This window comes from Strongylocentrotus purpuratus, unplaced genomic scaffold (genome assembly GCF_000002235.5).
Source record: "Strongylocentrotus purpuratus isolate Spur 01 unplaced genomic scaffold, Spur_5.0 spur5_scaffold_11, whole genome shotgun sequence".
NCBI classification, from domain to species: Eukaryota; Metazoa; Echinodermata; class Echinoidea; order Camarodonta; family Strongylocentrotidae; genus Strongylocentrotus; species Strongylocentrotus purpuratus.
In genome coordinates this window covers 30,743,135-30,815,223 of record NW_022145596.1, presented here as the reverse complement: position 1 = coordinate 30,815,223, position 72,089 = coordinate 30,743,135, and the positions used below count along the sequence as shown (strand labels likewise).

The window sequence follows — 72,089 nt, the reverse complement described above, 5'->3', positions numbered from 1 at the left end:
AGACAAAGGAACATCCCTTTCCTGCTATTATGTAAAAATGTGTAGAACAGGTGTCACATGCATATTCACCTGTTCTACACATTTTTACATAATAGCAGTGAAGGGATGTTCTACCACAGCAATAGGCCAGTTTCGTAATGTAACCAAATTTAATGCATACGTCTTTGTGAAGTGCCTCAATACAAATTATTTCATTCACCTGATAAGAATAATAGTATTTCATTAGTCATAATGCAACTGCATATATTAAGTGTTGCTAGGTAGGTCAAGCCATAACGTTTGTCCAACCTGGTAACAACTAATGTATGCAGTTCGGATTCTGCCTATTGAAATACTATTATTCTTATCAGGTGAATAAAATATTTTGTATTGAGGTACTTTACAAAGACTTATGCATTAAATTTGGTTACATTACGAAAGTGGCCTATTGTTGAGGATAGAATGAGGAACTGCATATTTTGTCCTCTTTCTTTGTTCGTCACTTCCTGCATGCTTGTATATCGTCGATCTAAAAGATTTCTAATTGTAGTCAACATGGGCAGATGAGTAGGTTGACATGCATGACCAGTCGGCGTTCGTCGTGTTCTCGTCCACTCAATCTAAAAGTCCCTAGTAGCGTTGGGTTGACTTATGTACTTTGTCCCCTGATTTTCACTCTCTTACTCTTGGCACCAATGGTCTTCACCTTGTCCTTACGATGTACGTAGCTTGATATCTGTAAACTTCCTACCGTGCATTCGTTTCAAATGCCACTACTAGGCCGATTTGTACAGGTTAATCACAATTAACAGATGAGCCAGCGACGATGCCAGTTGACAAGGAGACCAAACCCTTAGTTTCATATCCAGCAAATGGTGACGTGCCTGCAACCATCTAACAAAGATACAGCTATCTTTATTGTCTCTTGACCTGGTACTTTGCTGTATGTCTTTATGCTGCTCTGATATACCAGTGTGTACTCCGGTGAACTGTTCCAGTTCATCACAGGTAGGAACACAGCGAGGAAGTGCATGAACCCACTTAGCCAATGTACTGTCTGTGATTCCACGTCCACGAGTCATTTCTCTAGATGTTTTCAGCTGCCGCATCAGAAACTTTTCAATGGTCTGATCAGAGAAGTTTCCAACCTAGAATGAATCTACACGGCGGATGGTAAAGTATCCCTTTTCTACGAATTGTGTATATTCATTTCCTGGCACGGTCTGCTCTAGAGCTTTCATCTGTTGTAAATACAACCTGGCAGATTTGACATAGGGAAGATGTCCTGCAACATGAAAATGTTGTATCATTTCCCTCACACAGCTGAGATGGAGCTTCCAGTCCCCTGTCCTTTCAGCTGGAATGAAACATTGCAGAAGAGACGCATAATTGTCGGATATACTGCAACCAAAGTTCCCCTGTCCTACTTTGTCCTGCTGCCCGGTCAATGAGTTGTGAAATGATCTGACTTTAACTGTTTGACACACTCCTTCTCACCAGGTACAGCAGTCACCTTCTTGTCCTGGTTGAGGAGTGCACCATACAGATTCACTAAGTGGTCCTTATCTATGCTGTCTAATATGCAAGGTTTGCCCATCAACACGCCAATGAAGGCAGCTGAAGTAAGATTGTGAGCACGAAGAGAACTGAAGGGGAAAATGCATCACCAGATTACATATGTATGACAGACCCTTTGGCGTACAATATCTCCCATAGCTCTGCAAGCACATTTCTTCCCATGACGTGGCCTATATGCTGCCGATATATGACATGACAGGAGGTGAAATCCACCAAGACGGACGATTACTTTTCCTAGGTCTTGAGAAGAAGCTACAATCTCTGCTGCCTTGATGTACAAGGGCTGGTCAAATGTTACTGCACATATTCTTAAGTTATGTTTTTCACATTGTCACTGTGCAAAGTATAGTGTCGTGTAGATGGTACTCGGATTGGAGGGGTCTAAATTTATGAAGGGCGGAGTTTCAATTCTCGTACTGGTCACTCTGCACGGCCCCTTTCATGAAACCAATTCATGAAGAACAAAGCTCATGTTGCTCAAGATGTTTATCTGTTCATGTGAGCTACACTTCCGGTGTTTATACGCAGCTATCCCAACAATATTGGAAACATAAATGACCTGGTCTACTAGCAGAGATGATATGGCATGTGCTATTGAGGTGCATTTCCTGTTTGAAACCGTGTGACTTTTGCCTTTGCGACATTGGTACTAATGTATCTCCATTTTCAGTTCCATCTAATGTTGAGTACTCTTCACGGTTGCACACTGTCAGTCTGATGTCGTTGAGGATGATGGAAGCAGCCATATGTGTATGTGGGTAGTTGTGTATAATTTATGTATAAGAAGTATTTAATGAAAGGTTTATTTGTACTGATATGTATTTCAATGGTGCTTTTCTAGTATAGACATTTGATTGTATTCATAACGTATTTACTTTAATACAATGAGATAAAATTGGAAATGGTGGCCATTTGGGGTGCCATTTTGGATTTCGGGAAGGGCTCAAGTGGTTTTACTGCTACTTCTGTGTTTCAAAATGTGTCAATAAGTATTTGGTTGAGTTCCTTATGCTGAAAAACATATATTTAGACATTTAAATTTGGTATATGGGTTATCTAGTTGCAAAGTTATAAGAATTCAGGAAATGGCGGCAATTTTGGGCGCCATTTTGGATTTTGGGATGGTATAAAGTGGTTTATAGCTACTTGTGTGTTTCAAAATTAATCAACATGTATTTTATTGAGTTCCTCATGCTAAAAACATATATTTAGACATTTTAATTTTGTATTTGGATTATCTAGTTGCAAAGCTATAAGAAATTCAGGAAATGGCGGCCATTTTGGATGCCATCTTGGATTGCGGAAAACGCTCAAGGAGGATATACGAGGACTTTTAGTATGTTATTCTAGACATATTCCCGGAGCTATCCTGAAAAAATCAGCTTGTTATGGAAAATGTCCAGGTTTAATCCTATTTTGACCTCATGCTCTTGGCCTATTTGTTTTGCCTTCAGACAGTACTATAAATGAGAAATACGTGCAAAAATTGTGCTTGTAACTCTCAATTATCATTGAGTCTGCGTTTTTTAAAAATTATATCCCTTTTTCCTTTTGTGGGGGATGATTGAATCAAGCGCTTAATTCTTTAACATGTTCGAGAATTTCAGAACGTATTGAAGGTCATGGTTAGCCGGTTTTGGGTATCATTTCGTTTTGTATATTCATTCGGTGTTTGTGTTCTTATAATTTTATTCTTTTTCCCTTTTGCGGGAGATAATTGGATCAAAAGCTTAATCCTTTAACATATTAAAGAATATTATAACATAATGAGGGTCGTGGTTAGCCATTTTCGGAAAACAACATTCCGTTTTGTAAATCCATTCGGTATCAACCATGCTCGGTATAACTGCAGCGACAAATATATTTGAATGTGTCTCTGTCCTACTTCTCTCTTTATCTCTCTCTCTCTCTCTTTTTCTTTCTCTCTCTCTCTCTCTCTCTCTCTCTCTCTCTCTCTCTCTCACATTCATTACCTCATCATCCTCTCTCTCTCCCTGTCTGACCTGTGTCCATGTGGTCAAATATAGACTGTGTGGCATGGTTAAAATGAGTGTACTGATATTGACAACCCATAACTGGTGTCTAATATATTTGAAATCCTCACTTACGTTAACTTCATTGGAATTCGATTGTTTAAAACACCAATTTCATATTCAAGCATTCATTTCATTTATCATTACCTAATTGAGCCCTAACGAATCTTCGGGAATGATTTATATGTTAAAGAAGTCACTATTTCAGTGTAAACCTATACATTAAGTTTGTTTGGATACTTCCGAATGTCGCAATATTTTCGTACATTACACAGGATAACGAGGTGTTACTATTAACACATCGTTTCTTGGTGGTCCTATTGCAATTGCGTTATTTACTATTATCATACATTACACAGGATAACGAGGTGTTACTATTAACACATGTTTCTTGGTCGTCCTATTGTAATTGCGTTATTTACAATTATCATACATTACACAGGATAACGAGGGGCTACTATTAACACATGTTTCTTGGTGGTCCTATTGTAATTGCGTTATTTACAATTATCATACATTACACAGGATAACGAGGTGTTACTATTAACACATGTTTCTTGGTGGTCCTATTGTAATTGCGTTATTTTCAATTATCATACATTACACATGATAACGAGGTGTTACTATTAACACATCGTTTCTTGGTGGTCCTATTGTAATTGCGTTATTTACAATTATCATACATTACACAGGATAACGAGGTGTTACTATTAAGACATGTTTCTTGGTGGTCCTATTGTAATTGCGTTATTTTCAATTATCACAGGATAACGAGCTGTTACTGCTACCTTTAATACGCCATACTCCTCGGCCTTCTACTGTTCTTTCAGCTAATAAGCTGGATCATTTGGCTGACTGTACTGGTAAGTGTTATACACATTGGCGTAGCTACAGGGTATTAGAGGGTGGGAGGGAAAAGGAAGAGGGAAAGGAAACGAAGACGGTACTACCCTCGTGCCTGCTCCACCCTCCCCGTTTTTTTCTTTCTTAGGTTCCCCCCCCCGCCTAGATTATTCCCCAAGAAAGGGGGAGAAAAGGAAAGGGGAAAGGAAATGAGCATGATCCAATCCACTGCCTGCTCTACCCCCATACTTAATTTCTTTAATTGTTATGTTCCCCCCTACCCGTGCCCCCCCACACCATTTCTATTTTTAGACAACTCAATAACAGCTGTGCGGCAGAATGGAACATAAATTTAGAACATAGTTGTTAGCCTACGGCTGACTTATTTCGAAAAATTATTATTTGTTCAACTTACTGCTAAGAAACCGTGGATATGCTCGAAAGTTGTAAAGAGCCTCCGATTCTATACGAGCGGGATAATGAGGAGTAAGCCTTATCAAAGGGCGCATCGAACTGGTTTCGAACCTGTGATCTCCCGGTGACAAGGTCTCTTCTAACGACCCAACTCAGACGACTTACACGACTACAAAAAACACGAAAATGTCGAACTCATAAGGTTCTGAATTCTGAACAATTGTGAAAAACATTCTGAATCTATACTGTGTAATTGCTGTACATAGTTGCATCCAAGTGCGAACCGCAGTAAAACTGGTAAAAAAAAGAAGAACCCAACATTCTATGAATTCCTAATAATCATTCATTTCTCTTCATCTTTAAACATATTCCCGGGGAAAGGCTACATAAATAAAGAATAATAGGTATACTTTCCTGATCATTTGTGTTCTTATTAATGTATAAACTAAATATTTGTTATTATGTAGACTTTAACTCTTAAAATGTGTGAATTAATGAACATAATTGGTGAAATATCCAAACCTACTGAAAAACACGGATAAATTCATCAAATTGATCTCTTCTCGGATGTTTATATTCAAACGTTATTAACAACTCAGCAAAGAAACGCCTAACTATTATGCCACCTGTATTTCGGCTGTCAAAGTACGCTAAAAATAATGGCTTCTGTTCATAGACAGTTGGGGAAGAAAGTACTAAAAAACCCTAGATAAATAAAAATATATGAAGACCTCGGTTTCAAAAGGGACTACATCCATTTTTATCAAAATGTGTTTTTTTGTGTGTGTGTGCATTAAATGTACACATTTCCAATAGCCGCATACACTGACACTTCTAAAAAGCTGAATTTCCACACAACAAGTAAAACATGCTATCTAAAAATCAGTTCGGTTCCAAAAGGTAGTTTATCTCTTTAAGTTATGCATTGTAACGTGCATACAACAAGCAAGAATTTCGGTTCCAAAAGGTACTACATCACCAAAAATTAAAAAACATAAATTCATGAAAAGTATTTGTGCAGGCTTAGATTTTTTTAAAAAGAGTGGTTTTATACTTGTATCATACAAAGGTATAATCAGCCAAAGTATCATTCCAAACTGTTATTGTTAACTATGATAATTACAAAAATCGTGTTTTTCTCAGAACTTCGATTTATGGATGTAGTACATTTTTCCACTGATAAGTGTGTTGTCCTTTTTATTCAAGGGTTTTGCCGCTATTCTTCTGATCATCGATTTTCTTTTCTGGATCGGTTTCACCTCTCTCAACGTAAGTATTGTCCTCCTCCATATTTGTCATATTATAACAGGGTCTAAACAAATCAAACGTTTCTACTCATATTATAATAATAATAATAAATTTATATAGCGCAGCTTTAATACAAAGCATATTCAGCTACGCTGGTTCAGAGCTCCTTCTTTTTAAATATTAAATTCTACAAAATAGAATCTCTCAATTGAACAAATATGTTTTTAATTTGGATTTGTAGACATTGACATTGGCAACAATCATTTGTAATGCTACTCTGTCATTTTCTCAGCAAGAAGCTGCCAATTTATACATACAATGATGTGAATAAAATTTGACTCTGCGTTGCCAATTTAGAAACTTCTATTAATAATTTCGATTAAATCGCTCTTATTCATGAACGGCACAATAAACGGCAACATAAATGAAAAAAAAAACAACAGAAAATGCATTTTACCCCGGTCCCCAACATAAAAAAAAATCCTCTGGACTTCCGTGCATTATGGCTCAATGCATGGAAACACAGAAGATTTGTTTATGTTGGGAACCGAGGTAAAATGCAATAAATTATTGAAAATTTATTGCATTTTCTGTGTTTTTTTTTATTTATGGAAACTGCCCCCTACCCTAGCCCCCACTGCGTACAGTCATGGTTCAGTGACAAATCAATGGCCTCGTAACTGTGAGGCCCCAGAATCAAAACCGTGTCGATGTGCTATATTAGTGCCCTTTTGTGGGTATGAATCCTCATTACTGTCATTTATGACTTAAGGGCATAGGTCCCCTAGTTGATAAGCATTGTAGCATACACATGCTTTAGCAGTCACGCAAAACACACATTGGCAAATTATTATTCAATAAAATCTGAGAATGTATACTATTATCTACATCTATTATTTCAAAATTATTTTTAAAATAATTCCATAAATTGGGATAAAAACAAAATATTCCACCTTTATGAGCGACAGTGTACATAAAATGGCCTGTAACAGGTACATGAGCATTTTTCTACATCAACAAGCTACTACTTGTAATGTCCAAAATTAAACTGATTGAATCTTTGTGCACCACAAAACGTACGACCATTCGGTAAAAAGGTCTGAAAATCAGACTGTTAATTAAGTGATTGCAATCGCTTAAGTCGATTCGACAACTAATGGTCATCATTTTCCGACTAAAAGCCATTTTCAATGAGCGAAGTTCTAAATTATTATTGTCTTCCAAAACTATTGGAATATAACCGTTTCATTTTTGGCCAGCAAATGGGACATAGTACCTTTAAACCTGCCTTAAGGTAAGAAGGTGCTAAGTTATGAACTAATTTATATATCCTCATAACGCGACTAAACTCCAACCGTTTGTCTAGTGTCATTCATTTAAGATTTGTGAACAAATCAGCCGACGGTGTGTCATATGTCTTGTTTAATATTATTATCGCGGCCCTTTTTTCATTTTTAGTAGCTTAGTTGTATGGGAAAGAAATCTATTTGACCATACAACAGAGCAGTAATCATATAATGGCAACAATAGACAGTTATAAAATTACTTCAAGGATTGTTTAGGTAAAAAACTCGTTGCTCCCTTCATTATACCAATATTTTTCTGGGTTAGTTTACGATTTTTTTTTAGACCATTTCAATTCTTCATCTATCAAGATCTAAGCATTTTGTGAATTGAACTCTTTTTTTTATCAAATTGCCATTGAAGGAAATGGTGAAAGATTTGACTTTCCTGAGATTAGCACGAGACAAGTTTTTTAAGTGTTAAGGCCGAGACGATTTTCCTTAATCCATGCCATGGCTCTGTTTAATGCAACAGTTATATTTTCTTCCAAAACAGACTATAAATCAAGAGGATTATTATAAACTGATTTTATATGCTGCTTTACTGGTTTCAGTTTAGGTCATTTCATGAAAGGAAACCATAAAAACTGCTGTTTTAGAATACAAAATTATAAGACTCGTGACATTTTGAAGGTTTACGACGTATTACTTTCGACTTGCGTTTAGACAACGCCCATAAGGATTAAGGTTACATCTAAATTATTCATACCCTCGCCAAGTTTAGTAATTTTTCGAGTGTGTGAACTATTGATTCGTCCTGATTTATGTTTCTTAAGGATGTGAAAATGTAAGGCTTACATCTAAAAGCATTCAACCAGCTACGAAAAAAACATCCAATTTACAAGGGGTATGATTTATTTAGTTGTTAACTGCACATTCTTAAATGTCGAATTTTTGAAGCTTTCATCAGTGTAACAGAAATTGAAAGTAATGTGATTTATCATGCAAGCTCCTCTCCCACTTCATCTGTACAGAAAAATGTCATAAACTGTAATTTTCTTTGTTATTGATGAGGTAAAAGACTTGTTTAAAACAGGGGTTCACTCTAAAAATTCAAGCGCTAATTTTAGCACCTCAAGATTTGGGGGCAGCACCTGTAAGGGGACGCATAGGGACTGCCCAAATTGTGCTAAAGTAGCACTTGTACACGTGTTATAATTTAACACCAGTCCAAGTGCTACTTTAAACACTTTAAGTGTAAGTCTGTTTACACTTCTGGTGCTATTAGACGCATGCAGCTCGCAAAAAACAACACTTCTAGTACATTAAATAACCCCTTTTAGAGCCCCCAAAACGGCACTAATGGTGCTAACACTTTTGCACCCAGTATAGTGCTAAAGAACACACACAAACAGCATGCACAAAATCACACCTGTAGTGTTGAAAACTCACCCTTTTGTTAAACAGCCCTATTATTTTCAGCCTACTTTAAGCACCTCAAACATACCTCTCAAGACGCCACATGTCACATTCATGGTAACGAATGGGTAGTCACAAAAGACTCACTTCTTTATTGACAAAAACTATTGTAACCAAGGGGAAAAACACAGAACTGTTTCATGCATACTGATCAAACATCAAAGCTCAAAGGTGTCATCATGCACAAGCAGAATTAAAAGGCAATGAAAAGAATACATTCTCAGATCCCCGCTCTTTTATAGCCGAGTGGCGATCTTTCTCATTTTAATTTCAAATTACTTTGAATTTCTTTTGTGTGAAGCACTGCCTTAGCACCTGGAACGCTGGTGCGCCTGCGCATGGAGCGCCAGCACTACTGGTGTTTATTCAAGTGCTAAAACAGGGAGGGTCACACTTCGGGTGCAATTTCTCGAATAGCACGTGTTTCCAGCACTCATTTTCTGCTCGACATTGCTTCCCAGACGCTGCATGCACGCCAAGGGCTACACTTGGCACATGTGGTGCAAATTTGTACCCAGCACCCGTGATTTAGCACTTCATTTTTTTAGAGTGTTGTATCAAAACATATTTTGCCATGAATATATTTATGATAAATATATGATTGAAAATTTTCTTAATCGAAAATAAAAAATTGTGTTTCAATGATCACACTTAAAAAAACTACAACTTTCTTATGTTCTTTTTTGCTCAAACTTTCAATGACCTCTTTCTCCCATTTTCTGCTTCTTTTAAAACTAACTTTTTATCAGGGCGGACTTCCCCTTTAAATGATTACAGTCATTATTGTAATTTGCAAGTCATCGACTTTTGAATCAAATGAAAGAATAAACAGTACAAACTCTGCACTAATCACTTCCTGACACGTTCTAAAAGCTGGAGAAATGATTTCAAAAATATTCGATAGCCCATAGGGATTTTAAACAAAATTTTATATGCAAAATACAAGAACGGGGTATTCCTGTTTTTAAATTTTAAAATTTTAAAATTTCATTATTTGTAACATTATTACTGAACACAAATCAACACTAATTTTGTTCTGGAAATTGTTTAGCAGTGCTTTTGACTTACATGAATCGTGTGGATCTATTTTTACCAAATACGAAATCTAAAAACTTGTTTTTTTTCATTTTTAGATCGTATGTTTGCTGTGTGTTATCTCACAGTATCAAGAACTACACGAGGGCCGTGGTCGGATCTCTGACGTCATGGCTGCTCGATCAGCGGTAATTATGCAGATCACTTACTCTCTTTCTTTAATAGTTGATTTGATTTGATTTATTCAATGATTTCACTACAAATAATAATATTAAGGATCAGTTTTCATGATTATACGTACTATACAAAATAAAATGGCAAATCATACGTAAGTATATTCATAAAATTTAAAGACATAAACAAGTAATTCATCATGATTTTTAGTAGAAAAGAGCAGAGTCAGTACTGGATGCATGTAGTCCTCAAATGGTACACTGCAGATTAAAGAAGGGAAATTGAAAGGGAAACATAATAATAAAATCTCCTACAAAAAGCTTAGATTATTTTATGTGAATTATGTTAAATTGAAAGGGAAACATAATAATAAAATCTCCTACAAAAAGCTTAGATTATTTTATGTGACTTTTCCTCTCATCCACAAAAAAAAAGTAATTTAAGTCAAATTTGTATCAAAGCCTTGAAAAATATCAATTACGTTTCGTATAACATTTATCAAAAAATAAAAATATTATTGTAGTATTTGTTGAAGCAGAGTTCTTGCAGCTTCTGAATATTTACTTGAGTTTTTGGTTGTTTTTTTCGTTTACCCAACATCTTTGACATGCTGAAATACAGAAATTATATCTACTTGAAATCCCAACCCACTCTCTCTCTCCCATTCCGCTTTCAGAATATTATGTCTCTATCCCGATTCCTTTCTGTCCTTTTCTAAAAATGATTCATTACATTTTTTAAACATAATTTCTTCCCTCCTCGATCGCCAGCGGGTTGTGGTGATACAGCCCTGGGCGGCGCCTGTAGGAGTAATCACTACCACAACATACGGGGGAAATACGACAGTTGTCCCGGCTCTGGGCCAGCAGGGTTACCCTCAACCACAGCAAGGGTACCCTCCACCCCAGCAGGGGTACCCTCCACCACAACAAGCCGGGCAGCAGGGGTACCCTCCACCACAACAAGCCGGGCAGCAGGGGGTACCCTTCACCACAACAACTCGGGCAGCAGGGGTACCCGCCACCACCACCACAGCAGCAGCAGCAAGAGGACACATTTTTTTTTTTTTTGGTCCCAAAAAAATCGCAACGACTCAGCCGACCGCTGAATAAGCGGGGGGGGGGGGGGGGGGGGGGGGGGGGGGGGGGGGGGGGGGGGGGGGGGGGGGGGGGGGGGGGGGGTAAGAGGACACTTTTTTTTTTTTTTTTTTGGTCTCGAAATTTGGAAATTTGACATTTTGCTCCGTTGGGGGGTGTAAGGTCACCTTTTTTAGGTCGGCCATGGGAATAATTTTTTTTTTTTTTTTTTTTTTTTTTTTAATAATTAAAAAAAAAAAAAATCCAAAAGGGGGGGGGGGGGGGGGGGGGGGGGGGGGGGGGGGGGGGGGGGGGGTTTTAGGTTTTTTTTAGGGGGGTTTACACACAAAAAATTTCCAAAGGGGGGGGGGTTTAACCCCCAAAACCCCCCCCCCCCCCCCCCCCTGCGTACGCGCCTGCCCGGCTCAACACCAGAACCAATTCTATCCGACTATGTAAAATAGATTACGGCTCTTACGCAGATGGCATGTTCCGATAACTACACTGGCGGGAACGTGCCCCTTTAACCCCCCAACCAAATGCCCACTCAGACAACATCCATTTATCCCTAAATACGCCCCATCATGAATAAGCATGGTGGAATAAGCAAATAGTGGTAGTCTGGTAGATATGCAATAAAATATTGGACCTTATCATAAAACAGATTAAGAGTTCCCCGGGAGGATTATTGAAGGTGAGAGGGGGGGGGGGGGTGTTTGTTTGTAAGGAGTAATAGGCGCCAACGGGGATCGTGAGAATGACCGGCGTGCGAATCCTAGGAGTTGACCTTACACCAAACCGTAGCTGTGGGCACGCACGTGCAAAAAGACACACAGCGTCTCGCGACAATAGCATGAAAGTATTACTAAGAGTCCTAACCACCCGCACGTCTATCACTAGTCGTGATTTTGTTGCTATTGTTGTCTGTTTTAGACATTAATTTCAAATGATTTATTAACTTGATATAAACTTAAACAATTAGGACTTTGTAATCATGTATTCATTTTGCAAGTCGTCTTGTTTAAATGTGTCAATCCAAGATTGTTACTATGTATGTACATAAAATAAATGTGCGAGGAAAATTGTTTGTATAATTGGAAGAGTTTTCCCGAGAAGTTTTGCGATGATAGAAGTGATCTTGTGTTTTCACAATTGTTAAGGTAGATGTTTTGTAAAAAACAGTTTAATACTTGGAAACGTCACTCAAATATGTGATTTTTCCTGCGTCTAACTGTATATAGATTTTACATTACAATATTCTGTTATAAGAGACATCCTTGACAAAAAATAAAAAGAATAAGGAAAAAAGAAGAAATTAAAACGCGGATTATCAGGTGTTTTAAGACCGTGTTTAAACTTCCACGTTGTTATAATGACCACACAGGAGGCGTGAACTTGAATTAGCTTCCCTTTAATAGTTGTGGTGCTGAAAAGCACATTCAACAATCGTGTGAATCCTGTAGAGAAACAAAGATAAAACAAAGAATGACTATTGTTTAAAAAATAAACAAATTGTTCCTTTTTCCTTAGATTACATTCTTTGTATGCAAACTAAAGTAAATACATGACCTTCAAGGGTGTATTTAAGTTTAAGACTATAGAGTAAAGCAACTAGAAGTAAAGATTCACATTCGAACTATTATTATATTATAACTATTCCTTTCAATTCTATACTCTATAATAAATATTGTCTTCTTTAAGCAAAATAAAAATGTTGCTTTGTCTCGTTTCTAAATTACATAAAGAATCCATTCAGCATACTATAAATCACATTACAAAAATCCATTCCCTTTTTAAGTATTAAAACGAATAAAGCGATATTACCTAGCGCGACGTAAACCCTGATAGCAGAGACTGGTAAATATCACGTCATATTTACGTCTTGCACTACGTCTTTAAGACGACATAACACGACGTCAAAAAGACATGATTTTGCACCCGCGTACGTCGTCATGAGGACGTCATATTTTGACGTGATTTTTACGTCTTATTAGTCAAAGGAAGACGCCTTTAAGACGTCAACTTGTACCTGAGGAAGACGTCGTATGGACGTCATATTTACGTCATACTAGTCAAAGAAAGACGTCTTTAAGACGTCAACTTGTACCACAGGAAGACGTCATATGGACGTCATATTTACGTCTTTTAGTTAAAGAAAGACGTCTTTAAGACGACATAACACGACGTCAAAAAGACATGATTTTGTACCCGCGTACGTCGTCGTGGGGACGTCATATTTTGACGTGATGTTTACATCTTATTAGTTAAAGAAAGACGTCTTTAAGACGTCAACTTGTGCCATAGAAAAACGTCGTATGGACGTCATATTTACATCTTTTAGTCAAAGAAAGACGTCTTTAAGACGTCACCTTGTACTACAGGAAGACATCGTATGGACGTCATATTTTGTCGTGATTTTAACGTCTTATTAGTCAAAGAAAGACATCTTTAAGACGTCAACTTGTACCCTGGAAGACGTCGTATGGACGTCATATTTTTTTCTGGTCTTATTGGTCCAAGAAAGACGTCTTTAAGACGTCAACTTTTACCCAAGAAAGACGTCCTACAGACGACGTGTATACGTTGTATGGACATCAAATTTTGACGTGATATTTACATCTTACTGGTCATTTCGATGTACCGTTTATCCTTACATGTTCTTTACGTCTTTTTTGTCCTCTAAATGACATCTATATGACCACCTGATCAAGGAAGAAAGTGTAAAAGTCACTTCATGAATAAATTCTGAACATTCACACAGTAAAAATAGAGCAACAAATATTGCATCACATAATATATACACATGCCAGACAGAAAGTAATTTTCAAATTTTTAATGTACATGTATATGGTATGAAAATCGATAATAAAAATATAGAATACTTATTTTTATACCTTCTTCTATCTAACTTGTCTTCTATACACACAGAATCTTTCCATCACCATCCTGACACTTCTTCCAAAACATGCTGTATAAATACCTAGTGTATTTCTGTCAGTCTCATAACTGATTTTAAGAAAGTTAACAGGCCATCACAAAGATATTTGTTTTGTTATAAATTGTGCTACTTCATTTCAAATTTAATTCAGTTACAAGAAACTATGACATATATTGGCTTACCTGGTAACTTATAAGTCTTGCGGTTGTGAGAAGCAGGTTAGCAGCATAGAGACTAGGTAAAGCTACACTGATACCCGCAGTTGTTTAGTAGACAAGAAAACATCAGACTGGGGAAGTTCCTCATATTCAGCAAAACAGCATAGTGGAAAGCTGGGCTTTCAGTGCAGCTCTACCTCGTCTCCATGCTGCAACACTGCTCCTCACATCCCCAAGACTTTAATGCAGATAAAGACTATTACATAAAACAAAAGGTTGTTGGAAACAATTCCTGAGCATGAAAGATCAATACTTGTTACATACAAGGGGAATATCTAAGTTTATGGCAAGAATTCAGTCTAAAGTATAAAACTATACAATCTAAATTACACACAAGAGAAAATGGCACAAATGATAAACACATGGCTAAGCTAAGTTATTTCTTACACTCAAAAGGAACAAGTTGGCAGCAAGGGGAACAGAGACAGCTTCACTGATACCTGCAGAGTTTTCTGATGATGGTTGCTTGCCCGTTGAAACCACGATGTTCACATTTGACAATACAGCATATTGGAAAACTGTGCAGAAATCAGCTCAACTGTACCTATTATCTGTGCTAGAAACCTGCTTCTTACTGGCACATGACTTAAATACAAGAAAAGGCATTAGTGGCAACATTCATATTTTATAAATATCATCAAAACAAATCTCGTTGCAAAATAAGTTCAAGTATAAAAATACAATTTCTATCAGATAACATTCCCGCCAGTATGAGTGGCTCTGTTGGGAAATTCCAAGGTGACTGTGCAATAATTATTTAGTTATTTATTTAATTAGTTTAGCACAAAGAGATGTATTCCATTGCTAATGTCACAACATTCATTTGGCACGTTTGAAACTCCTGGGGGGAGTTTCACAAAAAATAAATTTAACTTAAATTTTAACAGCGAATTCAATATATGTAAGCCATATAGTGCTCTCAAAATCACAGATACAATCCAAGAATTTTATACTTTTAACTACAAAAAAATCTCAAACCACAAATATATTTATGGTTTTCTTTGAAGGCGCCACTGTGTGTCACTCTTTGAAAATAAGATATAAAACAGGCCAATTATAATAATATAGTTGGGAGAATCAAGGAATCGATCAGATCAGTTGTTCCCAATTTTTATCATCAATAATGGTATTTTTTCACTCAAACTTTCAGATTATCTTTAAGTGTACATATAGCATTGAAGTCAATACCTTAGCACCATTTTCTCTCATCTGAACAATGTTACCAAGTCCCTTTAAGGCTGGCTCAGATATGATGCTGCAAAACAGTCAAAATCGCAGAGTTTTTTTTAAATGTTGACATAGAGTTCAATATGCTTTACATAGTGTATATTATTAAAAAGAGCATAATTTTTGAAATTTGTTGGAGTTTCAGGTGCCATACCTGCACAAGTCTTATAATTGCTTAATAATGGAATTGATTTGTATTGCATTTACCTCACTCAATTTTTCTCTATTACCAACTTACAATGTATATATAATTTGCAACAGGTTTTAAGAACTGATATGAAGCGTATGGGGGGGGGGGGTGAGCATGAGACTGAGCATATCAAGTCTACTACATAAGCATTATGAAACAGGTCAACTTCATAAATAGTAATTACAAATCTTTTAGACTTTTACCCAAATCGTTATTATGTCAGTTTGTAAATCCATTAATTCATTAAAATTTCAAGTGACATGAATGGGAATTTCAGTTCTACAGCTTAGCCATTCTCTCTCTATAAAGTATGATGAAGTGAAAAAAAACCCCTTTCTCTAGCAGTAAAGCTATCAGGTGAGTGTAGATCAAATTTTTTGAAATATTCCACTTCAGCTTGGACTTGTGGGTTAGCTTTTGGGTGGAATCTCCTTCATTATGCACTGCTTTCAGATCCAAGGAATTCTAATGCATGAATAAAGCAAAAAGAAAGGAATACAATTTAAGAAAAACTTTCATATATTTTAAAACTGGAACGTAAACAATGAATTAAATAATGAATTCTGTCAGAAAAGTACGGCTTAGTAAGATTTATCAGAAATAATTTCTTATTGCTCACAAACATAAAGTCAACACACCTTTGGATTTTAAACATTTGTGGGCAATGCAAAACGTGATTCAGGATTTTGTTTGGTAAATTATCAATACAATTCTAGTTTCAGGGATGCCAGTTAGAATGCCAGCCTGAAAAATTACCTAGAATGAGCTAGCTTGGACACAAAAAACCTAAACTATGGTATGAAAATAACTTGCCAGGGCCTGAAAACTGGCATTCCTGTATTTTGCTGATGAGGGTAGAATGAAAGCTCCTTGACCTATGCTGAAGGGTACAAAACACTGTTTGAAACTCACATAATATTGTCAGTTATTGCAACATACCTGCAGGTTTTAGTGATCTAAAATTAATTGAATTATAAATGTATTTGAAACTTAGGACAAATAACTGAAATAAGCCTTTAAAATGAAATGAACCATTCTGTAGTGTCTAACTAGTCGGTGTCTCAGTGATCATGCACAATATGACAAATAAATGTACAGAAATAAATGAAGTACATGTACATATTTACCGATAATGGCTTCAACTGTTTCAAGAGGCTGCTGATCCTTAGGGAAGTAGGGAACATCCACAAGGTTGAGAGAAAGTAGCATTTTCTGCATGGTTTCACATCAATATACTGAGGTCACAATGTGCTTTGAATCCACTTCTTTGACGAAAGATGTTAAAAAAAGGATGCCTACAAATAAATGAGAAAATGAATAAAGTTAAAACAAAACAAATGGTTTAAAATGTATGGATGTGCAACACATATACTACAAACTTCTTTGAACAGCCTGTGTGGAAAGAATTTTGTTTACCATTTACAGGTCTAACCAATTATTTCCAGATAAAGATTTCTGTATACGGTAGCCTATAAATTTGCTGTCTAAAGACTATAGAAACGACTTGTTTAAGGTTACATGTTTGTGACACAAGTCAGTGTCGACACGTTATCGGTCACTGTCGACACGTATCGACACCCAATGCTCAATTCCCAGACATCTGGGCCCGGGCCGGTAGTACACTTTCTCACACCGCTGCACATTACAAGTGCATACCGATGGTGGTTGCGGGCGGGCGCGCGCCTGTGTGAAGTTATCTACCATACAATGAGGAGGTAGATCACTTCGCGCAGACGTACGTGCCCCCGCAACCCACCATCTGTATGCACTTGTATTGTGCAGCGGTTTGCCGTGCAACCTGTCAGAAAGTGTATACTACTATCAACGTTTTTCCAAAAAATACTCCCCCCAAAATAAGAAAATTGACCAGAAACAGATTCGAAACATAACGACTTTTAAATCATGACCAGCATTATTTGAACATTCCATGAATATTTGCTTGATCTGGGGTAGGCCTAGTCCTAGATCTAGACCTACGTTTTAGATTTTTAGGACTCTCTCCACGCCAGAGTTATGGGTCACTGGTCAAAAAGTCTGGATATGATTCTGAACTAGTAGTAGATCTACAGTATTGCTTGGAATAAAGTAGACACTCTCACACTGTGTCACGCGTGACTGCATGTATTATCTGTCTTTGGTGTGACTTAGCAGTCCTACTCCTAGAGTCATCAGTTTGCTTCTCAGTCTTATTTTTCTTTCTTTTAGTTTAGAGCAGTTGTATATTCGAGTTATATTTCCCTTTAAAGCCATGCAGCCCACGAGTAGGCAAATGAGTGAACTTTTTTTGCTTCAAATGATTCCCCATGCCATGCATCCCATCAATCAAGACCCTACATAAAAATACATATATGGGATCATACATTTCAAATCTTGTCAGCAAGTGTTGAAAGTCCGAGCTCACTATCACTGACATAAGATCATATGGTGGTGTGACCAAAGTTCGCGTACTAACATTAAAAGCGCTTATAACAGGAAAACGATACTCGATGCCTATGTGCACTGAGACAACGAAATCTTTGAGCACCCGTCGACAACTCCAAAGGTCAAAATGCGACATAAAAATGTGAATAAGCTAGCTATTTCACGCTTTTTATCATAACAAATTGTGTTTTTGTTATATGAAAATCAGTTTATTAGAGGGATTGACTCCGAAAACTAATGATAAAATTCCAATTTCTTACGCAAAAAACGAACCTGCGCACCTGCTTAATCCCACCGTATTTGTGTTTGTGAATTTCAATGAATCTATGGGTTTCGTAAGAATACAAATTTAAAAGGGGAAAGTGGAGAGACAAAGAGAGAAAAGATCAAGAACTTGTGTATGGCTGACATATAAAAAGGAGACACATGATAATTTTTTCAAATAAACAAATGACATGCAGATAGAGACTACATTGTCAATAACACATAAACATTGACAAATATTGTCTTTTGTTTGCAAAATTTAACAAGGGTATTTTTATCGGGCAATATTTCAATGATAGAGAGAAATTATTATCTTTTTCAAAGTCTCAATATAAAGTTCGGCTTCTGATTGAAACTACGTAACTTTTTGGAATGTTTACATATATAAAGCCCATCACAAGAGGGCAGTAAATATCATGCGCGAACTTAGGTCACACTTTTTGACGGACGTCGGTAGTGGTAAGGCTTCCGATATTCTCGTCTTATCATTGATTTGAAGTGAATAAAGCCTTGGAATATTATATAATCTGATCATATGATAAATTACGAATCTTATGACGTATGGAACATGATATTTGTTGATCTGGATTTTTGTAATGTGCAGTAAAAGAAAAATATCCGCGAACTTTGGTCACCCCTTCATACATTACAGTAACATAGAGTCTACATATCAACTTATCAGAACGAAAAAAAGTAACTATAGATTTATGTACTTTTTGTAAATAAATTAGGTAATTCTAAGACTTACCCATACTGTAAATTTGCAGGAGAAAACGAGAGTAGGTCTGTTCAGGAGGATGATACTTCATGCAACGGCTTTTTCACTCTGAATTCAAATACATTAGGCCTACATACACATCACATAGTGCAGTGTAGTCCTACACCCTGCCTTGAGTACTGTGTGTACCTGTACACACACGTATGTACATACTCCCGTTTGAAATAGCATGATACTAGTAGATGCGAGCATGTATAGTCTTGATCGATATTGCAAACCTTGGTGCGCGTTAAGATGGTGCACAATCTGTAAATTGGTCCACTATTAATATAATGACTAATAACATTTGAGGGGGGGGGGGGGGAGTTGTTCCCTATTTTCAATTCTGATAATTGCCCTATTTACTTTTACTTATGCTCATATTAGATGTTGTAGTCTTTACCCGATTATTATCTTGGAAAAAAATTAGGTTATTACTAGTCTAGACGTCATAATAACGTCGTTATAACGTCGGTCTTACGACAAAAAAATCTCTTGGAAAAATAGTCTTTAAAAGAGGTCATAATGACGTCGTCAATACGACAAAAAATATATTGGAAAATTAATCTTTTGAAGACGTCGTAATGACGTCGTCTATACGACAACAATTATCTTGGAATAAATAGTCTTTAAAAGAGGTCATAATTACGTCGTAATGACGTCGTCAATACGACAACAATTATCTTGGAAAAAATAGTATTTTAAAGACGTCATAATGACGTTGTTATCACGTCGTCAATACGACAACATTACATTGGAAAAAATTAGTCTTTTAAAGACGTCATAATGACGTCGTTATCACGTCGTCAATACGACAGCATTACATTGGAAAAATTAGTCTTTTAAAGACGTCATAATGACGTCGTCGATACGACAACAATTATCTTGGAATAAATAGTCTTTAAAAGAGGTCATAATGACGTCGTTATCACGTCGTCAATACGACAACATTACATTGGAAAAATTAGTCTTTTAAAGACGTCATAATGACGTCGTTATCACGTCGTCAATACGACAAAAATTAGCTTGGAAAAAAAAGTCTTTTAAAGACGTCGAAATGACGTCTTTATGACGTCGTTAATACGACAAAAATTATCTTGGAAAATATATTCTTTTAAAGACGTCATAATGACGTCGTTGAGAAGACAAAAAATATCTTGAAAAAATTAGTCCTTTAAAGACGTCATTATGACGTCGTTATGACGTCGTCAATGCGACAAAACTTATCTTGGAAAAAATAGTCTTTTGAAGACGTCATAATGACGTCGTAATTACGTCGTCCATACGACGTACGACGTGTTTACTACTTTACGACTAATTTATGACGTCTTTAAGACGTCATTCTGCTATCAGGGAACAAGACTAACCGTAAGGTGAATCACTAAAACTGGCGTCTAAAAATATCCCTCCGCTTTATAATTTGTACGTGTAGGTACTACAATTAACTGAAGTCCCAAAATAGCTTAAGAAAATTAGGTCTCACGTGTCATCCCGAATTTATGAGATATGACACCAACAACAATAATAAACGTCTCCAGATAACTTTTATCACTATCCATACTTCAAAAGAGACCCAAATTTGACCTACAAACCTCAAAAACATTAAAGATACAGGTACAATCCTAGCATAATATGCACTTATAAGAATAATAGCACGGCCCGCCGCCAAAAACTTTCGTTCATCTGCTCCGCACGCATCGCACCGTGAGCTACAACACGTGAAATTCCTTACCATTTCATGCATTACCTACGCTAAATCACAGCAACAGCCTAACTGAATCCACTTTTAATACCGTCTCGGCCGGTGTTTTAAAATTCAATATATTCTCTTTAAGATGATATAAATTTGAAATAATTTCATTCATGGGAAAAGGTTGCACTTTTTGCTTAAAAATGTTTCAAAAAACCCTTTCACGACACTTTCTCTATGGAGGTCAACCGATTTTCGCCCAAAATTCGTCAACTCTCCATACTCATCTTGGCTGTAGAACTGAATAGATGGCCGAATTGCACCATCTCGCATATCAAATTAAAGCAGAGTGTTCGACGATTCCAGTCATGTATCATTCATTTTGATTGGATAAGAGGAAAAGGTTGCACTTTTTCTGTCTCTCATGCATGCTCCTTTTTGCGCAAGAGCATGAAATATGCCACACTACACGAGTTCCATAGACGTACACATTAGCGTGCGCACTCTTGCGTTGCATGTGAATTGAAACAGCACGTCTCCTCTCGGAATGTTCTCCGAACCTGTTCATTTTGTGTAGTGATTTCTATCAATATGTGAGTTTCAACCTAAATGTGGAAAGAACTTGATATGTAGACTGTAGTAATGATAATTAAATGGTGATACATCATGGATTTCTTGTGTAATTTGCCAGTTATCAGGAAGAAACACAAAGGATTTTGTAAAATTGTTCGTCGTAAACCTCAGACCCTGAGAGAGGAATATTCCATTTGATTGTGGGGTTAGATATATAATTAGTGAATTCTTTGATATTAAAGCATCGATATGAATTCAATCTTCAACAGTTTTAAAGTCTTGTTATTGTTTTTGTGTCGTCTTAAAGATTCATTAAAAGACATAAACATGCAAATAAAATCATCATTGTTTTATGTTTATGTTATGAACAAGACTCATTCTCCCTATTTTGTCATAATGGACGCACCCAGTGAACGGTCGCCTTTCTGGTGCGAAGCTCTGTGCAGAGTTGACCGGCTCGGTGAGAATCCATTTTATGAACGAATTCGCCCAAAACTTTTCCATATACATACCTTCAGTTTTGTATATAAAATGAAGAAAAAACTAGGATCAACCAACATGGTTGAAGAACCTTCGAACGGTCTTGTTTTGAGCTGTTGTGTTGTTGTTGTTGTTGTTTTAGTTTACAGGCGTTCGTCATTCAGAAGTGAATATTTACGCCTCTTCTCTTAAAGATAAACTTTAGTACTGGTAATGCGATTGCATTGTGAAAGAAAAGGTGTGAAAGGATCAGAAACAGTTGATCATGTAGCATGTAAGTATTGGTGTGCACTGCAAGGTTCTGGAGTCATCAAAATCATAATAAATTTGACCGAGTCTTGGTAAAGTAACAAACACTCACATAGAAAGCTATATATGGGACAACACACATGGTGTCGGGGATGGTACTACCTTGGTTTCCTTGTCTTTCTATGCTCATTACTCAGCCAGTATACATTTTCTTCCAAAATTGTTTGGCACATGTCATTTATTTGTAATCTTGAACATTCAGTGTAAGTTTTGTTTGATTCTGTGAGAATTAATTTTTTTTTTTTACCAGTACTGGAGTTTATCTTTAAGTGTTTCTTCTTCTTCTTGATTTGTTTTTGTTTGGCAATCAGTCACAGTTGACTATTTTTGCCACACACTATTTTTATGAATTATTTATATACATACATATGTACAATTTCATGTCATAAATGACTATTTTTGGGATTCTTTCTCTGTCCATCCTCTTTCCTTCCTCTTTTTTTCTTTTTAGACTCTATAACTTTTTATAGAGAGAAAATTCAATAAATTAATAATTTTGGAAAGAGACGACGGCCTAGCAAGTTGTGAATGAAAAACGCCTATTAACTAAAACTAAAAGTACGTAGGCCTACTTGTGTTTACGCGCACGTGCGCGTTCAAATATCACCTCACGTATGCACATGTGTACTTCGCACTTACCCCCACCCTTTTCAAAATGCCATCTTACCAGTCTTTGAGGTATATTTCGCAGACTTTCGGTTTTAACCTAGGTCACTCCGGCATAGGTGAGGGGGTGCCAGCTAGCATGTGATGTTGGAGGTGATCACCGAATTGTTAGAAAAAGTAAAAGGTCAAATTAGTTACAAGTATTGTGGGCTTTATTGGTGCAAGAAAAAGGAAAAGAGAAGATAAGGAAAAAAAAAAAAAAAAAAAAAAAAAACATCAACAACAATTTAATGGTTTTGATACAGCCGCTTTGTTCTTAAAACGAAGCGAACTATTGCTTTTTTTAAAAACTATTTCTGAAAGTTTAAGTAGTGTCATGATTTCCTGTGGATGTGATAAATCAGTTTCTACGAGTAACATAGCTCTTTCTATTATGTACTTTGGGCATTCAGTGAGGAAGTGGTTTACAGTTTCAGTACGTCCTATGCAGTTAGTGCAATGGCCTGTCGAGTGTATATTCAATCTGAAGAGATCTAAGTTCAAACCTATCACTCCTATTCTTAATCTATGGAGAATACTTTCTTCAAATCTGTTCAACTTACATTCATATGGTTGATTTACTGTAGGCAGTATATGTCTAAGAGAGCTATCAGAATTATTCCATCTGTCTTGCCAGAGTTTTATATACTTGCTGGTAATAATACTCTTTATTTCAGAAAAGGATAATTTATTACAAATTTCAATGTTATTTTGTAAAGCAGATTTTGCATAAAAATCTGCCATTTCATTTCCGTGTACACCACAATGGCTAGGAATCCATTCTAAGTGTATGTGTTTTCCTTGATACGATAATTTTGTACTTAATGTAATAATTTCAGTTACAAATGTAATATCTTTTTCATCCTTTATGGCGAGCAGGGCGCTTACGGAATCACAAAAAATAACAATGCCAACATACACATTAATGTTCTCTAGCCAATTAAGCGCAAGGACAATTGCAGCCAATTCAGCTCTGAAAGATGAGGTGTGATCCGCCAATCGTTTGGCTTGTTGAAAGGAGAATGCAGGTACATAAAAAGAAGCAGAACTTATTCCAAAACTTGGAACCTTTGACCCATCTGTATAGATGTGTAGTTGTATTGGCCATTTGGTACTGATCAATTCTAAACTGCGTTGACGTAAATAAGATGGGTTTTCATGTTTGTTCACTATTTCGCTTAATTCTATCGACACTTTTGGAGCATTATTTTTCCAAGGGGGGAAACTAGGTATAGTGTAAGGTTCGATAGTACAATGTTTCATTAGTTCTGTTCTGCATCCAAATGGCTTGTTATTCTTTTGGAGCTTCAAAAGTTCCATTTGCCAGCTGGGCTTAACGTTTAATATGACAGGGTGATCTCGATGCATTTCAATCTTTTGTCTGAATCTGTCCGCCAGCATCTGTCTTCTTAAGTCTAAGGGCATTTCACCTATGGGCATTTCACCAGAGTATCGAAAGTGCTGATAGTCTCAGTTCAAGTTTAAAAAGGTAATTATTCTGACGCGTAACAAATACGTGAAAAATAAATGTCATGCCTCAGGTTTAGTATTCCGTAATTTTGGCTGTCGCAAACCCTGTGATAGTCAACATATATTTTGTCACGTGACTTCATTATTATCAATGGTGTAGCAAGATTTATTTTCAAAATGTATTACGATATATATTTATGTTTATCTGGTATGTAGATTAGAAACAAACTACATGTAAGATGCTGCTTGTAAGTGTCGGCTTGCATGGTGATGTAGTTATACAGTAGGTTTGCGGTTGCACCATGTGTGTGAGAGAGAGAGAGAGGTTTGAGGAGTCCTGAAAAGGACTCTGACTCGGTAATCTTTCTTGGAGGAGTGTAGTCCTGAAAAGGACTGTTTGTTATCTTTCTTAGCATATAGTTCTCAGGAGAACTATAGCGCTTGGAGAGGATGAGTAGCTCGACGTTTCGAACAGGTTGACTATCCGTCGTCAGGAGTGGAGAATAGCTGGCGTGCGTGAGATTAAGTCACCGGGGTGCGAACGTCAGGGAAAAACTACATGTACTTGGCACCTCAAGAGACCTATTTCATTTTTGTATAGATTCAAACGCGCTGCATTTATTGAATAATTTTTTTTTTTTTTTTTTTTTTTTTTCCTGCGACTACACCTCTTGATTTACTGAAGAATTACCATTCAACACCAAAATGTCTTGTAACAAAACTCATTCTAGGTTATCCGGGAAGTAGGAGGCCCCTCCCCCCCCCCAAAAAAAAAAAGAAAAAAAAAAGAAGAAAATAAAATACGTTTTCTTTGAAGTGACAATTCACCCTGCCACCGAGTTCAAAAAAAGAGAAGACAAGCACATTCAATTAAAATAATAAGGGGCGGGGTAGAAAAAAGGGAGTTCCCCTACGTTGAAAACACTTTTTCTGATAGTCATAAGAATTTATCCTGACCAAGTATTTGCATGGACGATTCAAGGACGAAGGGAATGGATGTGCAGATGTTTTAGACGGGTGATGATAAAATGATCCTTCTTGAGTGTTATCTGATGATTTTCTATTCAATTCATGTAGGTTACGCAAATGCCATTCCCCAAAACCATATTGATTGAATGAAAAAAAGAAAAGAGACAAGAAAATCAAACCGTTACTGTGATTAGATTATTGCTATGTTAAAGCTAATCTTAAGCTCTGGTATGGTCATCGTAAGTCAAGAGAATATGGCTATAGTTCATTCTGGATTGTTTATCCTGCTGTAGATTGACTGTTTGAACCAATAAAATAAAATAAAAAAACTCATACAAACTTGCTGGAATTCATCTTCACTAAAAACCACAACTCGCATTTGCACATAGTGTCTTGTGTAAAGCACGTACTGTTGGGCCTATATACCTGGATTGCCTTATCTTTCTACGCTCGTTACTCAGCCATATCATAACCATAATTCAAGCTAATCTTTCTCGTATTTTCTCAGCTTTATAACTCTTATAAGGCAACAGCTGAGTCAGCACAGGCTGAGTCAATACACTTTATGGAAGACGTGTGGGTTTTCCAGCCATTATAGATTCTGTTATCTGTAAAAAAAAAAAAAAAAGGCATATATGATTATAGCCAAGAATTAAAAAAATACTACCGTTTCAGTTTTGATGCTTCCGGAAACAATTCACTAATAAAAAGGCCTAGTCACTGAGTGGCAGTTTTTTTTAATTAATCTATAGGATCGTTTAGACATAACAATTAGTGCGATTTGGATTGCGATGCAAAGATTGATTTTTGTGGGGGAGGGGGGGGGGCGAACATTCACACAGGGAGAATTTTAGCTCGACGGCAAGATCGTCCGAACTGCGTATGCGTGAATCTCGACGATGTATGCGCGCTAAGACTCGTGGGATCAAATAAATCGATTTTTGATTCTCAATACTATTTACACACACAGCGCCCTGCAAACTATCGAGATTATTCTGAAAAATCGCAAAACTAACTGCAATTGGATCGCCAAAATTAGTGAAATTCTTCTGTCCACACAAGCAAAAAAAAAAAAAAAATTGGATCGCGATGCGATAATCAATTTTGTTATATCTCACTTTTTTCTGTACGTGTGAACGCCCCTTCTAATATTTTGTTTTGTCTTTATCTTTATCTATTATTTTTTACCGTCAAAGATTTTGTTAAAGTGTTTGTCATATCTCCTTCTCTCTTCACGGCAAATATTTCGAAACATTATAGCGTATCGCATTCTGTGGGGAAAATCAGTTCGGATGTCAAAAATTCATTGAAATAAAATAATTTTGGTCTTATTAACACTGCGTAGCCAGCTTTCGCCGCGGGCTCTACGAATTATAAATTAACTCAGCATAGTCGGGTACCATACACCTGGGGCTAGAGGGACACATGTGGGCCAAAAACTTTGTCTAATGATGTAAGCATCGAGGTAGGTTCAAACCAAGGACATTTCGTATGAGAGTCAAAAGCTTTAACCATATACCAAAAGTACTCCCTGAGTCATATGAAAAGTATGTAATAATACAAATTGCTTTTGCTTCTCACTGGATCGACCGTAAATGCCAGATAGTTGTTGTTTTTGTTCAATCTACTTTAAAAAGTAGTACTTTAAAAAATTGGAACTCCAGACGGCTATCGACTCCCTTTAGAATAGCAAGGCAGCTGGTCTTGATGAAATACGTACAGAACAGATCAAACATTTTGGCCACAATATAAGGGAGTGGCTACTCTCTCTATTCGACAACTGCGTAACCCTCTCCCAGCTTCCTAAAATCTGGCGGAAAGCCCGTGTGATTGCTATCCTCAAGCCAGGTAAAGACCTTAACGAAGCAATGAGCCACAAACCAATCTCCCTGTTGTGCCACCTCTTCAAGCTCTTTTAGCGCCTCATCCTGAACAGACTGGGGCCAGTCACAGAACTACACCCGATACCAGAGCCAGCAGGTTTCCGGCCTGGGAGATCATGCACTGGTCAGGTGCTTAATCTAAGCCACGGCACATCGAGGATGGTTTCGAGAAGAATGAACCGACTGCAGTTGTGTTCGTCGACCTGACAGCTGCCTACGACGCTGTGAACCACCGTATACTTCTCGACAAGCCCTATAACAGGACAAAGGACTCCCATCTGACTAAGCTTATCCAAATGCTTCTGGAAATAAGACGCTTTTATGTTGAGCTCAACGGAAAGCGCAGCAGATGGAGGAAACAAAGGAATGGTCTACCTCAGGGCAATGTTCTTGCTCCTGTGCTCTTTAATGTCTACACCAACGCCCACCCAGTGTACCCAGGGACAAGAAGCTTCATCTATGCTGATGACCTTGGTATAGCAGCCCAGATTTCTCACATAGACAAGATAGAAGCCACTCTTTCATCAGCCCTACACAACCTGACAGACTACTACAACAACAACCATCTGAAGGCTCACCCTGCCAAGACCCAAGTTAGCATGTTGCATCTCCGCAACCACAATGTTGGGAGGAAGCTGTCCCTGAAATGCAACGATGTCTCCTTGAAACACTGCGATCACCCTGTCTACCTTGGAATCACTCTTGACCGAACCCTTTCATACAAATAGCATGTTCAAAAGGTGAAGGGTAAAGTCGGGACAGGGAACAACCTCCTACGCAAACTGGCAAAGTCGTCTTGGGGTGCCAATTACTCCACGCTGAGGTCAACTGCTCTTGCGCTGTGCTACTCTGCAGCAGAATATGCATGCCCTGTATGGGAAAGATCATCACAGGCAAAGAAAATTGATCAGCTGCAGATGCGTCACTGGCTGCCTCAAGCTCAATTTGGACAGCTTGCACACCCTGACCGGCATTGCTCCATCCGATGTCCGCATAACAGTTGCAAGTAGGACTGACCGAAGCAGACAAGTTGAGGACACCCGCCATCCCTTTTACTCCCATCAACCGGCCCCTACCCGCCTGAAGTCAAGGAAGAGCTTCCTTCATACAGTCCAACCACTGTCACACCCTCGTCATTCAACCAGAGTGATCTTGTGCGAAGAGAAACGTTGTGAAAACCACCATCATGAAAAGCTACCAATCCCGACCAAGGAACAGCTGCCACCTGGCCATATAATGTGACTGGAAGACGTGGAAGTCCAATAATGGGCTTCGCACGGGGGTGGGGCGATGCAAATACAACATGCACGAATAGGGGAACACTGACGACACAGACACCGACTGCGAGTGTGGAACATCCGTGTCATCTATGTCACACTTATTAAGATGCCCACTCCTAGATGACCAATGCTGCCTGGGAGACGTAGTGGCAGCAAATGAGAAGGCTCTTCGGTGTGCAAATGCCTGGAAGAACTTTTTAGATCAGGTGATGGACACGAAAGAAGAATACAAATTGTTTTTGTTTCTCCATGGATCGACCATAAATGCCAGATAATTGTTGTTTTCGTTCAATGGCTGCAGCTACGAATAGAGAAGGAATGGAATAAACCAATGTTTTTGTTTTAATTGTTTTAAGCATGATTTGGTCTCATAAATTTGTCATAATATATCTGAGCTTTTAGATATTACTGATATTCTTTCGAGATGAAGCATATTCAGTCCAACCTCTTACTGGCGAAAAGATAGAGAAAGAAAATCTCTCAAAAACTGAAATTATTGGCTTGTTGTGATGGATATCATATGAGAGGCTAGATATTTTGGACTGGTCAAGTTTGAGAGTAGGTTGGGTTCTGACGGATATGAACATTTGTGAGGTTCCTCATTCCTTTTATTTTAGTTTGAAAGAATATCACAGCCACTTGGTTCCCTGATAAGGATTGCTCTTCAAATAACATATTACTAACAAAAACAAATTAAAATTACTTCGCACTGTTAAAGCAAGACGAGTACTTGAGGCCAGATTAAAAAACAAATTGTTTCTCCTTCTCTTCTCCTTCGTGTTTTATTATGATGAAGATGAAGATGAAAATGATGATGATGATGGTGGTGGTGATGATGATGATGATAAAGGTGGTGGTGATGAGGATTATGATGGTGGTGGTGGTTGTGGTGATGGTGGTGGTGATGGTGATAATCATGATAATGGCGATGATGGTGATGGGGTGGTGGTGATAGTGGTGGTGTTGATGATGAGGGGGTGATGGTAGTGGTGATGATGGTGGTGGTGATGGTGGTGGTGATATTGGTAGTAATGGTGGTGGTGTTGTTGTTGATGATAATGATAATAATACCAATCATGATATTAATGCTTATAATATTGATAATAATAATATGCTTAATACTAGTAATGCCACTACTACTGATAATTTTCTTTGTACAAAGTCCAACTAACATATTTCCCTATTGAGAAGGTTGAGTTCTGGGGAAAGGTGAAAAGTAATTTGTGAGCGTTTTTAATTGTCATTATGCAAGTGTGGAAGAACATTAGAGAAAAAATATTCTCTGAAAAGCATGGCTTTTCAAATGTCTTCATATTCTAAATATGACATGTAACAGCTTAAAAACGAGGACCACATTTTTATGGGATATGCAATTGTAGTCCCATCTACATCTTTTCGTGTACATTGCTTGTTACTTTTACTAAGACCGGGCCTAATTTGTTATCATTTTGATGACTCCGGAACCTTGCATTACGCACCACTACTTATCATGCTATATAATCAACATGCAATCGCATGACCAGAACTCAACTTTATCTTTAAGCCAGGCATACTAAAATCAAATAATGTAGGATATACGTGTACGAATACCTATAACATTTACTGTACACATAATTTGCGTTTTTCTCGATTGGCCGGAATATTCACATATACGGCCAGGAAGAATGTTAGTCAGACACAAAAACATAGCTATTGGTATTCGAAATATGAGAGCATTCAGGAAAAACAATTCTTCAATTTACTTCCTACTACGGACAAGATGTTCTTCACCCTAAGAAACCAAACCCCAAAAGAGGAAATGAAAATGAAACTTACTAATATATCTTTAATGTTTAGGTGAAAGAGTAATCGGCATTGCATTTTTAAGGAATTCCGCGAAACGCAGTAAATATATCATAATCTTTGTGTTGTACTGCATTTTTGGAAAATTGGATTCGTGGTTTCAGAATCCGGATTTTCATATTGTTTTACTTTTATTTGCGGAACATTCAACGTTCATGTTTCAAGTTTCAAGTTTCAAGTGTATTCGTTCCACATTTTACAAAAATATATATAGACAGACATTTCAAATAGAAATTATATATACATATATATATATATATATATATATATATTCATATACATGTAGAATGAGCACGTCTCATGATACTCAAATCATACGATAGATTAAGTAGAATATGAGGAACCTATTAAAAAGCATTGCTTGTATATTATAGGTTCCTGGTAGAAAATAGACCTTGTAGATGTGAAAACCGTAGCAGTAGAAAAAGACGTAATTTAGAGGGGAGATTTAAAAAACAGTGGAATAAAGAAATTTGTATAACACATGCATTAGCACCTATTTGAAAAAAGAGGGGGTTATTGGTTCAAATTTGCCAACAAGTTATTCAATAATGCCCCAACAACCATTTTTTTTTAATTATCAATTTTCCATACACCGTAAGGCTTCAAAAAAGAATCGTCGACAGAACTTTGAAAGGTATTTGTGGGTGTGTGTGTGTGCGCGCGTGCGTGTGTGTAGGGGGCAGGTGTTGAATGACGCGGTGATAAATGTATAGGATAATTAGCATTGGATTCATTCATCACTCATAAGAAAAGCTTTTAATAATATTATTGCAGCTGAATGAAAGCAGATGTATACCAACACGTCGTCTCATTCTAATAATTAAGAACAGAATATCTTTCAAAAATAACATGTATTTATGGATAGCCATTATATACAGCTGGTTAAAAGACTTCGTCATGCAAATAAAAAGTTCCTGTATATGCAACATATCGTGTAAACAAAAACTAGTCTGTGTAAAAAATAAACACCCTTTTTATTTTAGTGATTGATACGAGACTGGTTCAGAACTATTAATTTGACATGCAAGACGTGACCTGAACTAACCTACTTATTCTATGAAGAAATCATCCATTGCGGTGCTGTGGTTAGCCGATTATTCAAAGGCTTTAGTGCAGCGTTGAATCATGATTGTTCGCTTCCTATGATTTCCTTTTATATATCGTTTCGTCAAATAAATGAAGTAAAGGAACAGTTTTCCTATATCCATATTCAAAGACAAAGATTCGCGTTTCAACAAAATATCAATTGCTTCCCTGAAGCCCTGAAACAGTTTTTTGTTAAGACATGCCTTCCAATTTCTACATTTACTCGTGCTTCCAGTATTTAAATATATTTGTACTGGCTTGTTTGTTTTACTTTGTAAAGCGCATAGAGAAACTTCGGTTTATTATGCGCTCAATAAATCTATCGGTTTATTATTATTATTAATACAAGTTAATATTTATACAATATGATTCGTAGTGCAAATTATAAAAGACGCTCTCCTACTTTTTGAGCATTGTTTGTAATACTTTTTTTTAAATTTTGTCTTCTCTATCGCTTCCTAAATTTTAATTTAATTTTAAATACAGTCCTATATTCAAAGAATACTATAATCCTTATACAACATTACTCATTCGTCCATTGTGCCATTTCGCATGCTTAAGCTATGTAAGGATTTTGTGTAGGACTTCGGCGACACTATTTTTGTTTTAAGGCTGCCCATCAGTCATCCGTGGCAGCAAAGAAAAACAGATTATTAGAAGTAAAGCAAAGTTCAAAGAAGTATAGTCTGAGTTAAAAGTCAGAGTTTTAGATAAGTGTAATGAAGAGGATAGTTTAATTTAGTGAAAATCAGTCTTTCATCAATTTAAAAAAATATATAAAAATGTTGGATGAATATTGTTACTTTTACTGTAAAGAGCTAAGAGGTCTCCCAAGCCGCCATTTTCACAATGTGAAAGCAATACATATCAAACATGTACAAATTAACAAAAGTTGAAAAAACGAGTTTCTATATACGTGTTATTCTAAGCGCAAATGCAATGCAAGAATGGTCAACCAATCAGATGCAGATTTTCATTAGTCACTCCCTAATATTGAGAATTTCCGCCTCTGCTTCCGTCTTCATCATTAGGGACTTTTAGATTTGCACGTCGACATAGTGGACTGCTACGTGTGACGTCCTTTTAAGACCTTTAGATTTGCACGTAGACATAGTGGACTGCTACGTGTGACGTCCTTTTAAAGCACTGACAATACCTTAAAAGGACGTCACAGTCCACTATGTCGACGTGCAAATCTAAAAGTCCCTAATATAACTATGATCCAGATTCTAGACAGGATTGCGTACTCGATCAAAATAGCAACCAATCAGGATCCAGCAACTGAAGACGTATGCAAATATTTTCGAGGGGTATAAAATAGTCGTTAATCCTGTCTAAGTTACACTACCTCTGTTGAGTTTTCACTACACATAACCGTCGATACACTTCCAAGGTTTGCAACACTACATACTCTTGTCCTCATACTATTTATCATCTTTTGTCAAAATCATCGTAAGTGAAGATCATCTAAAGTGAAGAAAGTGGCGAGACAAGAAATAAATTACCATGGCGATTATGCAGCGATGTTGTTGTTTCTCTAACGTCAGGAGTGGTTCCATGGCCTGTGGCATCTACTCATTAGTAAGTTAAACTCTCCCTCTAAAATATCTCACTCTATTTTGTATTCATTTTTGAAGAAAAAATAATCACCATTATTCAGAATGTGTTTGAGATGAAAGTAGATCGACACCGCTCAGAAGAAGAACCGAAGGAGCAGCTAAACGTTCTTCCAACGTTTCAACGTCTTCATGAACCTCTTGAAAACGTTGTGTATTTGCTGGAAATAAGATTATCCTCAGTATTTATGATTGCATGACCATAATGACAGTGAGGAGAAACCTTATCGCAATGAGTCAATACATAGTAAATGTTTCATGCTCTTTTAGAAAAAATCGAGTGATCACTGACGTGACATCTCTGGGGAGTTCAAATGTAGTGAAAATGGTGTAAAATTCACTCACTTTCTTCTAGAAAGCACTCTTAAGTAACTCGATATTCGCTCCTATGCAAGTGACCCCTAACTTTACGCCTGGGGGAGTAAAACAAATAGTGAAAATGTAATCTTTTCTTTGAGACAGTATATCAGTATTTATATTTCTTGTAACATGACCACGCTTTCGTGTCATTTCTTCTTTGATATACCCATCTCTCCAACTGTTCTCTTGTTTTCTTCCATTCTGTCGTCAGTTCTGTCTCTTGCTAATCATCTTTGAATAAGATCCATCATGAATTTATCTTACACAACTATTTGAGTGTTTGAGGTAATATGGTAAAGTCGGGTGATTATTTAGATTTGTAAATTCTTCATCAATATGGTTTTTTACCAGTGAATACCAAATTTCAAATGAAGATGAATGGTTTGATTTAAATTTACCTTTAAATTTAAGAAATGCACTGAATAGAATTATTATAATAACTTGTAAATTCTACCAGTAAAAAAAAATAATGGACAATAAATGACGCCCATTTCAATATTCCTTCATATTTAATCAACATTTTTATTCTGCTGTGAGTGTTTAACACATGACATTACTTTCAGTGCAGTGGTGGCATTTTTAAGTAGCGCTCATTTCAACATTGGATCGGAAAACCGAGAAAGATTGATGTATGTAAAATAACCATCTCTCCTCAAACGACAACTGGAGAACTACAAGGTTATTCTGGGTATGGGCATGATGGGGGGGGGGGGGGGGGGGGTACCAGTCGCGGATCCAGGATTTTCCAATAGGGGGGGGGGGCCGGATATTTGAAAATCGCGCAGACCGTTATTTCAACTCGACTTACCAATACTGACAAGGTTATATTAAAAGCACTGTACCGGTACATACAAGCGGGTACAATTTTTTTTCTTTTTTTTCCTCTTGTCCGATATCAACATTCCCCAAGTTTAAGTTATGTGCGAGCAATTTTTTTAACATTTTCATCAGGGGGGGGGGGGGCTGAATCCACTTGCTAAAATATTAATTTTCTGGGTTCACAATTTCGCAAACGAGCAAGCGAGCGAAAAATTGAGCATTATGTATGTTGTGAAAGTGTTATTTATCCCCAAAATACCCGAGATAAGACATAAAACAAATGCATATTCGGTCAGGTTGTAATTTTTTAATTTGCGGGGAAAGAGAGGCTGTACCCCGCATTAACTGCAAGAAATGAAATTTGAATCCCTGTGGAGTAAAAAAAGAAACAGCTCTAGCTACAACCATGATTACACGAGAGCTTCCATTTTTTTGGAAATCCAGAACAATTAAACTCTTGTGGTGTTATATCTGTGTTTCATGACTGTCAAAATATATTTAACACTTTCTTTATATCTTTACATATTTACATTCATGAATGACTTCATCACTAACGATTCGCTTAAAAATACGATCGTGCCGAGTTGTTCGCTACAACCAATATTGCAATGTGAACTTCCTTTTATTTGGAAATCCAGAACAATTAACTTGTGGTGCTCTATATGTGTTTCATGACTGTCAAAATGTATTTAACACTTTCTTTATATCTTTACATGTTTGTACATGTATTACTTTATCACTCTCGTTCGCTTACAAATAACAACGTGCTCATTTTACTCCTTATTCATATGAATACAATATAAATATTTTTAACAAATCCGCATCACCACCACTGTTACATGCAAGCCCCGCAGAACGTTTTTCAAAGTTAGTGGGGGAGGGGCTAAAGTATTTACGATCAGGTAGAGCGTAGCGAGAGAAGCGAGTGAAGCGTAAATTGGCTTGGGGTCCAGGGGAAAAAGCCCCAGCGGGGGATCAAGGGGCAGACCCATCGGAAGCTCAGGAGTTCAGTATAGGAATTTAATTACGGTCAGATGAGCATATTTTGATACCTTATTTATATCTTATCACTAATTAGCCCAGGGTCCAGGGGACTGAGCCCCATGAAGCTCAGGGTTTTAAGGCATTTCATAATGGTCAGATGATTTAATTGCGGTCAGATGGGCATATTTTGATACCTCATTAATTTTGTGGCACTGGCAGGTCACAATTTTTCTTTCTTCCTTTCTTTCTATTTTAATATCTTACACATACTTTTTTCTAGTGAGGGGGTGGCTTGAGCCCCCAAGCCCCGCCGTTCCTCGGGCCCTGACATGTGCCCATGCCTTGAGCCATAATGTATGGCCGTACAGAGGATTTTTTCATGTTGGGGACCGGGGTAAAATGCAATGAATTATTGATAATTTATTGCATTTTGTTATTTTTTATTTTATTTGTGGGAACTGCCCCCTACCCTAGCCCTCGCTGCGTACATTCATGGTTCAGTGGCAAAGCAATGGCCTCGTAACTGTGAGGCCCCAGGATCAAAGCCGTGTCGATGTGCTATATTAGTGCCCTTTTGTGGGGGCATTAATCCTCATTACTGTCATTTATGACTTAAGGGCGTAGGTCCCCTAGTTGATAAGCATATTAGCATACACATGCTTTGGCAGTCACGCAAAACAAACACTGGCAAATCATTATTCAATAATATCTGAGAATGTATACTATTATCTAGATCTATTAGGAATAAATCATTGTCAAAATAATTCCCTAAATTGGGGTAAAAAATAAATATTCCAACGTTATGAGCGACAGTTTATATTCTCATAGTAATAACATATTGTTTTTTTTTTTATCATAATCATACCTTGTCACATCAATACTATATCACATCGTTTCTTTTCATAAAAAACATTATATTCTTGCATCACATGATATCGTATCTTATAATCAATATTTTGTTATCATTTCGTGCAATGTTAAGTCAGGTGATATCACATGAATGCAATAACATAAAGATATCATATTTAGATCATGATCATATTATGTTATGTAATATCAATCATTATCTCCTTTGTATCATGATATTCATATGATCGTGCTGATAAAGTGTAAATTTGATTTCTTCAATCGTTAAGAGCTCATTTTACTGTACAAGTGTTGCCGTAATTATATGTCGCAATTATAATTTTGAAATATGAATGTAAATGTATTTATTCCTGTTATATTCTGGCCCGTTTCCTTGGTCCAGTGGTCAAGACATTGGCGTTCTAATAGCCAGTGACCCTTGTTCGATTCCCGGCAGAGTCATTTTTCCACATTCGCAATCAATTCCGAAAAGGGATGACAGCAACTAAAAGTATCTAGGAAATCAATGTATTTCCCTGGCTTTGGATTTCTTTTTTGTCTTCGATTTTCATACTTACTTTCAAAATAATCTTTTAACCTTAAATTCCTGCAAAATTCAGAATCATCTTATTTTTATGAAACTGCGGACGTAGTAAAAAAAGTTAATTTCAAGGATTTGTATTTCAATTGTTTTAATCAGCATTAATATACTCTCTTAGAGTAGGTTAGATAGAAACTTTATAATGGAAAAATATGCATCAGTATTATAACAAACTTGACACTTCTGTGGCGTGGGAAAGTGGTGTACCCTATTGTTCAGTGCTATCGTAACCAGACAGTAAGGTGGCAATTTAATTGTACTGAAAATTCAATAACCAACAGATGGAGCATTCTCTTTTATACAAATATTGTTGTATTAACAAGACAAAAAATCCACACTGTAGGCCTAGGCATACATACATGTACATCACACGCAATAGATCCAAGATTTAATACCAGCGAGAGCCCCCCCCCCCACGTTCGGAATCGAATAGGGCTGCTGCTATCAGGGGCGTAAATCCCGGGGGGATGGGGGGGGGGGGGGGAGGCTGCATCCCCCCTGGCTTGAAGTAGGGGGGATGGCCTGTACAAACATCCCCCCTGATATTACAAAAAAAAAGAGAGAAAAAAAAAAGAAGAAGAAGAAGAAGAAAAAAATGTGATGGTTTCAATTTCAGTATAATGCATGAGAAATGAATTATTTTTTATGTATGTATAACTGTATAGGCTACAAGCATACAGTATTTCACCATCATTAAAGGTAATACAAAGTTTTGGTATGGGGTCATGAATTTGGTTCAAATTAACATATTGGAAGCATAATGCGAATCTACAGTATTCAGTGATCGTTGTCGCGGCTGAAATTGAGTCTAAAGTTATGAAATTGTAAATAGTAAACTCTTTCTGTTGTATAGCTCCCTCTTAAGGTCAAGATATTAATTAAGCTATAAAACAATGTTTCTTGACTAAAATAGACCGATTGGCTATTCCCTTCTGAAAATTATGTATCACAACTACATATTCTGAAATTTTCATGGTCGCAGCTACTATTTTATGGCCGTAGGCGCTATTTGAAATTTATCAAAATTTACCGGGAGCACCGGTAAATCTGTTATAATCCATTTTTCTCGAAAGCAGAAGTGTTTTAGGGGCTAAATTTTCTAGTGCTTATATTACATCCACAGGGGCATCCAAATATATCAAAATTGTGAAGAATCACTATCCAGCCAATTTTCAATATTTCCCAAAACTTTGTATTACCTTTAAGAGTAGTTGCGCGACGTGCGCGAACAAGCACTTCATAAACTTCAGAATAATTTTTCGTTATTTTGCAAGGTTTAGCCCAGACGTAAAATGCGCCAGCGCGCGAGCGCTTAAAAAGTGCAATCATGTACAGTAGATGCCCGGCTCCGCCCCCCCCCCACTTAGTGTTATTTAGGGTACGCGTATGCTCGTTCCCTCCCTTTGAAAGCACCCCCCACCCTATCTCAGGACTGCCAACATTTCTGAATCCCCCTTTCGCCGGCTTTTCGCTGGCTTTTCCTGCCTTGGAGACCCCCCCCCCGAATCCGGAACACTACTAAATGACCACCCCCCCCCAGGTGAGCTCTAGTCGATCGAGGGGGACTGGGGGCCAATGCTTTTACCTTTCAAAATGAAATAATCCTGAATGAGCTTTCAAAGCTAGCAGGAATTTCAGGAATTTGATCCCGGGATTTGATCAATTTTTCTATGATATTCAAGATATTTTATAACCTCCTTTTTACATTTCTCAGGAGTCCAAAGAGAGAGAGAAAAAAAACCCACCCCCTTTTTAAAGAAATTAAGAGTCGAGAATGGTTCAACCAATCGTCTTCTTTCTCTAATGATTTAATGAAACGTAAAAGCTTCCGCGCTTCGCGCGGGAGGGGAGGGGGGGAACTGAATTCACACGAGGATTAAGAGGCGAGAACGGAACAACAAATCGTCTTCTTTCTCTAATAATTTAATGAAACGTAATAGCTTCCGCGCTTCGCGCGGTAGGGAGGGGGGAGGGAAAAATGAATTCAGATGAGGATTAAAAGTCGAGAACGGAACAACGAATCGTCTTCTTTCTCTAATGATTTAATGAAACGTAAAAGCTTCCGCGCTTCGCGCGGGAGGGGGGAGGGGGGGGGGGGGGGGGGGGGACTGAATTCAGACGAGGATAAAGAGTCGAGAACGGTACAACGAATCGTCTTATATCTCTAATGATTTTATGAAACGTAAAAGCTTCCGCGCTTCGCGCGGGAGAGGGGGGGGGGGGGGGGCTGAATTCAGACGAGGATAAAGAGTCGAGAACGGTACAACGAATCGTCTTCTTTCTCTAATAGTGTTTATTGTTTGTACGTTTGTGTGTGTGCGTGTGTGTGTGGGTGTTTGTGTGCGTGTGTGCGTGAGTGTGTTGTGTGTTTGTGCGTGCGCGATCGCGCGCGCTTGCGTAAATTAGTGTGGGCGTGTGCTCGTGCTGGTATGTGATGGCTATCGCCGATCATCCCCCCACTCCTCGGTACGGATTTACGCCCCTGGCTGCTATTGTCTCCCTGGAAAGTACCCTATAAAGTACATGTACATTCTTTTACCGTGTGCGTAGGCCATTTAAGGGTTTTTAGAGGGTAGATTTTCCAAATACGAACTTGTTTATAATGCTTAATTTTTTTTTTTAATGTAATGGTAGTTGACATATTATAGCACAGGAAACCATTTATCCAGGCGCGTATCAAGGATTTTCCAATAGGGGGATGGGGGGGGGGGGGGGGGGGGGGCGGAAATTTGAAAATCGCACAGACCGTTATTTAATTAATTCAAGATCCCAATACCGACAAGGTCATATTAGAAGCACCGTACCGGTAACTACCAGCGGGCACAGGCTTTGGAAAGGGGGCAGGCTCACGCCACGTCACCGTCACTTTAAAGGTACCGGAAATACAAAGTTTTGGGAAATTTTGAAAATTTGGTGGATAGTGATTCTTTACAATTTTAATATGTTTGGATGCCCATGTGGATGTAGAATAAGCACTAGAAAATTTAGCCCCTAAAACACTTCTGCTTTTGAGAAAAATTGAACATAAAAATTTACCGATGCTCCCGGTAAATTTGGATAAATTTCAAATTGCGCCTACGTTTGTACAATGGTAGCTGCGACCATGACAATTTCAGAATATGTAGTTGTATATAAACGGGAATAGCTAATTGGTCGATTTTAGACAAGAAACATTGTTTTAAAGCTTAATTAATATCTTGACCTTGAGAGGGAGCTATACAACATAAAGAGTTTATTATTTACAATTTCATAACTTTAGACTTAGATTTTAACCAAGACAACGAGCACTGAATATTGTAGGATCGCATATATGCTTCCAATATGTTCATTTGAACCAAATTCATGATCCAATACCAAAACTTTGTATTACCTTTAACTTTGAAATTTGTTATCCAATGAATACAAAAGATATATCATGAGTGCCTTTACATGAATTTTAAACAAATAATATTATGCTGGATTCTGATCCAGATTGCACAACCTAAAATGATAAGATGGTCATCCCCAATACGCTTGCAGTTCTCAATTATGTGCACCCTTTCCTCCTTATTCCCCCATCTATCGTTACCGTCACTGCCATTGACGTATATGGCAGGCCCCCTCTTCAATAAAGGCTCCCAAGACTTCTGGAATAACCCAAAATGTTCTGATCACCATACTGCCGCTCTATGGAGGGGCCGGGCGCGACCTTTTCAGAAGTATTTTTTACCAACCTTTTTAGGCACTACGGCTTAAAATATTACAAGCATGCTTATAATTTTTTGAAAATAAGCTGAATTCCGACTCAGTTTTGCACAACCTAAAAACTAGCCCCCCCCCCTCCATGCGCGCGCATTTCACACGCACATACCCCCCCCCCCTTCCCCCCAAGTTTTCCCCGTTTTCGTCGTTACTGTCACTAAGTGTCATTTCCTTGTCTTTCTTCCTTTCTCACCCGGCTTCTAGCTCTCTTCTTTCTCTTTTCTCTTTCTCTGTCTCTCTCTCTCTTTCTTTTCTTTCTCTTCTCTTCTCATTTTTTTTCTTCTTCTTTTTCTCCTTTTTTTCCTTCCTCTTTTTTTGGCGCCGCCAATAGGGGGGGCCGCGGCCGTTTCGGCCACCCCCCTTGGATCCGCCACTGGGTACTCATGTTTCCAAGGCTTATTTATCCGGAAAACAATCTCCCATAGCAGTACTTTCATATTTCGTAAAACGAAAATGGCTTCATAACTATGATGATTTGACACATAATTCCGAAGGTTCATAATTCCGAAAACGATATAGGGTTCTATTTCATTCTTTGGATTTATGAACCTTCGGCATTACGAACATTCGGAGTAACGAGCCTCCAAATTTGTTTAACCTTTGCAACAACAAAAAACATAGCACTAACAATAAATGATATTGATAATATCAAATCAACCAATTAAAAGAGAATTCTCCATTTAATGTCAAATAGTCAAGCAAAAGTCACAATTTTGGGCCAAAAGGTAAAAAAAAAAGTTAAAGAAAGAAAAAACAAAGCAGCGACGATTAATGGATACATTATTATCTCTGACATTTTTTTCCTCTAACAATTTTTTACCTCAGACATTTTTTCCTTTGATATTTTTTCTGCTGGCATTTTTACCTCTGACATTTTTACCTCTGACATTTTTGCCTTTGACATGTTTACCTCTCACATTGTTACCTCTGAGATTCACAGGAAAATGAGACGGTCCTAGTACAACATAACCTATAAATTTCAATGACAACGGCTTCGAACTTGTCAAGATATTTTCATTCGAATTATCGTTGCAGTCTTTATTGTCGTCATGGCCTCCGCTGCTTTCGTAAGAATCTGTGTTAACTAAAAGTGTATTGTATTGGCGAACATATGTGTTATTCTGCTGATCCTGTTGTCAAAATAATATGTGTACCCCTACAAAATAATCTACAGATATCTCAAATGTAATTTAATTAGGTTGTTGAATGTCAACATTTGATTGGAGAACTAACAAACAAAACAATATTTATCAAGTAAAAAGGAAATGTAGATAAAGTTTGATGACAAACTTTGTAGTGCTGTGGAGCTGAATGCTTAGCTATCTTCCTGGTTTGCTGGTACCATCTATACAAAAATATGCAAACCCATCGATCATATTCGTGTGTTTGGGAACTCTCTCTCTCTCTTTCTCATACTTACATCCCCCTCTTTATACTTACCGCCTACCTTCTCAAAATATGAATCATGATTGTATGTCTCACTCTCTTCACCTGGTCATTCAATTCAAGTTCAATTCAAGGTTTATCAAAATATATCTTCGCAGCCGTTGATGGCTGAATTGCGTTATTGACCACAGATAAAAACATGCAAAATTACAATATATATATATATATATATCAATTACAATGAACATATTTGGCATAAATTAAAACTAAAATATAATATATACATATATAAGCAGATAACCCAAGAGTTCAAATATGAGTTTCAGAACAAATGGGTTGTTCAAATTACGTCAGGAGTTTAGTGATTATTAAAAACCATTGTAAACATCTAAAGACAAGACGAGAAATTTCAACGATTATATTTCAAATTAAAAACTGAAATTTAGAGTGATAACAGATAATAGAAGTACATCATCGATTTACAATATTCACATGGTAATAAGTTAAATGTATTGTTTTTAGGAAAGTACACAAAATACAAATTGTAAAAGTTGTTAGGAAAGTACAATTATATAGATATAGGCCTATCGAGAAAAAATTATCTTCTTTAAAAAAAAATGTTTACATTATTTAAACAATGCGATTTATAGCAATTTTCATTCCTGTACAATAATATTGTCTACGCGCCTTCAAAGAGATCATGTTACGTGAAAGCCAGGGCTCAAATTAATTTTTTGTCCACGGGGGCTCTTCCAAAAAAAAGAGCCCCCGTGAGCCTTCTCACGGCTCTTTTAGTGCTGACGGGGGCTCTTATTTTAATACAAATTTCCATTGAATTGGTACCCTTGAAACTCCTAAATTCCTTGGTATTTCATCATTATCATTTATTTAAGTCGGCAATTTCCCTCTTAGAAATGTATTTGTTACATAGCTGTTATTGACTTTTATCCCCGTGATGACATTCTCTTCATTTCTTCCCGTTCTGCACATAATGTCCCCCTCATTATTCGGAGCAACCTTAATTACATTCTTGCTTTACTTTAAGTCTTTACCATATCCTTCCAAAACACAGGGGCGGATCTAGCTTTTTGCTAAGGGTGGGAGGGGGTAACCCAAATGCGATGCAGAGCATTGTCCACGAGCCGCGTAGCGGCGAGGCGATTTTTGTTGTTGCTATTTTGAACCCCCGTAAGTGATGTTTACATTGTCTACGAGCCGCGAAGCGGCGAGACGATTTTTTTTTGGGTGCTATTTTGAACCCCCGTTAGTGATGTTTTCCTGGCATCTACTGACATCTTCTAATACTGTGTAGGTCTGGACACATGATAGCATTTTCTATGCACATCACATTTTCACTTGGCACTTTTTCGTTTTTTTTACTTTTGAATAACCGGGTCTGGAAGAAAGACTACGCTCGATTCTTATGTTATTCCACAGGAAAAGGATTATGGGGTCTTAATTTTGAAGATTTTTTAAATTTTTGAAATAACCGGGTCTGGAGTAAAGACTGCGCGCTATACCCAACCTTTATTACAGGGTTTTAGTTTTGAACAAATTCGACAAAATATCCTTTCAAATTTATTACATTTGTGGGTAAAGTCATTATTACATTTGTGGGTGAAAATTATTACATTTGTGGGTAAAGTGTTATTACATTTGTGGGCGTTATTACATTTGTGGGTGTAACAGGGGGGTCACCAAAAAAAAAACACTTTCTGGAAAATAGGGCATCTTCAAAGAGAAATCTTCAAAGCGAAAATATACAATATTTTAGATATTGGCATACTATATACCCTTATATTGTGATTACGTTATCAGGGATGATTTCAATATTTGTTTCTCTGTTTACATCATATAAGATATTGCTTAAGCATCATACTTTACAGTTGGGTATGATGGTCTGAAAATTCATTTGCGAGCGAGAAAATTTTTTAAGATTTGTGAGGTCGCAGTGCGAAAAATAACATCTTATCAAGAGGAAAACCCAATCCTGATAGGGTTATAAGCACATTCTCATAACGGAATAAAAAAGACCTTTGATAAGTAACATAATGATAACATCTAGGCTATAACTACGATCGAGCGTAGCGAGCGAGCTTTGGGGGAATTGCTCTTAGTCGCTTGAAATTAGGGGCACGTTTAATGATGAGAGGAAAAGGAGACACTTTTCGAAAGGGTTAAGACACGTATAAGAAAAGAAAAGGAGCACGTGTCAAAGTACAAAGGCTAATTATCAGAGGTGAAAATGGGGCACTTCTTACACCTAAAAAAGAGGCACGCACCAGGATAGAAAAGGGATTTTATAAGAATGGGAAATGGGCATTTGTCGACGGAAATAAGGCACCGGTCAGATTTTGATAGGGGCATTTAAAAGAAGTGAAAAGGGGCATTTATGAAAAAGGGATAGGTTCCTTATTTGAAAGGAAAAAGGGGCACATATCATGTTTAAAAGGGTAATTATCAGAGGTGAAATTGGACACTTATGAAAATGAAAAAGGGGCACTTATGATAAAGGCGAATGTGCATTTGTTGACAGAAAAGGGGCACCGATCAGATTTTAATAGGGGCATTTATCGGAGGTGAAAGAGGCTTTTATGAGAAGGGGGAAGTGGCTCTTATTAAAACGAAAAAGAGGCACATGTTATAATAAACGGGGCACTAATCGAAGATGAAAATGGGGGTAATTATGAGAAGGGGCACTTATAAGAAGGAACAAGAGCATTTATTAGGAAGGACAAGGGGGACGTGTCAAAACAAAAGGGGCATTTATATAAGATTAAAAAAGCACTTATCAGGAGGGGAGGGGGCACTTGTCAAAGTAAAACGAGTATCTCTCAGAATGGAATAGGGTCATTTTCAAGAGATTTAAAGAGGCACTTATGAGAATGAAAGGGAACTATTTTCATAGAAGAAAAGGGTCCTTGGAGAAAAGAAAGGGACACTTTTTTAAATGGGGGCACTTATAAGGAAAAGGAGGCACTTATTAAAAGGAAGGGGCACATGTGAAAATATAAGGTGCGGTTATCCAAGTTAAAAAGGGGTAGTTATTAAAAGGGGAAGGGACACTTTTTACAAAGTAAAAGGAGAACTTGTCAAAGCAAAAGGGGAACCTCTCAGATTTTAATAGGTCAAGTATTAGAGGGGAAGGGGCGCTTATCAAAAGTTAAAAGAGGTGCTTCTTGTACCTGAAAAGGGGAACTTACTAGAATTTTAAAAATGGAAACCGGACACTTATTGCAAAGGAAAATGTGAACTTGTCAAAGGAAAAGGGGTACGTGTCAAAATAAAAGGGGCACTTATCAGAGGTGGAAAGGGGAAGGGGCACTTTTAAAAATTAATAGGGGCACTTATCAAAGTAAAAGGGGCCCTTTCGGGGTACTTGAAAATTTGGGGCACTGTGCCCCCCCCCCATCCCCCGGGAGCGCCGCCTCTAATTCGGTCTACGTCTGCACCGAAAGATGGCGTAATCAACCAGAACGTCAATGACATAGCGCTCATCCGCATCTCGCAACAACAAATATCGTACATTTTATGTGGTACACTTTTGAACTGGTCAAAAAATAAAACTTTGATGCTCTGGAAGGGACACAATTTCATTTAGTAAACCAAATAAAGGTCTACCAGATAAAGCAAACCAAATCAAAATCGGTCAAGAAATGAGGGAGAAGAAGCAATTTTTGTTTTTTCTGGAAAAAAAATGCATAAATTACCATAATTAATTAATGGAGAAAAATTTCAAAATTCTGTGTAGAGGTTTTAGTGTACCAAAGTTAGCTCTATAATATAAAGCAAATCAATCAAAATCGGTCAAAATATGAAGGAGAAGAAGCATTTTTTGTAATTTTTTTATTATTTTTGGAACAGATTTGCATAAAGTACCAAAAATAATCAATGGAGCAAAATCTCAAAATTCTGTGTAGAAGTTTAGGGTTCCAAATTTAGCTCTACCAGATAAGGCAAACCAAATCAAAATCGGTCAAGAAATGAGGGAGAAAAAGTAATTTTTGTTATTTTTTGAATAAATTTGCATAAATTACCATAGATAATGAATTTCACGATTCTGTGTAGAAGTTTTAAATCCCCTCCTAACCCTATCAAATGAAACAGTCAGAATCAAAATCGGTTGAAAAATAACGAAGAAGAAGCATTTTGAAAACTGTGGACGGACGGACGGACGATGGACGCCACGCCATGGCATAAGCTCATCGGGCCCTGCGGGCCGGATGAGCTAAAAAATAAATTACAGCAGTGGTGCCGGCAGTGGTAGCGATGTTGGTGATTTACTCTGCCTTTACACTGAGTCTCATTTTTAGAATAATATTTGAAATACCGCAAAAGTCACACCGCGCCTTGCTGAGACCACACTCTGTGGCGGATCCAGAGGGACGGGGGCCAGGGCCCCTCCCCTGGGTAAAAATACAGTTAAAAACACTTTAATTTTACCTTTTGTTTTAGATGGGCCCCCGCCCCTGGCGCTCAAAGGAGGTGCGATTTTTCAAATTTTCGATGGCCCCCGAAACAAAATTAGTGCTCCTTAGCCCCCCCCCGCTTATTCACCGGCTGGCTGTTTTGCCGCTAAAATATTGTCTCACTAATGGGGCCCGCTCTTTGGCCCCCTCGCCTGCCGCCGGCTGGATCCGCTCCTGACCACACCTGATAACATTGCAGCACTTGACTGTAAGAAGTAACTGAAATGATCTACGGAGGAATATATACATGTCCTCGAATGAACATATGCCAACAAATTAGCTAATTTGCTCCGTTTGAAATATCTAATATATAGTATGTAAAAACACTCCGGGTCCGTGTTACATTGGCCTATACATGTTGTTTACCATTTGTTATTTTTATATCTATTTCCTCATTGGTTGTTTTACTCGGGAATAAAGCAGATGATTCCCGAACTTTACATTCTTCATGTTTCTATTTATTCAATCACAGATTACCAGCTGCATCTATTTAGCGGTATGGTCCTGGAACTTGGCTCAGGCCGTAAGCATCTTCAGCGGTTATACAGGTAATACACCCAGTTCACTCTCTCACTCACAAAAGGGAACGAGACATTTAATACAAAGGAAACGGGGCACTTGTCAAAGTAAAAGGGGCACCTTTCAGATTTAAATTAGGGCACTTATAAGAAGTGAAAAGGGGCACTTATGAGATAGGAGAAGGGGCACCTTTTAGAAAGTAAAACAAAAATTACACTTATTAGGTACTTGAATCAGTGTGTTAGGCATTGTGTGATATAACGAACGAGAGAAAGTTAAAAGAAACTAAGAGATTCCACCGAACTCCATTTCATATGTCTTGATTGGGCATATCACTCTATAAAATAATAAACTGCTGTGAAGTTTTCAGTCGAATTCAGTAAGTTAGTTGGTTTAAATTGTTCACACGACAGAGGGTAGATTGAACATTATGGTATTCTTTTTTATAACAGTGGTCACGAAACCAACAGCCTACGAGATTGATATTCGGTCTCGTGGACCTTTGACAACTCTTCTAAGGGTCTACTAGAGTAACTAGACCGTCGATATCGCTCCGTGAGCTGTCAGTCTCCATGGATGTCGGTCCACACTCTACAGGGGTGTCCCCTGCTATAGATACGTTATACCATAGATACATCTTATTCACTATTCTTCAAATGTAACCCTTTCGAGACAAGCATTCAATCTTTACGGTTTCATAGTAAGTTTTTGCAAATTAGAAGAAGAAATAATGATCACGTTAGCCCTTCAAATTTTACTGTCTCGAAAGGGTTAGAGACGGACCTTCCTCATGTTAATGATTATCGTATTTCTTCTTACTTATTTTCTTTTGTGATAATTCTATAAAGGACCGGCTGTAGATGGGATCTATGCAGCATACAGTATTGATATTATCGTCGCTGTTTTTCTTCTCATCGCATCCATTGTTCTCATAGTGGGCGTATCCCAGGTAAGTCCGATGGATGAGTTAATATAGGGACAATGAAAGAGCTAAAGAGAGAGAGAGAGAGAGAGAGAGAAAGAGAAAGAAAGAGAGACGGAGAAAGAGTGAGAGAGAAAGAGAAAAGAGGGAAGCATGGGAGGGAGAGTGTTAGAGCATGGTTCTAACATCCGTGGTTAGAGTGGCGGACATTGTGGAGGAGACAGAGGAGGAGAGAAAGAGATAGATTATTGGTGAATAAGTAAGAAGGAACTGTCTTGGCAATTGTGTCCTTTGACAAGCACCAATCTACATTTGCCATTCTCCAACCAGGTGAACGTAATTGACCAAAAAAAAAGCAAAATTTTACGATCAAAATTGCTTATCTTGGTCAATTTTGCCAATTTTCTCGGAGAGAGAACGCATTGTAGTCTTCGAAATGAATTGGATATAAATTATGCAGTAGTGTTGTTAAAGGCCACATAATGCTATAGCAATATTGGAGCCAACACGGACAGACAGTGATGGGTTCAAGCTTGGTGGTCTCCAATTCCCTACGGTCTCCAATTCCCTACACCTACCCTACATATGTCAAGAAACAAAAATGGCTATCAAAGAATTCATTTTTCATCAAATCGGTGAGAAGTGGTTTTACGGCACACATTATTATTAATTTGATAGGCTTTGTTTAGACCAGCATTGCTCCAACGTCAGTGAATGTGGATAAAGCAGTTGACATCTGTACTAGACAGATGCATGAGTTTCAAAAGAAATTTCCTGGTGGATTCTATGACACAAGTTCCAAGAAAGTTCAAACCATGGCCGCCATGAAGAAGTCAATTAATGTTGGGGTACGAAAGTCTATGAAAAGTTGATCTACTACAGAGTAATAGGACTGCAGGCAAGTTCAAGAGAGGTCAATGTCAAGGACATTTTGTCATAAGAGCTTAATTTCACCAGTCCCAACAGCACTTTTTGATGATTCTGGAAACGAGCACTCCCATGTCAAAGGCGGACTTATAGAATTTGACAAAAGTTGAGATGTCAGCCAGGCATGAGACACTGGAACAACCTTGTACAGTCATTGAGGGTTGTGCTCTACTGTGGTTGAAAATCTGATGATGTTTGCTTGGTGTTTGACAGATCCAAGAGTATCTAGAGGTCATAAAGGTTCAAGAGTCTTCTATTTAAGTCTCGCGTCACTGCTGTCCTCCAAGAAACTATCTCTCACTGTTCGTCGTCGTCGTCGTTGTCATATAGATCATTGCTCACCCTTGTGACCCGTTTGATGAGACCTTTCGATCGGCATCTGTCTCCTGCAATCCGGTAGAGTGTATTTAGTATGTAGAGTGTTGCCAGTGATTTCCCTAAGGTCGTCACTCCATCTGAGCTTGAGTCTTTCTTTGTTACGTGTTCCTTCGAAGGTACCTTGAATGATAGTTTGTCAAGGTTGTCTTCTGATCTTCTGCTAACGTGACCATAACGTTACCATTGTAGCTTGTACTTGTCAATCCTGGTAGCAAGTGGCGGTTGATCTCCGATGATGGACATTAATTGTGTCCATTGGTGATGTAATCTCTTCATGATATCCCAGGTAGCTTCCTCCAACACCACATTTCAAAGGCAGATATTGCTCCCCTGTCTGCCTTTCCTAATGCCCATGTCTCGCAGCCATAGAGTTCCTACTTGGAAAAACAATGCCTTCATTTCACGGATCTTCGTGGCCAAGGTGTAGTTCCTGTCCTTCCAGATATGTGACAGTGATGTGGCCGATGTTTTAGCCATGGCCAGTTTTCTCTTGATATCTACCGAGCTTCCACTCTCCTCGACAATCATTGACCCAAGAACATTATATAAACTTGTCCACTTGATCAACTTCTTCTCCATCAACCACCATGCTCTGTTGCATGTAGTTAATTTCTACCAATCATGATCTTGGTCTTTTTCACATTGAGGCAGGGTCCAAATAATTTACTTACATCCTTCAAGTTCGAGTAGTTCTTCGGATGGTCTTGTTATAAGTGTTGTCAGTGGCATAATGAGCAAAAACACTGAGAGGGGCAGAAAAAACAATCTGCATCACCACCACTCATTAATGTTACGTGTTACATGCAGGCCCCGCGGAACGTTTTTTTAAAGCGGGGGTGGGGGGGGGGGGGGCTAAAGTATTTACGATCAGGAAGAGAGGAGCGAAAATTGGCGTGGTGTCCAGGGGGCATGGCCCCCGGAAGCTCGGGGGTTGTAGGCAGCTAATAATTGTCAAATGAGCATCCATGCAGGGGCCTGCCTTAGGGCCCTAGGTGGGGTTCAAGAGGCACAGCCCCCGGAAGCTCAGGGGTTTTAGGCATTTAATAAATGTCACATGAGCATATTTTGATACCTCATTTCACCTCGGGTCACTTTCTTTCTTTCTAGTTCTCTTTAATATACTTTATACAAAAAGTGCCCCCTCCCCCATCAGTACGCCAGGGAGTGTTGTATTGTCGGCGTCCACCAACAGAAACTTGACCATAGAAAGCCTTTCTCATGATGAATTCAGCATAGATGTTGAAAAGTTATGGTGATAGGATGCAGCCTTGACGGACAACTTGACCAATAGTGAACCTTTCGGTGTAGCCATTCTCTGTTCTTACTGTTGCTTCTTGGTCTTTGTAGAGCGGATGAACTGGATGAGTCGAATAATATGTGCTGGAAAGCCCATCTAGCTCATAATCTTCCATAGGAGTTTATGTTGCACGCAGTCAAAAGCTTTGGAATGATGAATAAAGCTAGGGAGAGAAGTTGTTGAAATTCTCTGCTTTTTTCCATCAAATTGTTGAGATTGCCAATTTTGTTTCTTGTCTCTCTTTCTTTTCTGAACACTGTTTGTTTCTAATTCTTTCAGCAATTAAGTGAAGAAGAATCTTACTGGCATGCGGAATAATAGAAATAGTGCGGGTGTTGGCACATTCATTTGTAACACCTTTCTTTGGGAGTGGGAGAAAAACAGCTCTATTTCAGTCTTGTGGCCATATTCTCTGTTTCCATATTTTGTTACACATCTTTGGCATGAGCTTTACGCCCTCCTCTCCACTCTCTTTGAAAAGCTTCACAGGGAATTTTCAATACCAGGTGCTTTCCCAGGTCTCAGATGATTTATTGCTTCTTTCGCTCCATTTTGTAAGATGCCAGGTTCAAGCATGGGCTCGTCCTTGACACTTACTCCTTCATGAGTATCAACTTCTTCAGTTTCTTTTGCAGTCTACGGTTTTACACAATATCACTTTTTCCACCTTGCCTTTATATCTTCATCCTCTGTTCAAATGTTCCCATTTTCACCCTCCAAGGCATATAAGTTTGGGTGTAGGTTTCTTGATCAGTGACTTGATGTGTTTAAACATGTCTCTAGTGTTGCTTACTTCACTATATTTTCATGACAACAAACAACAGTTGATCGACATCATATATGCGTGAGTCTGCAGGATGATTGGGTGTTCAGAAATAGGCAAAAGCACAAGCTGGTCATTACCGTCAAGATGAGGTTCCTGTTGAAGTTATTCCAGGCAGTGATGTCATGCCAAGGAAAGGTCTGTCCACAACATAATTATGAAGAAGCAGGCAACAAGCAAGCGATTCGAGTTGCTGCTAATGAGAAGAGGTATGTTAGGGTCCTAGTGGATGACACCGACGTCTACGTACTACTTTTGCATGACGGACTTATAAAACGCAAATGACCATGAAGATGCCCATCACATATTGAACTGTTATTGATGTTCCTGTCATTGTAGACAAGTTAGGAGATATCATTCCATCGATGTTGGCAGGACATGCGACACTCTTGGGGCATACTTTGGCATTGGATAGGGTACAATGCTGAAAGTGATGAAGCAGAAGATTCGACTCCCTTAGGACTCAGTTGGCAATGTTGATGCAGCATGGTCATGTCATCACTCAACCTACTCAATGCTTTGCTTCATGCTATGGACAGTTAACAACCAGCTCAATGTCAGAGGCTCGTATCAACGTGTGGCTATACCCCAAACCTTGCCTCACTACCTCAAACTATCGAAGCGTTTGTAGAAAATGTTAAGAGAGCTCATTTGCAAACATGTGTGTGGAAGCACGCCTTACAGTCACGACCTCACTTCGAACACATTTGTTTTGACTATATTTGCAGAATTAAGTGTTAAATGACACCCTCTTCCGCATGGAATATTTGAGGGTTCCCAACACTTTAAAGGGCTTTTAAACAAACTTCAAGATTTTGAAGCAAACTTATAAACGGATATAGTCCTGTATCGTATTGGTAGTTCGTAATTTTTAGGTTCATATAAAAAGAATCTAGTTTTTTAACGCTGTCACTGAAAACGGTTATTTATCACCATATGCCACCTCATATCTATGGGACAGACAGCACAATTTTTTTTTTTTGGAGTATTAAATTACAAAATAAAAATAAATGTGCAACACAATTTTTTACTCATTGTATCCAGTGCATCTGACTTATTAACATATGATAATCTCATGTTAGAAATTGGTATTTGGCCATCATTTTGAACTATGCAAGTTAATGTGTCTATAGAGGGCGCCATTCCGAATTATGCAAATTTACATATCATTTGTGATCATACAACATCGCAATTTTTATTTAGTGATGATTCTTGAAAAAAATCAAGATATTTGACAGCCATTTAATGTAGTAAAATGCTGTTAGAACTTTTTATATCATTAATTTTGGTTAAAAAGGGGATTTTGGCGGCCATTTTGTATGACGTCACATATCTCAAATTGCTCAATGCTGACAGAGTGTCAGCAATCGGATTCTTCAAATTGATGGTCTAAGGAACTATAATCCCCCCCCAAAAAACAAAAAAAACAAACAAACTATACACCCTAAAACAAGGTATATCGAGATAGCTGCCGGACTAGATTTAGGTGCTGAATGTATTATGGTACCGATCAGTGTCCATTTGTAGTAGGTTCATGCTCCTACCTTTATTTGCAATTGTCTTTCTCGGGTTGTATTCCGTAAACAGCCTTCAGTCTACTGCATTTGCAATCATTTATCAAATCTTAAAAAAGGATTTCGTTGAGTTAATTAATTCTTGAATTCCTATTCATTTTGCAGGACAACGGGACGATGCTGATTCCTTACATGGTGGCGGTCATGGCTCTTATGGTATTACAGGCCATTGCATGGATTATCCTCTTCGTCCTCTACGTAAGTGATCTTATCCGATGGTGTATCCAATGGGAAGGGGCGTACCTCAACAGGTTGGGGACACTGTGGGATCCGATTCTTATTATTTTTACAGTGTGTTTATAATTTATTGACTGCTCACATGCACAGGAAATGTTCTATCTCTATATTCGATTTGTTTACCCCCCCCCCTATCCCCTCCAAAGCAAGGTGGAAGCCTCTTCTATCTCCTTGGTTCCAATTGACATTAATCGTGATTCCTGAATTTCGTTGCGAAGACTTTAAATATGAAGAGGATGACGCATAACTTTTACTACAAAGAAGTTATATTACAAACAAGGTGGTTTACTTTAAATATTCAAAACATGAAATATAAGGTTTTCGTTAACAAGTTAATTCCATAAACGATAGTTTCCGTTGAAAATAATAACCGCTACATGAATTATGTATGCCTATATCAAAGAGATTCTAAATATATTAGAACTTAATTGTGATTCTTTCTTTCAAACTTTTTGAGACACAACAAATGTACAGTCTCTTGTTACTAAAATCGTCTACTTATTATATTTTCTAAAATTCTGTCGCCGAAGGTTAAATTCATAAACTTTAGTTTAACAAAATTATATGACTGTATATTCTATATGCTTTTTTTTTTTAAAAGGGAGCCGCATCTATTGCACTGATCGTGAACGTTGTCTTCTGGCTCCTATTTACTGCCCTCAACGTAAGTATTTAAACAGTTCGCTTGTTTTCTGTGCCTCTCTGCACGGCTGCTCTTTGACACACGTGCAATTATGCACAAAACAATAGGCGGAAGGATTGCTTTGTGCAACGCAATGGATTTACAAAGTTACCAACGCCCAGACCTGATTAAATCCAAGGCAAACCTTATAGATTACCCGTTATGGAATAATCTTGCCCCGGAAGCAATCAAACTTGTATTGTTTAGTATACCTATCCCATCATAATTACTATATAGCACAGGTAGATAATATGTGTGGCTTATAAAGCGTTAATGTGCAAGATAATGCTCTAGCATGTGCTTGTTATGTCAATTCTCCGTTAAAGATACTATCAATAAGTTATAACAGGATACTGATGACAATATAGGGACAATTTTATGAGGTTCTTGAATCGAAAGGACTACACATGAAGAAAAAAAAACACACCTTGCTGATGAATAATAGAGAATGACTTTACATCGACACGGATACCATAAAACTTGTTGCCCTCAGGAGCAATTCTTTTACGGTGGCATCGCTAGTATATGTTTTTTTTTCACATGGAAATAATAGGAAAGAGGAAGCTTCTCAAATACTATGTCTACCTTTAAGTTTGTGTAACTTCTCTATCAGTGTCCAGAATAAATGTATAAGACTAAACGTAATTGATGTGTAGGAAAAAAAATCTTTCTATTTTTAACTCCATAACTCTTATGGTTTCTAGACTAAATCGTATGATGCAACGAATAATATTTCTCATTTTATACACTAACCATAAGTCATTTAACTGAAAAAGTAATATAGCGTTATTCAACAGAACATCGCCATCAAACATCAAAAATGAAAGTAAATACGTATACGTATATTAACTATAAAGTTGTATTAATAGTGTAGTTTTTTGCTTCCAGACAGTTCTCATGTTGCTTTACACAAAAATATAATTATCATATTTTATCTCTCTTTTTCAGATCACGTGTCTAATCTGCGTCATCTCGCAATACCAAGAACTTCGTGAAGGTCGAGGAAAGGCCAGTGATGTGGTTTAACCATAGCAAAGTGAAAAATATCATTCTTCTGGGCATCTTTTTGTAAAACTGTCATGACTACAAGTTTACAGACATCCCTTTGAAACACGTGTTAAATTCAATTCACGCGTTTCAATGGGTTTTAGGCGATCTTGTTTTAATGACAGTTTCATGAAAAAAAATCGGGCCCATCTAGAGGCTGATGTTAAAATCATTGTTAGGACTTTATTGTTCAGATATGGCGCCGTTAACCGTTGCACAAAATGTTAATGTAAATGAATAGCAACTGCGCGTAACAAGGGACTTGCGCGTATTCACTGAGATCTGTGTTATAAGATAAAGAAATTTGCGGCGAATTACACTTTACGTAATCTTAAGGGGGAAAAAAACGCAACAATTTTGCCGCATCATGTCTGATCGAGACTTTAAACGTACGGGGAAAGGGTTTTAAAGAAGACAAAACAAAACCCTCATTTTCCTGAATTTCCTATTAATTTCCTATTAATCATCCACCATATTATGTGAATAATAGGCCTACAACTGCTCTCTAAAAATTGACACTGTCAATAATTGTATTTCAAAAGAAGACAAATTACATAAAATACGCGTTGTTCGGTTGGACAAGCCATAATGTTTTCCCTACCTAGGATCAATTACTTTAATACGCAATTCGTATTCTGAAAATTGAAAAATTATTAATTGTAACAGGTGAAGGAAATAGATTTATAACAGGGCCTTCAACTTTACATTATGAAAATGGTCTATTTGTGATGAATGGTGAGCATAATGAGCAGAAGATTGGCAGTATACGTAGATCTGAAGTAGTGCTTGTGGAACCTTTCTTTTGACTGTACATCGCTATGAATCAAACTGACCTTTTGTTTTGGTTCACTTTTACGAACATTTATAATTTGTATATCTGTAGAAAAAATGCTTCCGAAGCAAAATAGATGATGGTTTAATTTTGACTGTCAATCTGTTCTGTGTATAGCAATGTTTGTTTCATATGCCGAATTTATATAACACCAATCAGTCTTACATGTAGATTGATATAGGCAGTATTGGTTACTACTTCTATTGCATGCTGTATACGCATTCAATAGACATGCTTTCTATTTCTCTTACGAAGACATATATTTGTAAATATCTTCTTTTTTAAAAGTTTCGTTGAACCGAGAGTTTGTATCATTCTCAAATTTATGTTGACTCTGTGGTATAATGGTACACAGTATAAATAGCTCTTGGAATAATAGATAATGAGGCTGGTATCAAAATGGTGAAAAAAGAGGCTTACCTGCAACATACATTACACATGCATGATCAGCACCCATATTCACTACACTTTCCCTGACCCCGTTCTCAACTAAATATGGGGTTAGGGTTAGTTTTTTTCTTCATTTTATGCTTGTTTCGTAAATACATGTACATATATGAATACTGACTGCAATAGTTTTGTTAGTTGACAGTTGTCATAATAGTCTTTGTGACTTTTTTTGCAAATACTTTTTATCAAGTTTCTATGTGTCCAGAATATGTTTAAAGCTTAATGTTCATGTTAAAATTGCAAAAAAGAGTGAACAGTAGAGTTTAGATGTTACCGTACTTAGGTTTAAATGGCAAAGAGTTTAGTAGTCCGTTAGTACAGACTTTAATTTTACTTTGACCACAACTACCAAAGTCTTGAGCAGAACCTAGCTCTGTCAGTCTCTGACTGTGCCCGGAGCAGATTAAGTACAGGGCCTATGTAGTATGGTATCAGCCCAGTCTCAAAGTGTAGACACTGTTACACACATTAAAGGTACTATGTCCCATTTGCAGGCCAAAAAAATGAAAAGGTTAAATTCCAACGGCATTTGAAAGATAATACAAATTTAGAACTTCCCTAAAAAAGTGGGGCTTGAAAATGTCTTCAAGTGGGAAAATAACGACTATTAGGTGTCAAATCGACTTAGGAGCTATAGAGCCATTAATTGATTTTCAGACTATTGTACCGAATGGTCATACGTTTTATGCTGCGTAAAGATGCAATCAGTTTAATTTTGGCCATCACAAGAAGTGGGTTATTGATGTAGACACATGCTCATGTACCCTTTACAGCTCATTTTATGTATGTTATTACCAAAGAAGAAAAAAGCCCGTCAGTCACTCAATAGTGTCTGACAGTGAAGTCTAGCAAGTAAACGGGTTTCCTTGCATAATTTGAATATTATGACACTGCTAACCCCACTTTCACAGATAGGACATACATGAAATATTCATAATTCCTGCAAAGTTCTACAGCATTTGAGGTTGGCTGCAAAAGGGACTTAGTACCTTTAAAGGACAAGGGTTAGGGTTAGTTTTTTCTTCATTGTATGCTTGTTACGTAAATACATGTACATAGATGAATACTGACTGCAATAGTTTTGTTAATGATGTTAAAGATAAACTTGAGTTCTGGTAAAAAAATAAAATGAATTCTCACAGAATCTAACGAAACTTACACTGAATGTTCAAGATTACAAATAAATGTCATGTGCCAAACAATTTTGGAAGAAAATGTATACTGGCTGAGTAATGAGCATAGAAAGATAAGGAAATCAGGGTAGTACTATCCCCGACACCATGTGTGTTGTCCCATATACATCTATCTGTGTAAGTGATTGTTACTTTACCAAGACTCTGCCAAATTTATGATGATTTTGATGACTCTAGAACCTTGCATTACACACCATTACTTACATGCTATATGATCAATTTTTCTGATCCATTCCACACCTTTTCTTTCACAATGCAACGCATTACCAGTACTCAAGTTTATCTTTAATGAAGGCCCATATTTAATACCCTATAGAACATACCTGATAATTGACATTAGATGACGCAATAAATAATAAAGATTAGAAGATCCATGCTTTAAATCAAACAGTTTTTCTTAGGTCACACAATTTCGACGTAAGTTACATCTTCATCAATGGTTTTGACAAAACTATATTGTTTTAGTATAAAAATCTAACCTATAGTCCTATGTATAGTATGGCTACTGTAGGGTGTGTAATTAGTGTATAACTAGCTTAATAAGGTGTTTGTAATATAGGCTAAGAATGATATAATATAATGTCTTTTATATGTATGTCATATTTGAATAAAGAGTAGTCCATATTTTAGGTTTTCTACGCTGTTTTGTTAATAAACTTTTTGAGCTTGAAAATCCAGCGTTGTCAATGTTTTACTTTTTTGTTATTGTATCCCTGTGTTTATGACAAACTTTCTGAGGAAACAGTTAAAATGTCTACAAATGATTGTGAATCAACTATTAATGGCACGCAGGGGAACGAGCCTAAGTGTGAGCTGCGAATACACTGCTACACTATAGTGTTTTAACCAAGTTAATGGAAGCTTGTCTTAATCTACTTACATTCGCTGGTTTGATTAACGGACTCTTCAACTATTAATCTGCGAGCAATTTTGTGTTTCCCAATTTGAAAATGAAATGTTTATTTAATTTTAATTCGTTTCCCCTACTCATTTATGATCTACCCCGCTGATACACACGATTGTACATAAATAAATGACCCCATGGATGTTATTGATGCGCTCTTGAATAACAATGGCGTCGAGAAGCCAAATGCCTTACAGATGGTTTGCGCATTTTTATGCCTCCGCTACAAAGTAGCGCACGGGTTGTCCGTCCGTCCTTCCGTACGTCCCGTTTTCGTGATCGTGTTATCTCAAGAACCAATTGATGGATTCCCGCCAAACCTGGGTCATGTAAGTATCTTGCAGAGCCAATGGACTGATTAGATTTTGGGGTCGCGAGATCCAAGGCCAAATGGCACAGGGCTCATTATGTATGCAAAAAAAAGCTTGTGATCACGTTTATCTCAAGGACGGATTGATGGATTCCCTCCAAACTTGGGTCATGTATCTTGATAGCCAACGATCTGATTAGATTTTGGGGCCATGAGGTCAAATGTCAAAGGTCACAGGGCTTATGTATGCAAAAAGTTTGTGATTACACTATCATTAGAACCGGTAGACGGATTACCATAATAATCAAGACAGGTATGTATCTTGCTGAACCAATGAACTGATTAGATTTTGGGGTCATGAGGTCAAAGTTCAAAGGTCATGGGGCTCATTATGTATGCAGAAATAGCTTGTGAAAATTTATTAATAGAACTGACGGATGGATTCCTATCAAACCCAAGACATGAATGTATCGTGCAGAGCCAATGAAGCATTAGATTTTAGGGTCAATAGGTCAAAGATCAAAGGGTCAAACATGTATATGAAAAATAGCTTGTAATCACAATATTCTGAGAACCTTTTAATTGATTCAAATCAAACTTGAATTTTAAAAATTGCTTCTGTTTGGTTTGTAAAATTGCTTCATGGCGGAGGCATCAATTTCGACTGCGCGCAGTCGTAGGTCCATCTAGTTTAATCTAAATGCTGGTCCTTCAAACAACTTTTTTGGGGTGGACGCCGCGAGAAAAACCCATTGGACACATTAATTGAGAGCCATTTAAATAGACCTTACATTGTTTACCAGACCAGGTTAAGTTGATTAATTGGTTACTCTTATTTATAGTCCATGCACATTCCCAAAGAAGTGAATAACACTTTGTTGGGCAAGCAAAAAACAGAAGAATACACGCCATTCTACTTAAACCGAGTTGGCCAAAGTACAGGTTTATGTGAAGAGAGGTCGGTTATGGGCACAATACAAAGAGATTCGATCAAGTATGTCCTCCGAAGAAGGACTAGAGGGACAACTAAACCTGTGACCTTTGACATGCTATGGGTTTTGCATTGGATGCTTCGTCCAAATTGAACTTTAATTTTGGAGGGTAAATGCTTATTCATGAGCAATGACGTCAACAATGTTGGTGATTGGCTTTTAATAAAAGGTTTTATGTATTAGACCATTCTTAAAACATTTTTTTCCTTCCCACAATTCCCTACGACACTTCACAATAATCTGAAAGTATTGTCGATTGTATGATCTGTGCAACTTTTAAGCTATTCAAACGCGAACGGTAAATATTTTTCTCTCAAGTGAATTCCTATTCCAATAGAAGTTTGTCTAGTAAATCTCAGTGAAGCAGAACATTTTCAGGGGAACATCTACATCAAAGTGATACTATATGATACCAAGAAAAGTAAGTAAAAAATCCATTTTTTAGTGATAATCTCTGTAATGATTGTGATGTTCTCGTCGTTCCACTTGCAGTCAGTGTGCTCTATGCATTGTCACAAACCCCTATCGGACCTATCCCATCCCCTTTTCTTTTGACTGACCAAATAAAATTAACTCATTGAATGAACTCTCATTTAATTCGTCGACGTTAAATTATCTTTAAAAAATCAGGTTTACCCTAGATAATTCATTTGGACACCTTTCGTACTTTTAAGGTTTCAATTCGTACTTCGTAGGTTGATTATCGACAATAATCAGTGTTACACAGACTGCGCAAATATCTCATTCCGATTCGAGGCCGACGGGATCTTTTCAAGCGGATTGTGATTTTCATTTTGCCGATTCTAGCCGGGTGTAAGAAACAACAAGAAGTGACTGCGTTTCCTGAGCTGGCGCGGCTATAATAGCCTTCACTTTATTATAAGATCTAGACTAGACTATATTTAGTCTAGATCTGACAGTAAAGTCTACACTGAATCTGGACCTGGATCACGATCAAATGACACTAAACAGCTTTTATCCCTGCATTTATGATAGAATCCTTAACCTTGAGCTTTGCTTTGCGAATGTCTATACACAGCAAAATAAGGGGATAGATGCCGTTTAGTCTTTAAAGTCTAGACACCATTTATCCACGCATTTATGATGAAACCCTGTACCTTGTACTTTGCTGCGTATATGGATATTCTAATTAAACAGATAAAATGTAATGATTTAGGAAGATCAACGTGGAATTTCAATTGAGGAATGTGAAGTTAAAGGGAAATCCGACGCAAATAGACTACTACTCTAAAAGAAAGCAAAAAAATCAGAGAAGCAAATTGATGAAAGTTTAAAATAAATCTGACTGAATATAAGAAAGTTAGGAATTTTTGAGAGTTGATTGATATCACTCTATTAGTATGGCCACTTTAAACTGGCTGAAGCGGTAATTTCAATGTGATGTAGTGCCGGACCCTTTTCCCATCTGTTGCAACATACAACGTGACTAAAAATCTAAATGTTTTCAACAAATTCGTTGCTCAAGAGGGTCTTTTGTTTTTAGAGGACCTATAATAATATATCTAAAATATATTAAGAGTAGTGCCCCAAGGGACAGGAACCGAAATACCAATATGAGATTCGCACAGACTTAGTGATCTCATATTTCAAACATTCATATTACTTCCTTACTATTGGTCCAATTCATTTTAAACTTTTGCCATTCTGTTTTTGTTATTTTTCTTCTTTCATACAAATCAAATTATTACAAGGGTTGGGTAGTGTACATGGTGTTATACCACCTCGCCAACTGTTATACTGCCATCTGTTGTTGGATAATAAAGACTGTCTTCAATATGGCCGATATCAGAGTGTAGCTGCTTCGTCATTTCGTGTCTCAATACACCACATTGGCGACGAGGATGGGATTCAGGGAGTCCGACGTCAGGATCGAAAGGACAGCTTATTGCGGTTCTCGTGGGTAGTAGAAACCTACATTTCATTCGATTACGACTCAACGATTGTGGTGAGACAAAATCCTGCACGTGTACTGTATGACTATGACCATGCGTGAATGATCTGCAGTGCGGTATGGCGAATGCAGTGGGGCCGGGAATCATTGGCCAGATTGGGGAATATTTTCCCAAAAGAGAAGAATATGGAAACTATGTTAGAAGATTCCCGATATGGAAAAAAAAACAATAAGATACCAGAAGGGGACGAAGTAATTGTCTTCTTAGCCATAGTTGGGCCTGAGGCGTTCGAAACGGTGTCTTACCATTTTTGTCCAGACGACCCAAGCACCAAAACTGTCAAAGAATTGAATTAGGTATTGGATACTTATTATGGTTCCAGTAAAAACCAGATTGCACTCCAATTGACGTTCCGACAATGTCGTCAAGGGGCAAAGGACTTGATAACAAAGTACATCCTTGAACTGAAAAAGCTGGCAAGGCATTGTGGGTATGGTGAGCATCTGGATACCAACCTTCGAGACACTTTCGTAGCAGGTCTGCGAAATAACAAGGTGCAGGCAAAGCTCCTGGCCAAAGGAAATGAGCTGATCTGGAAAGTTGAAGTTGACGCAGCAATTGCGATGGAGCTGGCATATGTAGATAGTTTAAAACTACAGCAAGGGTCAAGCAGCAGTCAGCGTTCAGCAGAAGTGCATGGTCTAGAAAGATCTCAACCTAGGGCCCCCAGCAGGAGAGCAAATGTTACCGATGTTTAGGTTTCCATCAACCAGCTACTTGTCCCCACCGGCAGACGACCTCTTATAGTTGCAGGAAAGTAGGGCATCTGAAGAGGGCATGTAGAGATGCAACATCAAGCTCCAGTTACAGTAAAGGACGCGGAAAACCATGGAAAGCAAGTCGCGGACAGTCCAACGAACCATTGCAAGGGCGCGGTAGAGGTCCAGGTCCAGGCCGTGGTCATGGGTATAGTCAGCCAAGTACAAGTCAAGGAAAAAAAGGACAGTAGATCGAACTCACATCTGATCGACACAGAAGTCCAGGATGATAATCCTAAATTGTTCGCAGTTGATGAACAAGATACTAGTATGGACTCAGACTCAGTTCCTATTGTTGAATTTGATATTTCTGATTATGTTATGCCATTTGTTGTAGAATGTGTGTGTTCAAATTGGTCTACGCTATCCGGACATGTATAATTTGCCTATTTTTTAGTGATTTTGTGAAATTTCTTCGCCAAGCTACTTTAAGCATGATCCAGTAAAGAGGCCACACAGCATTGAGGAAATCCCCCGCAAGATCGAAGCCATCAGTGCTTCCCTTCTGAAGAGACTAGGGGTATATAGGGGGTGGGAGTAGAAGGAATGACCTCATACTCGGAACACACGTAGAGCTCGTTCCCGATTGACCACAATATTGTTATATGTAGCTTATCAGTGCCACCGAGGTGCAACCCAGTCTTTCTTGTAGAACTAAGGTCCTGTTCAAATTTATTAAAAACTCAGGTACTGTGTTTACAATTTGAGTAAGTCTCTGCAGGTGGGCAAAGGCTTGTTCACACGGAAATATAACACACATGGAATGGGAGATAGCCCGTACAAGTAGAAACCATACTGCCAGATTTTGCAGTCTTTACCTTAAATTGGAACTCCGACCTCGATCCTGATTTCTATACACAAATTGAAACATAGCACATGTAATAGAGTGAATTTAGTCTCAGCTACAACATTATAAGATACATGTACATCAGAGTAGGGATAGACGAAATTAATACAAAACAACAACGGCAAATATTACCTAATTGAATCAATATCTATTGTTTTCGACACTGTTGAAGTGAAATCATTTTAACAGCAAACATGATGCATGAATTCACATTTCCAATTCATACCCTATCAGAGCTTGAAAGAGAAATTGGGGGTAATCAGCCATTCTGAAAAGTTATAGCAGATTCAAAATAGGTACCTTTTTTTAACCACTTTTGGGAATATTAAGCAAAAATTAGGTCGATGATGGCTAGTAGTGATTTCAAAAATAGTATCAGCAATCCAATACAAGTTAAAAAAGAATGAATTGATACATTCAGTACGGACGACACACGCAAAAACGCTATATATTGCTGTCAGAATCAATTTTCCAGTCTGTTGCAGACGTAGAATGTGTGGATATCCGCGCAAAATCTAAAAAATTGCAATCAGCGTATTACCAATCGAAACGATTAATCAAGAATGAGTGTGTGTGTTTTTACACAGATGGCTAAATACACATCGCGCATGCGCTGTCACCATGACATAGACCTACTTTGGACCGATCGCGCACTGTGAAAAGGTGAACCTTTGATATCAACTTTTTTCATTAAATGTAATCAATAACCAAATGGGAAAATTGTTATATATGTGAGACAAAATATAATTCAAACCCCAAATTGCCAATCGTTCAGGCACATTGCATTATGTACATCCATATAGGCATACCAACTCAATCTGGATTTTAAGATTTGGATTGAGTTCAGGTAGATGAACCATAATACCATGATACTTCCATATTAAAGGTACTATGACATCACCGAAGCGAAGAAAGAGCGGCGGAGACTTGAGAGGAAATAGCGGGACAATGGAAAGCTCCAGATTGACCGAGAGATGTTTTGTGCTCAGAGAGACCGGGTGAGCTACCTTGTCTCCAAGGCGAAACGTTCATACCACACCAGACTCATCGAGGATTGCGGCGATGATCACAAGAAACTTTACAATGTCGCCAATCGACTCTTGAACCGCAAACAGTCTTCTTCTCCATTGCCGTCATATGTTGATGGCAATTCCATGGCTGAAACGTTTATTCAGTTCTTCTGTTTAAAAGTTAAGAAAATCAGAGATAGTCTTAATCCAAATGTTATACCACTGGAACCTATCACCTCTTCCACACTAAGGACCCTTCAACATACCACCGCAGATGAAATTCTTTCCCTTCTTCGTAAATTGCCCCCTAAATCTTGTCCATTAGATCCAGTTCCTACTATTCTTTTAAAAGATTGCGCTCCGACGTTTGCCCCGATTATTTCTCACATTGTTAATCTTAGTATGAATCAATCCACTGTACCCTCAGTCTGAAAAACAGCACTTATACGCCCTTTGTTGAAAAAACCCTCTTTGGACAATGAATCCCTGAAAAATTACCGTCCTGTGTGTAATCTGCCATTTTTGTTCAAAATTCTAGAGAGAGTCGTGTTCTCTAGACTCTCAGATTATTTGCTGGAACACAAATTATTCGACCCTTTACAGTCGGCTTACCGCCCTCATCATAGTGTTGAGACCCTTCTCATCAATGTTTCAAGCTCAATCTTACGAGAAATGGACTCCGGATCCGTCACTGCCATGGTCATTTTAGATCTGTCCTCAGCCTTCGACACCGTAGACCACAAAATACTTGTAAATACTCTCACAAGTCTGGGTATCCAGGACCAGGCTCTTGGATGGTTTGAATCCTTTTTTTCAGGCCATTCACAGTCTGTCCCTTTAAATGGTTTCACATCCTCCCCCAGGCCACTTGGCTGTGGAGTACCCCAAGGCTCTGTGGGCGGGCCCACCTTATTTTCAATATATTTAACTGGTCTCAGAAATGTTTTTCACCGTCATTCTGTTCGTTATCATTTATATGCAGATGACATACAAGTTTTTGTTTCTTTTCCGCCGCATCAAATTCGAGCTTCCCAAACCTTGCAAAATTTGGAAAATTGCATCGCTGATATTGACGCCTGGATGAAGTCACATTCTCTGCTATTAAATCATAGTAAATGCGAATTCATTCTTTTCGGCTCAAAATCTCAGTTGAATAAATTAAATATAGACTCAATTTCTATTTCCGGTAACACGATTCCCTTATCAAATTCATGTCGCGATCTTGGCGTCATTCTTGATTCTCAAATGTCTATGTCTAAACAAATCACAAGCATTTCCAGATCAGTTCGCTATCAATTGCGCAATATCTTGTAACTTGTCCTCACCACAATGACTTGGCCACCCATTCATCACATGATACAACACCTTACTGAGCACCAAGTCCTTCCTAGTTTCTTCACTAATATCCTTTGCCGATAAAGGCATAGCATTTGTGTATGTGAAGTAGTTCACTGGTAATTCATTAGCCAAACGTGACTCCTTTTTGACAGGAAATCTGGACAAAACATCTGCGTTTGCATGTTATGTGGACTTCCGATACTTGATTTCATACTGGTGAGCCATCAAAATCAATGCCCACCTCTGCAGCCTTACAGCTGCCAGGGATGGAATCCCTTTCTTAGATCCAAAGATGATAGTCAGGGCTTGGTGATCAGTTAACAATGTCAACTTCCTACCATACAAATACTTGTGAAACTTGGTAACCCCATATATGATAGCCAAAGACTCTTTTTCAATCTGCGAATAATTTTGCTCTGATTTGGTAAGGGTGCGTGATGCATAAGCTACCGGTCTTTCTACTCCATCTTCCATGAGATGAGACAACACTACTCCTAACCCATATGGGGATGCATCACAAGCCAAAACCAACAGTTTCTTTGGATCATAATGCGTCACTACTACATCACTTGACAACACTTCTTTTACCTTGTCAAAAGCAGTTTAACACTCAGTGGTCCAATTCCACTCGACATCATCTCTGAGCAATTGGTATAATGATGCAAATGTACTAGCTAAATTTGGCACAAACTTAGCATACTACACCACAATGCCTATGACAGTTCTCAACTCATCTTTGTTCTCTGGTCTCTTTGCATCACAGATTCCTTCTACCTTCTCCTTAGTAGGATGAACACCCTTACTATCAATTTCATGCCCTAGGTTTATTACTCTAGAAACCATGAAGGAACACTTTTCCTTCTTCGCCTTGACACCATACTCTTGGAGCCTCCCTAACACCTCATTCAGTGTTTTGATATGATCTTCCTCATTTTCGCTACTAATCAATATGTCATCTAGGAAGCAGCACACTCCCTTCATACCACCTAAGATTCGATCCATAACACTTTGAAACACTGCTGGAGCAGTCGATACCCCAAATGGTAATCTTTCATACTGATACAGCTCTTTGTGTGTATGAATTGTAAGTAGCTCCTTACTCTTGTCGGTCAACTCTAGCTGCAAGTAAGCATTTGACAAATCAATCTTACTGACTACCTTGCCACCAGCTAGATTAGTAAACAGATCTTCACAGGTAGGTAATGGGTAAACGTCTTCCTCTAATACCTTGTTAACTGTTTGCTTATAGTCGCCACATAATCTGACTGACCCATAAGACTTTGGAACAGTAACTATTTGGGCCGCCCATCTACTATTCTTCACTTTCTTGATCACCCCTGCTTTTCCTAGCCTATCCAACTCCTTCTCCACTACTTCAAACTGGGCATAAGGAACCGGTCTAGCTTTAAAAAAGGTAGGTTGCACCTCCTCTTTCACTTTTACCTCTGCCGTGAAATCCCTAATCTTATCACCTGGACCACTTGGTCTAAACACATCTTCATGATGTTTCAACACTTCTTGAAGATCTGTTTTTTTTTAAGTAAGCCCAAACAATCTCAAACAACTCTCCCCAATCTATCCTGATTCTTCTCAACCAATTCCTACCCATCAGGGCGACATTGTCACCTGGTACAACTTCCAATGGTAGTAATATGCAGAATTTCTGTACTGTACTCTCACTTGTATCCTACCTAAAACTGGTATTTGTATTCTACCATAGCAAGTTAGTTTCATACTTGACCTTTGCAGTGGAATGTGACCTAGAGCATTGTTGTACTCTTTCTCTGAAATTACTGAAACAGCTGCTGCTGTATCTACAACAAATGGCACAACATGATCAGAAATATCAAATTTAACAATAGGAACTGAGTCTGAGTCCATACTAGTATCTTGTTAATCAACTGCGAAAAATCTACGATTATCATCCTGGACTTCTGTGTCGATCAGATGTGTGTTCGATTTAATGTCCTTTTTTTCCTTGACTTGTACTTGGCTGACTATACCCATGACCACGGCCTGGACCTGGACCTGGACCTCTACCGCGTCCTTGCGATGGTTCGTTGGACTTTCCGCGACTTGCTTTCCATGGTTTTCCGCGTCCTTTACTGTAACTGGAGCTTGATGTTGCATCTCTACATGCCCTCTTCAGATGCCCTACTTTCCTGCAACTATAACAGGTCGTCTGCCGGTGGGGACAAGTAGCAGGTTGATGAAAACCTAAACATCGGTAACATTTGCTCTCCTGCTGGGGGCCCTAGGTTGAGATCTTTCTAGACGATGCACCTCTGCTGAACGTTGACCGCTGCTTGACCCTTGCTGTAGTTTTAAACTATCTTCATATGCCAGCTCCATCGCAATTGCTGCGTCAACTGCAACTTTCCAGGTCAGCTCATTTCCTTCGGTCAGGAGCTTCACCTGCACCTTGTTATTTCGCAGACCTGCTACGAAAGTGTCTCGAAGGTTGGTATCCGGATGCTCACCATACCCACAATGCCTTGCCAGCTTTTTCAGTTCAAGGATGTACTCTGTTATCGAGTCCTTTGCCCCTTGACGACATTGTCGGAACGTCAAACGGAGTGCAATCTGGTTTTTACTGGAACCATAATAGGTATCCAATACCTCATTCAATTCTTTGAAAGTTTTGGTGCTTGGGTCGTCTGGACAAAAATGGTTAGACACCGTTTCGAACGCCTCAGGCCCAACTATGGCTAAGAACACAATTACTTCCTCCCCTTCTGGTATCTTATTGGCTTTTTTCCATATCTGGAATCTTCTAACATAGTTTTCATATTCTTCTCTTTTGAGAAAATATTCCCCAATCTGGCCAATGAGTCCCGGCCCCACTGCATTCGCCATACCGCACTGATGATCATTCACTCATGGTCATATTCATACAGTACACATGCAGGAAATTACAAATGTCAACTTTCGATCAGGATTTTGTCTCACCACAATCGTTGAGTCGTAATCGAATGAAATGTAGGTTTCTACTACCCACGAGAACTGCAATGAGCTGTCCTTTCGATCCCGACGTCGGACTCCCTGAATCCCTTCCTCATCGCCAATGTGGTGTATTGAGACACGAAATGACGAAGCAGCTACACTCTGATATCGGCCATATTGAAGCCAGTCTTTATTATCCAACAACAGATGGCAGTATAACAGTTGGCGAGGTGGTATAACACCATGTACACTACACAACCCTTGTAATAATTTGATTTGTATGAAAGAAGAAAAATAACAAAAACAGAATGGCAAAAGTTTAAAATGAATCGGACCAATAGTAAGGAAGTAATATGAATGTTTGAAATATGAGATCACTAAGTCTGTGCGAATCTCATATTGGTATTTCGGTATTTTTCTTGTAACTTCCTCTCCATTGGGGCACTACTCATAATATATTCTAGATATATTATTATAGGTCCTCTAAAAACAAAAGACCCTCTTGAGCAATGAATTTTTTGAAAACATTTAGATTTTTAGTCATGTTGTATGTTGGAACAGATGGGAAAAGGGTCCGGCACTACATCACATTGAAATTACCGCTTCAGCCAGTTTAAAGTGGCCATACTAATATAGTGATATCAATCAACTCTCAAAAATTCCTAACTTTCTTATATTCAGTCAGATTTATTTTAAACTTTCATCAATTTTCTTCTCTGATTTTTTTGCTTTCTTTTAGAGTAGTAGTCTATTTGCGTCGGATTTCCCTTTAACTTCACATTCCTCAATTGAAATTCCACGTTGATCTTCCTAAATCATTACATTTTAAGTACAAGGTACAGGGTTTTATCATAAATGCGTGGATAAATGGTGTCTAGACTTTAAAGACTAAACGTCATTTATCCCCTTATTTTGCTGTGTATAGACATTCGCAAAGCAAAGCTCAAGGTAAAGGATTCTATCATAAATGCTGGGATAAAAGCTGTTTAGTGTCATTTGATCGTGATCCAGGTCCAGATTCAGTGTAGACTTTACTGTCAGATCTAGACTAGATATAGTCTAGTCTAGATCTTATAATAAAGTGAAGGCAATTATGGCCGCGCCAGCTCAGGAAACGCAGTCACTTCTTGTTGTTTGTTACACCCGGCTAGAATCGGCAAAATGCACAATCCGCTTGAAAAGATCCCGTCGGCCTCGAATCGGAATGAGATATTTGTGCAGTCTGTGTAACAGGTCGACATCTACCACTGATTATTGTCGATAATCAACCTACGAATTGAAACCTTAAAAGTATGAAAGGTGTCCAAATGAAATAATCTAGGGTAAACCTTTGATTTTTTGTAGATAATTTAACGTCGACGAATTAAATGAGAGTTTCTTCAATGAGTTAATATTATTTGGTCAGACAAAAGAAAGGATATGGGATAGGTCCGATAGGGGTTTGTGACAATGCATAGAGCACACCGACTGCAAGTGGAACGACGAAAACATCACAATCAGAGATTATCACTCAAAATGGATTTTTACTTTCTTTTCTTGGTATTATATAGTATAACTTTGGTGTAGATGTTTCCCTGAAGATGTTCTGCTTCACTGAGATTTACTTGACAAACTTCTATTGGAATAGGAATTCACTTGAAAGAAAAATGTCTACCGTTCATGTCTGAATAGCTTAAAAGTTGCACAGATCATCCAGTCGCCATTTTCCAGATTCTTGTGAAGTGTCGTAGGGAATTGTGGGAAGGAAAACATGTTTTATGCATGGTCTAATACAAAAATTTTAACATTTTATTAAAAGCCAATCACCAAAATTGTTGACGTCATTGCTCATGAATAAGCAATTACCCTCCAAAATTAAAGTTCAATTTGGACGAAGCATCCAATGCAAAACCCATAGCATGTCAAAGGTCACAGGTTTAGTTGTCCCTCTAGTCCTTCTTCGGAGGACATACTGCAGTATGTATGGTCGAATCTCTTTGTATTGTGCCCATAACCGACCTCTCTTCACATAAACCTGTAGTTTGGCCAACTCGGTTTAAGTAGAAATGGCGTGTATTCTTCTGTTTTTTGCTTGCCCAACAAAGTGTTATTCACTTCTTTGGGAATGTGCATGGACTATAAATAAGAGTAACCAATTAATCAACTTAACCTGGTCTGGTAAACTATGTAAGGTCTATTTAAATGGCTCTTAATTAATGTGTCCAATGGGTGTTTCTCGCGGCGTCCACCCCAAAAAAGTTGTTTGAAGGACCAGCATTTAGATTAAAGAGAAGGTTGAGTTCTGGGAAGAGGTGAAAAATAATTTGATAACATTACTCATTCTTATTATGCAAGTGTGGAAGAACATCAGTTAAGACATGTTCCCTGAAAAGCATGGCTCTTCAAATGCCTTCATATTCTAAATATGCATGTAACATCGTAAAAATCGGGGGCCGGCTTTTTACGCCACGTGTTCGTGTAGTCCCATATACATCTTTCTGTGCAAGTGTTTGTAAATTTACCAAGACTTGGCCAATTTTTTATCATTTTGATGATTCCAGAACCTTGCAATAAACATAAATTCTCATATGCTAGATGATCAACATTTTCCGGTCGGTTCCACACCGTTTCTTTCACAATGCAATCGCATGACCAGAACTCAACTTCATCTTTAAACTAGATGGACCTTCGACTGCTCGCAGTCGAAATTGATGCCTCCGCCATGGAGCAATTTTACAGCCAAACAGAAGCAATTTTAAAATTCAATTTTGATTTGAATCCATTAAAACAGAATACTGTGATTACAAGCTATTTTTCATATACATGTTTGACCCTTTGATCCATGACCTTTTGACCCTAAAATCTAATGCTTCATTGGCTCTGCACGATAAGGCAAGTTTTAAGGCAAGTTTGAAGTTTTTTTTGTTTACCGGTAATAGTAATTTATAGGGCAGATTAATTATCTGTAATGTTATTATTAGAATTGTGTATTATTATTGCTGTATGTTTATTTTACGTTGTACCTAATTACTTGTATGTTAAGCGCTTAGAAACATTGTATTAAGCGCTTTATAAATGTAATTTATTATTATTATTATTTTTTTATTATTATACATACATGTCTTGGGTTTGATAGTAATCCATCCATCAGTTCTATTAATAAATTTTCACAAGCTATTTCTGCATACATAATGAGCCCCATGACCTTTCAACTTTGACCTCATGACCCCAAAATCTAATCAGTTCATTTGTTCAGCAAGATACATACATGTCTTGAGTATGATGGTAATCCGTCTACCGGTTCTAATGATAGTGTAATTACAAACTTTTTGCATACAAAATGAGCCCTGTGACCTTTGACATTTGACCTCATGGCCCCAAAATCTAAGCAGATCGTTGGCTATCAAGATACATACATGACCCAAGTTTGGAGGGAATCCATCAATCCGTCCTTGAGATAAACGTGATCACAAGCTTTTTTTGCATACATAATGAGCCCTGTGACATTTGACCTTAGATCTCGCGACCCAAAAATCTTATCAGTCCATTGGCTCTGCAAGATACATACATGACCCAAGTTTGGCAGTAATGTATCAATTGGTTCTTGAGATAACACGATCACGAGAACGGGACGTACGGACAACCCGTGCGCTACTTTGTAGCGGAGGCCTAAAAATGCGCAAACCATTTTTAACTCTCTGTAAGGCATTTTGGCTTCTCGACGCCATTGTTATTCAAGAAGGCATCAATAATATCCATAAGGTCATTTATTTAATGTACAATCGTACCCCTGCATAGATTTATGTGTAGAATTGGGTTTTGGGTTTTGTGTGTATCAGCGGGGTAGATCATAAATGAATAGGGGAAACGAATTAAAATTAAATAAATAGTTCATTTTCAAATTGGGAAACACAAAATTGCTCGCAGATAAATAGTTGAAGAGTC

The 72,089-nt window shown here is 37.9% G+C and overlaps 3 protein-coding genes and 1 long non-coding RNA gene across 4 annotated transcripts; 2 read left to right on the top strand and 2 right to left on the bottom strand.

Moving 5' to 3' along the window:
- The first annotated feature begins 9,996 nt into the window (after positions 1-9,996).
- LOC105445122 (cysteine-rich and transmembrane domain-containing protein B-like) lies at positions 9,997-12,535 on the top strand. Its single transcript, XM_030980225.1, has 3 exons — positions 9,997-10,080; positions 10,837-11,079; positions 12,527-12,535. Exons 1-3 carry the CDS (start codon positions 10,063-10,065, stop codon positions 12,533-12,535), a joined length of 270 nt encoding a protein of 89 aa, XP_030836085.1. The 5' UTR covers positions 9,997-10,062.
- Positions 12,536-16,150: 3,615 nt separating this feature from the next.
- LOC105441951 lies at positions 16,151-19,182 on the bottom strand. Its single transcript, XR_004063446.1, has 3 exons — positions 19,149-19,182; positions 16,843-17,010; positions 16,151-16,180 (listed from the first exon to the last, which is right to left on the bottom strand). It is a non-coding gene; the product is annotated as an uncharacterized LOC105441951 (long non-coding RNA).
- Positions 19,183-32,748: 13,566 nt separating this feature from the next.
- Positions 32,749-56,390, top strand: LOC105443626. Its single transcript, XM_030981151.1, has 6 exons — positions 32,749-32,968; positions 46,682-46,757; positions 47,577-47,677; positions 52,755-52,847; positions 53,488-53,550; positions 54,517-56,390. The coding sequence occupies exons 1-6, from the start codon at positions 32,894-32,896 to the stop codon at positions 54,592-54,594; spliced, it is 486 nt and encodes a 161-aa protein (XP_030837011.1). The 5' UTR covers positions 32,749-32,893; the 3' UTR covers positions 54,595-56,390.
- Positions 56,391-65,921: 9,531 nt separating this feature from the next.
- LOC115922131 (uncharacterized protein K02A2.6-like) lies at positions 65,922-67,352 on the bottom strand. Its single transcript, XM_030980224.1, has 2 exons — positions 67,226-67,352; positions 65,922-66,748 (listed from the first exon to the last, which is right to left on the bottom strand). Exons 1-2 carry the CDS (start codon positions 67,350-67,352, stop codon positions 65,922-65,924), a joined length of 954 nt encoding a protein of 317 aa, XP_030836084.1.
- Positions 67,353-72,089: the final 4,737 nt, after the last annotated feature.

Excerpts from the sequence above, each read along its gene's own strand:
- LOC115922131 (XM_030980224.1), bottom strand. The coding sequence starts at position 67,352 with ATGCAACATCAAGCTCCAGTTACAGTAAAGGACGCGGAAAACCATGGA. Across the intron at positions 66,749-67,225 it reads GGTCCAGGCCGTGGTCATGG|ATCTTCAAGAAGTGTTGAAA; the intron begins GTATAGTCAGCC and ends AAAAAAAAACAG.
- LOC105443626 (XM_030981151.1), top strand. The coding sequence starts at position 32,894 with ATGGCGATTATGCAGCGATGTTGTTGTTTCTCTAACGTCAGGAGTGGT. Across the intron at positions 32,969-46,681 it reads CCTGTGGCATCTACTCATTA|ATTACCAGCTGCATCTATTT; the intron begins GTAAGTTAAACT and ends ATTCAATCACAG. Across the intron at positions 53,551-54,516 it reads TCCTATTTACTGCCCTCAAC|ATCACGTGTCTAATCTGCGT; the intron begins GTAAGTATTTAA and ends TCTCTTTTTCAG.